Genomic DNA, 66826 nt, shown 5'->3' on the forward strand with positions numbered 1-66826 from the left:
AAGGTCCAAGCAGTTTTATTTTACACCGTATGATCAAACAGACACTGCTACTTCCCGTGATTAAATAAATAACACTCAGTAGCGAATAAATTGACAATATGAGCTTGTTGTCGACAAGGAAAAGTAATTAACTGCGTGACGGAATATGGTAGCGGGTAAGATAGCAAACAGGAAAGCATGGATTCAGCAGTATTGATCCTTTCGAGATCAGTGAAATCACCAGTTAGGTAGAGCTAAAAGCTAGTGTTTGGAGGGGTCATAAAAACTCCATCTCATCTTCCCTTGCCGAGCAGATGGCATCATTTTATTCTGGAAAAACAATGAGCTCTGCTAAAGGGAACTAATCGATTTTTGAATCAGTTAAATCCGTAGAATAACATTTCCAGGAGTAAACTCGATTGCAGAGAATGACACCAGATAACACGTTAGTAGAGGCAATTAGTCAAGAAATGATTTTAATTATATATTCCTGCCAGTTTCAATAGAAAAATAATAGACAATATGTAAGCGTTTTCCACAGAACCGTAACATGCATTACAAAAATCTGAATAATTAATATTTGTCGTCCTTAGTTGACTCCACCGATCATTAATTACTACGCTCTCTGCCGTTCCTCCATCTCTCTATAAACGAAACCCCTCCCAACCTCACAAGGCTCTATCTGCATATCACCTGTTCATCTCGCCTGCACCTACTTATCACTTCCCCGCCTCTATCAGTCTCCCGACTCATTGTTCTGACATCTGCCTATCAGTATCCCCTTACATGGATCTATCCATCACCTCCCCGCCTTTGTTATTAATTACATTCTTTCCTCTGCCATCTGCCTAATCCCCTTCTTCACCAGGATCCAACTATCACCCGACAACAGTTCCTCCACTTTTGCCACGCTTCTTCATGTCTGTGAACTACTCCCCCCTCCCCCTATCTTTCAGTCCAGATGAAATGTGTCGATCTGCCGCGTGGACTACCCAGTTCCCTGCGCAGCTGGTGACTGACCTGCTGAGTTCCTGCAGCGTCTTGATTGCTGATTTAAACTTCACACGACGTATTGATCCAAGTACCTTCGATGAGAGGTAACAGAGGGCGCACAGTTTGTGTTTACGCCCCAATAGATACTGGGCCAGATTGTATTTTGTCTTTAACGTGAGTCAGTGATCTGCGATACAAATAAATAACGCTTTAGCTGGAATTGAGAACACCAGACTACTGTCCTTCGGAGGTCTGCTGCCACTCAACACTCTCTGATGTTCCTCCGGACAGAGTACGCCATATTCCTAAATTGGACAATATGGCTCCTTATCGTTAGCCGAAGCCAAAGCACTCTTACGAGTAGGGCACATTGCTTTTACAGAGAAATGCAAAAATAAAAATACACAGCAGTAGAAATCTTACCCAGAGAATTACCTGCAAATAATTTTCCCACTTTGATGTCAGACTCCCCGGCTTATAATTTCCTGGTTTAGTTTTAAAGCCTTTCATAAACAGAAGAACAGAATAAACTTCTTTCCAATAATCTGGTACTTCACCTGTCGCAAAGGGAGATTTACATATCTCTGTTAGGGCCACAAAAATGTCTTCATTTGCCTCCCACGAAATCCGAGGAGCACATTATCATGACTTGGAGATTTACCCACCCAAATTTGCCACCAGACTGCAGACATTTCCGCCTGTGCATTCTGCAAAGATCCATTACTTCGCAGCTGTGGTGACCGAATCCCGAGTGTCCCATGCGTTTTGTTTCCAAGCATAGATTACCATTCTGATGTTCCGGAGGATGAATTATGACCTTGCAATCATTTTGTCTTAATATATCTTTAGAATACCTCAGGATATTCCTTCACCTTGTCTGTTAGGGTAAACCCATGTCTTGTTTTTGCCCTCCTGCTTAAATGTTCTTAAATGTTCTCTTGTAGTTCCCATACTCCATAACTTCCTTATCTCTTTCTAACTATAACCATGCCTGCGCTGAATTTCTTTGTTTTTATCCAGAGCCTAAATTTTGCTTGAAAACCAGTGTTTAAACCTGTTATTTTTATTTTGAACTCTGACTGGCACATACAAATATTTTACTCTCAGAATTTCACTTTAGAAGCCTTCCCACTATTCAAGTGCAAGTGTACCAGAAAGCAGCCGGTCACAAATCACATTTGTCAGATCCTTTCTAATACCATGAGAATTGGCCCTTCTCCGATTTAGAATCTTAGCCCATAGCCGAGAACTATTTTTTTTTCTCAAATACGTTGAAAATCATGCCATTATAAACGCAGGATTCAAAGGGATACCCTTTTGCTTGTTTTATTTTCCTTTCACTCTTTTCTACAAGTGTATACCTCAGATAAATACTTTGTGGAGATTTGTGATATATATGATTATATGATATATATGTACAATGTCTGAAATACATCTTATGGAAATGTTTGTTTGATGATGAACTTAAATAAAAAAATACAAAAAAGAAAACTTCTGCCACCTTCACTGTTTCATTCCCTAATTGCAGATCAGGTATCGCACACTCTGTCATTGAGACTTCTATGTACCTATTAAGGAAACTTTCCTAAACATATTTGACAAACTCTATGTTATCTAGTTCTTTCAGACTATGCGAATTCCAGCCATACGTGGAAAGTTAAAAACCAAGTGCTCTAAGCACCTTAGATTTCTTTCAAAAGCTAGCGATCTATCTATAAATGTGTTCCTCAAAATCCCACGGACCAGTGGGTGGTCTATAATATATCCCTTATCTACAAGGTTATATCTTTCTCATTCCTCAGTTTCCTCCATAAAGCCTCACGAGCCGGTTGTGACCGAGCACTGCCACAACATTTTCTCTGCCTAGTAACGCCAACCCACCACTTTTAATCCCTTCCATTCTATCGCGTCTAAAACAACGGATCACCGGAATATTAAAATGCCAGTCCTGACCAGGCAAGTCCCATGACGACGATATCATAATTCCAAGTATTGATAGATTTCCTGAGCTCATCTGCCTTTCCTACAGTATGTCTTGATTTGCAAATTATGCAGATCGAAACATCAGTCGCAATGTGTTCAAACTTCTGATTCCTGACTTCATCTGAGGGTTCAGCAACATCTCTTTCTAAAACCTCTTCACATCTGTTCTAGTGTTCTGGTCCCCCCCCCCTACTTTAAACCCCAACCGTGCATCACCAGAATAGCTTTGTGCTATGATGTTAGTGCTCCGCCAGGTCAGTTGAAACAATGTGTTCTGTACAGGTCCCACCTTCCTTCGAAGAGAGACGAATGATTCAAACATCTGACAGCCTTCATCCTACCCCAGCCCCTTAACCACGTGTTAAACTGGATGAACTCCCTAATTCTGGCCTCACTAGCAGGCCTGGAATATTCAGATTACAATCCTGGGAGTTCTGTGCTTAGATTTACCACATTAGTGCCTGAACTCACTTAACAGAAAAGTGTCTCTCTTCCTAACTATGTTATAAACCACAACATCTAGCTGCTCACTCATCCACTTAAGAATGCGAAGGACTCGTTCCGGAATTTCCCGGAGCCTGGCACACAAAGGGGAACATACCATCTGGGATTTTCGCTCTCGACCTTAGAACCTCCCTCCTTTCTGATCCAATAACTAATGCATTCACATAGCCCCTCACCTTTATTCCTCTGTTCCAATCGGAGCTACAGAACCAAACTCTGTCCAGATCCCTACCACTGATACCTTGCTCTACTAGGTGATTCCAGCAACAGTGCTCAAAGTCGTATAATTGCCGTTGGCGGTGGTGGTTACATGAGTATTCACCACTGGCTGTTTAACTTATTTATCTTTCCTACTTTTTTACCTAGGCTTCTGTACTGGAGGTGTAACTGCCTCTCTATGTTTCTTACCTATCAGCTCCTCAGCCTCCCGAATGATCTGAAGTTCATTCAGTTCTAGCTCCAGCTCATTAATATGGAGTGGATGTAGCTGGATGCAATTCTTGCAACTGAAATCTGTCAGGGATACTTGCCATTCCTACTGTTCGAACTGTCCAAATATAAAGGAAAAAAAAAACACTAATTAAACTGGAAAAAACAATCAACTTATATCTTCTTCGCCTTCTTTCACTCGTCGCTCCACGTTGAAGCCTTAAAGGACTCCAATGAGACACCAAAGAGAAGTAATATTTGGAAGCCTGTCTGACTGGAGGCCTATACCTACGATGTGTCGCAGGGATCTGTGCTAAGTCCGTTGTTGTTTATCATCTATCTTATAATTTCTAGATTCTATATCAATGATCCGGGTGAAATTTTATTTATTTACTGATTTACTTATTTCTTATTTAACCGTCTCAGCAAATGTGTGGATTACACCAAGATCGGGAAAGTAGTGAAAAGCGAGGAACACTGTCAAAGATTGCAGCGGAATGTCGACCAGCTGCAAAATTAGATTAAAAAATTGAAGATGAATTGTATATAGACAAGTGTACATTGTTGCACCTTGGGTGGAGAACCGCGAGTTCGAATACGTCAAACAGAAGGTCACGGAGGAGTGCGTTAAATTAGAATTATCTGGGAATATAGATCTATTATTACTTGAAAGTGGTGGTACAGGTAAAAAAAACTCTTTTTCGCACATTATCTGTCGTATGTCAAAATACTCTGTACAGAAGTTGGGGATGTTACGTTCAAAACCTATGAGTCGTTAGGGAGACCTAAGTATAAGTATTATGTGAATCTTTGGACTATTATGTACAGGAAAGATGACTATATGATTAAGGCGAGGAGAGAATATTTACAACGATGTTGCCGTGACATGAGGAACAGAGCTAGCGGGAATCGTTGAGTCGGTTAGGACTATATTCCACAGAGCGTATGAGAACTAGGGAGATTTGACGGAGGTATGCAAAATTAAGACGGATATAGACAGGATAATACGACGAAACTTATTTTTCCACTGAGCTTGGATGAGACTAGAACTAGAGGTCAGAAGTTAAGTGCGATAAGTTAAATGTTTAAAGGGATCATAAGGGGTCGTTCTTTACTCCGATTGTGGCGAGAGAGCAGAACATGCTTCACCGCAAATGGTGGATGCGTCTCGATGCGAGTGGATGCGAGTTCTACTTCAACATTTAACTGAACACGTGGAGGTACATAGATGGACAGGATATGGAGGGCCATGGTACGGATGCATATCGATGAGAGAGCGCAGAGACGAGAATTAGAGATCAGGAGTTGCGCGTGAAAGGGGAAACGCTTAAAGAAAACATCAGAGGCAACGTCGTCACAGTGAGGCTGGTGAGACTGTCGAACAAGTTGCCAGCACAAATGGTGGATGCAGATTCGATTTCAACATTTCATAAGAAATTAGATATTTACATGAATAGAAGACATCCGGGTACATGTCAATGGGACTAGGCAGAGTAATACTCTGTCACAGCGATGCGCGGATTTGATGGAGAATTGGTCTGGATCTGTGCGGCAATGTTCTCTGACTGTATGACTCCATTTAGGTTAAACAAACTCAGTGTCTCCGATTGTTTTAATTCCACAGATAGAGGGCTAACTGGGAATAGGGCTGCTTTTAAAGCCAAGTCCATGTTGGAAAAGAATATGTGAAATGTTCACTACACAATCAACTGCGAAATAATGAAGTGGACAACAGCGGAATTCCAACTGAAGCTATTCAATGACCATAGAACCTGCATAGTTTATTTTTCTGATTGAAGAAGTCATTGTGGCTGCTCACGATAGGTTCATCATTTTTCAAACAATGCAATGATTTCGAAATATTTGAATCACGGATCTACCAATCGATAAGAAATAGGGGACGTCTGCTGATAGCGAACGAATTAAACATATTTTCTTGCACTGTGACGGGGTCCTGAGTTGACCCTATAAACTGTGCCCTCAATAAGAAAGAGAGAGAGGGATTTGTCCAACGCAGAGAGTTTATTATTAAGAGAGAGAGCAGAAGAATGCTTGGAAGGTTGATGTTATGGTTTTGTAACAGTTTGTTGACATTTCCACAAGGGCACTGCCTGCCTGTAAGTTCTTACAAAGAGAGAAGGGCGGAGCAGTTTGATGGACAATTGGTGTTCGGCATGTTGAGATAAATGCCAGGTCAGCTGCTGGAGCCACACACACACACGGTTTTGGACACTGGATGAACTTTGTTGTGCCCACAGGAAAGTAGGTTTTTGGAGGACCGATCAGAAGAATCGATCAGTGGCTCTCGCAGTGCAGAAAAGGTGTGACCGGTGGGGAGTTATCTTTGTGTTCAACCTTTGCCTAGGTTGATGATTCCACCACAGAAGAACGGTCGCCTTGGTTATTGTCACAGTCGGTGACTTTAAAAGGATTTTGGAGAACAACGGGAAGATGGACAGCACCAGCTCACCTGAAGACCAACACACCTCTCTCTGTCTCCAACTCTACTCAACTAAATACACTTTATTCATCATCTTAAGACTGTATCCTGTCACCCCTAGGTTGAAAAACGCCTGGTTTTCCATTTACACACACACACACACACACACACACACACACACACACACACACACACACGCGCGCGCGCACACACACACACATATATATATATATATATATATATATATATATATATATAAATCAACGCTAACCTGTCTGATATATCTACATTTATATTACTGTATTGCGTAGTTACTAATAAACACTATTAGTCAACAGCAATAACAGACTCCAAGGTGTTTTCCATTTCTGCTGGTACTTTAACCCGTCACGGGGTATGTGACCGTACCGTGAGTGTATTCAAAATAACATCAATATTCCCCAATTACAATCCACGACGGCAGTAAATTCGAAGTGTAAAATAAATAAAACGGGTAAGATTTCATATTAGAAGTACTCTTTGCCAAAAAAAATTTACTCCACGGCCTCAAATTCACATCGTTATGATCTTGCACTTTGCTCTTCACCTGCAGTTCACTTCCTCGGTAGCGTTTAAACTAATTGCGAATTTTCATTGCTTTAACGTGTTGTACCTCAATGCACTCATTTATGAGGTGATGCGTAAAAACAGTATGCAAGTCAGGATTTTCACTGCATTTCGGTACATGTGAAATTAATAAACCAATACCAGTAAGCTAGTAAAATGCTTTATAATGCTTTTACGAAGAGACGTTTCCCATCAAATGCTTCTTCGTATTTTTCTCTGGCTTCAGCAATATGATGTAACATTTTGGTGCAAAGATACAGAAAAGTAAGCCGAAACTGGAAGCCAAAATTGCAAACACTTCCACGGCCACCGTGAATTTACCAGGAGAACTGACATAAGCTGGAATGAACGATATCCAAACAGCACAGAAAATTAGCATGCTAAATGTAATGTATTTCGCCTCGTTGAAATTGTCCGGCAAATTTCGTGCCAAAAAAGCAACGGCAAAACAAACCGATGAGAGGCAGGCAATGTAACCCAGGACGCAGTAAAATGCGACTTCGGACCCCACATCACATTCCAGAAGGATCACTTCGTTCGAATAGTCCATGTTTTTGACAGGAAGTGGTGGGAATTTGATGAGCCAGACACTACATATTAAGCACTGCACTAGTGTAAGCACAAATACGATCAGGCGTTGCTGTAAAGGGCCAAAATATTTAGCCACTTTATTGCCAGGTCGTGTTGCCTGAAATGCCAGCACAACAACAATAGTCTTGCCCAAAAGACAGGAGACACAGAGGACAAAGGTAACACCAAACATGGTGTGGCGGAGCATACAGGACCATGGCGTCGGCTCGCCAATGAATGTGATTGAACAGAGGAAGCAAAGGCTCAGTGCGAGGAGAAGAAGGAAGCTGAGCTCCGAATTGTTGGCCTTCACGATCGGAGTGTTTTTGTGAAGCACGAAAATTCCACCTATCGTCGCAGTGATGCAACTTCCGCTCAGCGCCAACGTCGTCAGAACAAGCCCCATCAATTCGGCAAATGAGAGGAAATCAAGTTGCTTCTGTATGCATTGGTCTTGGCGGTCGTTGGACCAGGAATCGCTGGGGCAACTCATGCATTCAATGGAATCTTGAAGTAGAAAAGTGAAAAGTGAATTAAATAGCGGACTGTAGATACCTGCAAACACTTACGCAATGAAAATATTACTTGTCCATACCTGTTGTGTTACTGATCGATCCTTGGGCGCAAGGAATGCAATCAAAGCAACAAATAGGCTGTCCCTTACGAGATGCTTTTCTTGTTCCAGGGGAACAGCTGTTCGAACAAACTGCCCGCGGGACCTCGGAGCAATGAACGATAACGTGTTACTGTCTTTTCCTTTTAAAATAAATTTCACCTGGATGGAATCAAAAACTAGAGATCATAGGGTTATTGTGAGATGGAGAAGAATAAAAAACAAATATTTTGAGGGCGACTTCCTCACACACAGCATATTTGGTAAATGGATCTAGTTGCTGTAAGAAATGCTTGAGGCAGGTGCAAAGACAATATGTAGAAGGTACTTGGACAATTATATGCAGGAGAAAAAATCAGGGTAATGACGATCAAATGTGGAAAAATGCGAAAATGTTTAGTTGCCATCTAGGTTTGCTCTGAGGGATTGGGCCAAAAGGCCAGTTGCGCTGTTGTCTGTGTCCAGTACTCTGTCGTTCTCTACCCTGGATGAACGTAAATGCACGATGCTGTTCGAATAAATCATTAATGCGGAATTTCCGCAAGAAAATATAAAAGCATTTTTGAGGATAGTGAATGGCAGCGAAAAAACATGTCTGACAATAACAAGTTCTAAAACCGGAGAGAAAGAAAGATGTACAGAGATACATAGACAGTTAGACCTCCTAAGAACATAAATGTGTTCGTAGTATATTTCAATGTAATATTATTTTTGTACATGTTCCTGTGTAGGGTTGTTTCTGTTTTGGTCATTAGAACCCCGGGGTCACTGTATTTTTTTGGATAAATTTCTTCATCGACTGCGTTGCTATATTACACAAAGAAAGTTGCCACTTATGCATCATAATTGACTTGTTAACACTGCAGACATATCTTCATGCATTACCTCTCTACGACCACCAATCCAAACAATAGAACCTTCATTTATTATGATTTGCCGCCCTGAAGGTGCGGAACGGTCATAATGTCCAACGATCAAAACAGCGGCATTTCCTTTGCCATTCACCTGCCAGTTGACAATATCATACGTAGCCACTGAGTCTCCGTTTTCATCGAAATTTACCCTTTCCCCGAGGTGAGTTGTGAAATTTAGCGATTGCATGTAATGCAAAACCTATCAGAGGAAGACACACACATACGCTGGAACATGAGATCTGTCAACCAAGATATTGTACGAACAAAAATTTCAATTGAAGTGTGTTGGAATAATTACATAGGTTCTACGTACCTGCCATGTCTCAAAATTTGAAATGTTCGCGCAAGACTGATTCCCAAATGGACCTTCCCTGTTTTTACACGAAAGCATATTGTGAAGAGCATGGGCTATAGCATAGGTAGCCTCATATACTTTGTTGGTCACTCTCAGTTGAGAGACCTCCGTGTAGGTGTTAGATACATTCTTCAGGCTCTCTGTTCCTGTACATTGATTATGCTGTGCTGCAGACGTTGTGCTACCTGTGATATTCTCTATGCTTTTCAGGCTACAGCCGAACGTCTTTTCCCATAATTCTTCAATTAATACATTACCAGGGTAGGCAGACGGATGAAGGTTGGTTAAGAACTCTTTGAACCCCGGGATATTCACTTTGCGTATGGCGATCCCGATTGCCCCTGTAACGAACTTCTTGCTCTCTTCTGGAGAAAGAAGCGAAGTGGCGATCCAAGCTTCACTTCCTACCCACTGGATACCAGAAATATTTTGTCGAACTATTTCTTTCAACAGAATGGCCATATCGCCTTGAGCGAGAAAAGCCACCACGACTTTCGTAGACGCTGTCCGTATAATACTGGTAACACGAAGTAACCTTTCTCTCGAATACGTCCTGTGAAAAGACTCAGAGAAGGCAATGCAAACGCCAAGCTGCTGAACAGCCTCTGAGAAGGCCTGCATCCCAAAGATGCCGTATTCGTTGTCGCTCCTTATCGTTCCAATCCAAGTCCATCCAAATCGCTTTACAAGTTGTGCCAAGGCTTTAGCCTGGTAGTAATCGCTTGGAATCGTTCGAAAGAAGGACGGGAATTGTTGCCTGTCACTGAGACAGGCACACGTGGCGAAATAGCTAACCTGGTGAAAATCCATGAAGGGAACAGTAAAAGAGAGGAGTCAGTTTAGTCTCGAGATTATGATGTCCGAGAAAAAGACTAATGGTTATAAAGTTCTGTAAAGGTTCTCCAATTAACATAGCATGGACATATACAATTCAAACAGTTCTCCAATGCCATCCTCTATCCCTAATGGATTTGTTCGGGTTAGACCTGCATTTAGCCTCTAAAACCCGAAGCAACCCTGGTCTATTTACGCCTCAGTCTCCTTTCAAATGTTTCAATATAACCGGCTCAAGTATTTCCTCTGGCTGCTCGTTCAATATACTCGCTGCCCTCAGCGTCCGCTGAGTTTACTTTTAATTCATTCCCTTCTTATTTGAAACTGATGCTCTCTAGTTCTTAAACCTCTCACCCTGGGGGCGGGAATCTCCGTATCGATGTTAGCTCGCACTTGTGCAGAGAATCGATGACATAATTAAATGTTAGGGAAGGAGAAGAGAGAATATAAGAATCTTTTCGGATCAATGATCAATCACCAGTTTTCTTTGCGCATTGTCAACATTTACTTTTTTTTTAAATTTCAGATTTCCAGTGTGGCCACGATAGATGGAGCTTTGACGTTTCATCTATAAGGGAGCTAACAGCGAAATTAACCTTGAAACTGATTAGCAGAGCACGGCTTAACTGCCACGTGGATCATCGGTGCCACCATATCTGAGTTACGTATGCCCATCTCCATTCCAATCCACCCGTATTTTCGTCATTACAATTAAAATGAAATCCCTGCTGTAGATGTGCGGGACTGGGTAACAAAGTCCCTGAAACAGAAGGTATATGACACCATGTCCATTCACAGTGTGGATGGACTTATATAATTATCAGAAGGCATTTGATAAGGTCCCACATAGGAGATTGGTGGGTAGAATCAGAGCTCATGGCACTGGGGGAAGATATTGACGTGGATAGAAAACTGGTTGGCAGATAAAAAGCAAAGGGTAGCGGTGAATGGGTGTTTCTCCGAATGGCAGGTGGTGACCAGTGGGATGCCACAGGGCTCGGTATTGGGACCACAGCTGTTTACGATTTACATCTACGATTTAGATGAAGCCATTGAGAATAACATCAGCAAGTTTGCTGATGGTTACTATGCTGGGTGGCAGTGTGACATGTGATGAGGATGTTAGGAGAATTCAGGGTGACTTGGATAGGCTGGGTCAGTGGGCAGATACTTAGCAGATGACGTTTAATGTGAATAAGTGTGAGGTTATCCACTTTGGGAGTAAGAACAGGAAGGCAGATTATTATCTGAACAGTGTAGAGTTAGGTAAGGGAGAAATACAAAAAGATCTAGGAGTCCTTCTTCATCAGTCACTGAAGGCGAATGAGCAAGTGCAGCAGGCAGTGAAGAAGGCTAATGGAATGTTGGCCTTTATTACAAAGGGAATTGAGTACAAGATAAAGGAAATCCTCTTGCATTTGTACAGAGCCCTGGTGAGACCACACCTGGAGTATTGTGTACAGTTTTGGTCTCCAGGGTTAAAGAAGGACATCCTGGCTGTAGGGGAAGTGCAGCGTAGATTCACAAGGTTAATTCCTGGGATGTCCGGGCTGTCTTACGCAGAGTGGTTAGAGACACTGGGCTTGTACACGCTGGAATTAAGGAGATTGAGAGGGGATCTGATTGCAACATATAAGATTATTAAGGGATTGGTCAAGATAGAGGCAGGAGATATGTTCCAGATGCTGGGAGAGTCCAGTACCAGAGGGTATGGTTTAAAAATAAGGGGTAGGCCAATTAGGACAGAGTTAAGGAAAAACTTCTTCTCCCAGAGAGTTGTGGGGGTGTGGAATGCACTGCCTCAGAAGGCAGTGGAGGCCAATTCTCTGGATGCTTTCAAGAAGGAGCTAGATAGGTATCTTATGGATAGGGGAATCAAGGGATATGGAGACAAGGCAGGAACCGGGTATTGATAGTAGCTGATCAGCCATGATCTCAGAATGGCGGTGCAGGCTCGAAGGGCCGAATGGTCTACTTCTGCATCTATTGTCTATTGTCTATTGTCTATTTTCTATTGTCTATAATTTGATCAGGAACCCGATAGCTTTCGCAGTTCGAAAAGTATGTGGTACAGGAAAGGCATATGTATAACATTCATGAAAAAAGCTACAAATTCTTATAGTATTTTAATGTGAATGGTGTGCGGATGGCTTTATGTGCCCATGATTCTACTCCACGTAAGTGTTTCATTGCACGTGCACGTATTTCCTCTTGCAGATGGCAATTGCGGATACAATAGGGTCTCTTAATAGATTCTTAGATAGTTACAGGGACCTTAGAAAAACAAAGGGCTATGCGGTATGAAAATCTTAGACAATTTCTAAAGTAGGTTACATGGTCATCAGAACATTGTGTGCCGAAATGCCTATAATGTGCTGCAGATACCCATGCTCTATTTTCCATGTTCTAATTAACGAACTGTGAGGTTCCAATCGTTCTTAATAAGCTTTAGTTTAAATTGATTATGTTCAATTAATTTATTAAATCCAGGGGTATTTGCTATATCTCGCACGAAAACCATTGTTAAACCAAATGTGACAACCTTCTGTCATGCTAGTACATGTAGGTACAAGACACTGCAAAACTGGAATCTGGAGGAAGAAACAAGATGCTGTGCGATGCCAACTGATCAGGGAAGATCTATTAAAGCAAATGGACAGTCGGCCTTTCGGGTCAATACTCTTAATCTGGACTGATAACGCCTAGTCCCTTCTTAAAACTGTCGTTAACGGCCTCTAGCATCTCGTTTTTCACAGCAGGTAGTAGTATTGCCTTGTAACACGGTTGAGACCGACCTCTGTTGTTGTTGGTGTGGAGTTTTCACGTTCTCCCCGTGTGTACACTGCTATCCCCTCCGTCTAATAATATGGCGTAGGTAAAATGTACAAATATATTGCAATGGAAGCATGAAAAACAAAACTACTTCACCATCGGGAAAAAAGAGCTCCAGGTGTTGTGCCAGGAGCCGCTGTTATATGCCTGTAGATCAACTATGTCGTCTTGAGAAGTCAATAACAAGACGCTGGCAATAAAAGACTGATCTTACCATGGGGACTTTAAAAGGACCAATTGATGTCGCAACCGCCAGGGACAGCGAAGATCCCCCTGCCACGATGGCAGGGACCAGTGAGCGTGTAGTACATGACTGCGGCTGGAATGTCGGGTCCAGTCCGTTGATCAGATCGAAAGCCGCTTTCACTGAGAAGCGAGGCAGATTGCATGAATCATAAATCCTGTAGCCCAGCGTAATATTTGGAAGCAGAAAGGGGCTTCTGTTTATCTCTTCAATCGCAAATATCATTGCCTGAATGAAGCGGAACGTTCGAAATTCAAAACTGTAGGACAGAGATGCGTGATAAATTAATGAAATGGGAAGTTGGGTTATTATTGTTACATGTGCAGAGAGGGTGCGTTGGAGACAGGTAATTAAATGTATGGCTGTCATACATTATCTGTGAGGTTTAGAGTCAATTGTAATGCTCTATGCTGCCGTATAGAACCTGTCCGTGAGCTCGGGGTTACATGCTTTAAGATTTTAGAAGTGGGGAGACACCCAAAAAAAAAAGTTCTGAAATCCAGTCGAAAAACTTTCCGCTCTCGGACTGGTGAGATAAAACTATTTTTTCAGAACCTGATCAGTTAAAGCTATTCATTTGCAAAAGAAATGAAATGAAACTTCATTGCTGGTTCAATATTGTTACAACAATTTGCATTGGCGATAAACCAACTTAATCATATCTACCAGTCAGAAATGAGTTTGTTTTGTCTCGTAATGCAAAGCTGCTATCCAGAATCGTTGTTCACGGAAAAAAGAGGATGTACAGATACTGGTAATCTTAAGTAGCACGAATACATACATAAACAAAATGCACATGAACGCAGTAGGTAAACCAGACATCAGGAAAGTTCGCGGCCCGAATTCTCGATTGTTTATTTCCTTTCGTAGATGGTGCCTAAACTAATAAGATCCTCCAGCATTGTGTGTGTGTTGCTCAGGAAGAGGTTGGTTTCCTATTTATCTTTAAAAATGCAAGTGACTAATGAGAAAATAATTAAGCAATTGCTTGAAAAAACCTCCAGAATTTCAGAATTTGTGGAATATATTTTAAGGACCAATTGCATCTGTTGTGCATATACCTATTTATATATCCTTTTATTATCGTCACAAAAACACAATATTTGCTATTATTGATGGGAGTTATGAGAGGAGTGTTGACTCCACGATAAATTTATTAATATCTGGATTATGATTTTATAGGCAGCGAGCAGCAGACCGAACACAAAATAATTAAATTTGGTTCCATCACAGGGAATGTTACATCTGTAACAAATTGTGCGGCCTGCAACAAATAGATTTAGTAATAAAATCGGGAAATGTTGGAACCGCTCATTAAGTCAGCAATATCTGCGGACAGAGAATCAACGTTGAAATTAAAGAGCGAACACCCTTCATTGAAACAGGAAAAGAGAAAAAAAATCAACTTTACTTTAAAGTGCAGATAGTGACAAAATTATTCCTCGTCACTCTAAACTGACCTTTCACATTTCACAAATCCCGGTCTAGTTTCAAATGAAAGTTCCGAGATCTCTGCACGGGAGTGCAGAGAAAAGATTCCGCCGATATCAATGTCTCCTTCCTTCGATAAACTAAACAAGTTAAACATTTCCCTGCGTTTACAAATCAATTTGCCAGTTGACAATGCAACAGATAATAAGAACCACGAAATCACCGCACGGTACATACTTTCTTTCTTTCTGGCTTTTGCTGAAAAAAGACAACGTACTTTTATATTGGAGCTCATGCTTGGGCGAACAATGTTGTTTCTCCTGATTATAGACATGAAGCTCAGGAGGGATTAAATCAGCATTTTAATTTGAGACATAAACAAAGAAAGGCAACTCACAGTGTCATGCTGTACAAGTAAAACACGAATACAACCAAGCTCATCTTTAGGGAAAAGGAAAATAACCCAATAATTTATAGCAAGTGGCTAGTATTTACGGCGTTCATAAACGTTCCATCTCTTGCATTACTTGCTCCTGTCCCAAGGATGATAACATTGTATCTTGAAAAACAATAACCTTTGCAAAAAAAAAAACAAGTAATTTGCTTAGCCAAACGAAAGTCCAGAATTTACCAAAAATAACTTATATTCCAATGAATTGCACGGGATAGTATTGAAACTGAGAGACGTTGTGGATTGATTTATATAAGTATGTATTTCTTGCTGGATTATATGAACTGATATACAATAGATAAGTTTCCAACTGAATTCTTTACTGTCATGCACAACATAAATTAAAATTCCAATAATCCTGCGACACATTATCAGCCAGCATCACTTTTCCTCGTCTGTCGTCTACCCTTTCACCAAATTCTTTAAAATAAAACATCTTCTGCCCTTGATCATCAAAGACACTGGTGGACGAAACGTGTTCTCAGAAATTACATTCGTCCCTCCCATCAATAAATCTTTGGTGAATCGAAGGATTTGAAATCTTCCAAGTGCTAAATCGGTGACAATCTGGACTGGCGATCCAAGAAGTTAAAAGAGCTCCAAGTACAATCTCAGGAAAATCGCCTCTCGTGCACAGTAGCAATTCCTGATTCAACCTGGATCACACACGGATGATCAGCAGCTGTGGCAGTGAAACATAGAAACATAGAAAACCTGCAGCATAATACAAAGTTATGCCGAACATGCCTTTAGCTTAGAAATTGCTAGACTCACCCATAAGTCTCTATTTTCTAAGCTCCATGTTCCTATCCAAAAGTCTCTTAAAATACGCTATTTTATCCGGCTCCACCCCCGTTGCTGGCAGCCTTTTGCACGTACTCACCTCTCCCTGAGTCAAAAACTTACCCCTGACATCTTCTCTGTACCTATTCCCCAGCACCTTAAACCTATATCCTCTTGTGGCAACCATTTCAGCCCTGGAAAAAAGCCTCCGACTATCCACACTATTAATGTCTCTCATCATCGTATACACCCCTGTCAGGTCACCTCTCATTCTTCGTTGCTCCTAGAAGAAAAGGCCGAGTTCACTCACCCTGTTCTCATAAGGCATGCTCTCCAATCCAGGCAACATCCTTGTAAGTCTTCTCTGCACTCTTTCTATGGTTTCCACATCCTTCCTTTAGTGAAGTGACCAGAACTAAGCACAGTACTCCAAGTGGAGTCTGACGAGGGTCCAATATAGCTGCAACATTACCTCTCGGTACATAAATACAATTCTACGATTGATGAAGACCAATACACCTTCGCTTTCTTAACCACAGAGTCCACTTGCGCAGCTGCTTTGAAAGTCCAGTGGACTAGGACCCCAAGATCCCTCTGATCCTCCACACTGCCAAGAGTCTCACCATTAATACTATATTCTGCCATCATATTTGACCCACCAAAATGAACCACTTCACACTTATTTGGATCGAAAACCATCTGCCACTTCTCAGCCAGTTTTGCATCCTTTCAATGTCCCGCTGTAACTTCTGACAGCCCTCCACACTATCCACAACACCCACAATTTCTTTGTCATCAGCAATTTTATTAACCCATCCCTCCACTTCCTCATCCGGGTCATTTATAAAAATCACGAAGAGTAAGGGTCCCAGAACAGATCCCTGAGGTATGCCACTGGTCACAAACCTCCATGCAGAATATGATCCGTCTACAATCACTCTTTGTCTTCTGTGGGCAAGCCAGTTCTGTATCTACCAGCAATGTTCCCTTTAATCCCATGCCTCCTTACTTTCTCAATAAACCTTGCATGGGGTACCTTATCAAATGCCTTGGTGAAACCCATATCACTACATTTACTGCGCTTTCTTCATCAATGTGTTTAGTCACATCCTCAAAAAAATTCAATCAGCCTCGAAAGGCACGACCTGCCCTTGACAAATCCATGCTGACTTTTCCTAAACACATTATACCTCTCCAAATTTTCATTAATGCTGCCTCTCAGGATCTTCTCCATCACCTTACCAACCGCCGAGTTAAGTCTCACTAGTCTATAATTTCCTGGGCTATCTCCACTCCCTTTCTTGAATAAAGGAACAATTTCTGCAACACTCCAATCATCCGGAATCTCTCCCGTCCCCAGTGATGATGCAAAGATAATCGCCAGTGCTTGAAAGTTACTAGATCCTACATAGAAAAGTTAAACAACATAAATGACAACAACGTTTCGCTCGATGTCTTTTATGGTCGCTTTGATTGCAAAAATTGAGGCACCTTCCCGAAATGCAGCAGTCCCCCGAGGACCTCATCATAGAACCAGACAGGGCAGGTGACAGAAATGCGGGTATATTAGACTAATACAGAAGCATAGAAACATAGAGCACCTACAGACTAACGCAGGAACTTCTGCCCATATTGCCGCGCTGATCGTGTGTTTACTTCCGAAATTAACTAGAATTACCCCAGACGTCTATTCTTGGCTTCATGTATTTATCCAAAAGCCTCTTAAAATGTCCTAGCAACACACACAAAATGCTGGTAGAGCACAACAGGCTAGGCAGCATCTATAGGGAGAAGCGCTGTCGACGTTTCGGGCCGAGACCCTTCGTCAGGACTAGGGTCCTAATAGGACTAATAGGACTAATGTCCTATTTTATAAGCCATCAGCACATTCGCCGGCTGGGCATTCCAAACACTCACCACTCTCCGCGTAAAAAAAATATCAATCTGACATCCCCTTTATAAGTACTTCAAAACACCTTGATTCTGCCCCTCCTCGTGTTAGCCATTTCAGACCTGCAAAAAAAAAGACTCTGACTATCCACACGATCAATGCCTCTCATCATCGTATACACCTCTGTCGGGTCACCTCTCATCCTCCGTCGCTCCAAGTAGAAAAGACCAATTTCACTCAACCTAGTCTCGTAAGACATGCTCCTCAACCCAAGCAAAATCATTGTAAACATCCTCTGCCCCCTTTCTATGGTTTCCACAGCCTTCCTGTAGTGAGACGGCCAGAACTGCGTACAGTATTACAGGTGGGGCCTAACCAGGGTTCTATAAAACTGTAACATTACCTCTCAACTTAACTACAGCTCCAACCTGCACAGCACGTTTGAGTGTCCGATGGACTCGGACCCCAAGATCCCTCTGATCCTCCACACTTCCTAACGTCTTACCACTAATACTATATTCTGCCATCATATCGAACTCCATCTGCCAATTCCCCATATCCCTTGATTCCCCTACCCATAAGATACCTATCTAGCTCCTTCTTGAAAGCATCCAAAGAATTGTCCTCCACTGCCTTCTGAGGCAGTGCATTCCACACCCTCACAACTCTCTGGGAGAAGAAGTTTTTTCCTTAACTCTGTCCTAAATGACCTACCCCTTATTCTTAAACCATGCCCTCTGGTACTGGACTCTCCCAACATCTGGAACATATTTCCTGCTTCTATCTTGTCCAATGCCTTAATGATCTTATATGTTGCAATCAGATCCCCTCTCAATCTCCTAAATTCCAGCGTGTACAAGCCCAGTCTCTCTAACCTGTCTGCGTAAGACAGTCCGGACATCCCAGGAATTAACTTTGTGAAACTACGCTTCACATCTCAACAGCCAGGATGTCCTTCCTTAAACCGGGAGACCAAACCTGTACACAATACTCCAGGTGTGGTCTCACCAGGGCCCTGTACAAATGCAAAAGGATTTCCTTGCTCTTGTACTCAATTCCCTTTTTAATAAAGGCCAACATTCCATTAGCCTTCTTCACTGCCTGCTGCACTTGCTCATTCACCTTCAGTGACTGATGAAGAAGGACTCCTAGATCTCTTTGTATTTCCCCCTTACCTAACTCTACACCGTTCAGATAATTATCTGCCTTCCTATTCTTACTCCCAAAGTGGATAACCTCACACTTATTCACATTAACCGTCATCTGCCAAGTATCTGCCCACTCACCCAGCCTATCCAAGTCACCCTGAATTCTCCTAACATCCTTATCACATGTCACACTGCCACCCAGCTTAGTAACATCAGCAAACTTGCTGATGTTATTCTCAAAGCCTTCATCTAAATCGTTGATGTAAATCGTAAACAGCTGTGGTCCCAATACCGAGCCCTGTGGCACCCCACTAGTCACCACCTGCCATTAGGAGAAACACCCATTCACCTCTACCCTTTGCTTTCCATCTGCCAACCAGTTTTCTATCCATGTCAATATCTTCTCCCCAATGCCATGAGCTCTGATTTTACCCACCAATCTCCTATGTGGGACCTTATCAAATGCCTTCTGAAAATCTAGGTACACTACTTCCACTGGATCTCCCTTCTCTAACTTCCTGGTTACATCCTCGAAAAACTCCAATAGATTAGTCAAGCATGATTTGCCCTCGTTGGGTCTCGTTGCCTCCCTATACAATTGAATCCTCGATTTCCTCACTTACAGACCCCGGTCAGTAAGGTGTTTATCAGGTGCACCACATTACTTCGTGCTTAGTCCCCTGTCCTGATCGCGTTCTAATGTGACTCTGTAGCTAAGGAAAGATCCGATGTTATATTAAAATGTGAGGCCACATCATTGTTTAAGGCGAATCAAATGCGGCAACGAATGGGTCACATTCGGAGGAAAATTGAAATGTGCTCTAATGATGCCACAGCAACCTGTCACTGAACGGTCAGCAAAACCAAAGAGCTCACTACTAACTATAGGGGGAAGAAACATGTGATCCATGAGACTGTCCTCATTCAGTGCTTAGGTGTGTATAGGGCCCGTAACTTCGGATTATTTGACGTTTTTATATCAGTGGAGCTGTTCTGTCACTGGCATGCAAGTTTCACCAAAACGAACGCTTCTAATCTATTAGATGTTTGATTAAATTCGGCATGTCACTTAAAGCTTTGACGAACATCTGTAGGTTCACAATATACATTGTCCTAACTGGTTAAATAACCAGTTAGTATGGAAAGACCAGTGCCAATGAACTTAACGTTTTCTTTCTGGGGCAAGGGAATGATTACTGCAAAATTGTCCATAATCTTTACCTGCTTATTGGACACGGGAATAGTACCAGATGGTTAGAGGTCGACAAATGTTGATCCTTCCTTTCAGAAAGTGAGTAGGGATGCCCATGGGAACTATCTTGATTCCTACTTCAGTAGTGGGCAAATTAATCGTGAAGATTTTTAGAGACAGATATTCCAAACATCTTGAATGGTATAGTCTAATTTGTGATAGTCAGCATGGCTTAGTGAGAGGCTGCTCATGCCGCATGGGCCTAACTGAATTTTTTGAGAATCAGACAAATAGTACTGAGGAAGATAGTGTAGTAGAAGTGAGGTTTATCGATATTAATAAGGCGCTTGACCAGGGTTGCTCTGGTACACTCATTCAGAAAGTTGAGTGACAGGGGATCCAGAAAAAGTTAGTGGCGAGGATAAAGCGTTGCTTGCCCATGGAAGGCAGAGTGTGTTTGCAGAGTGTTCTGCCTGGAGGTCGATGACCTGTAGTGTTCCACAGGGATCTGTTCTTGGAACCCTGTTCTTGTGCATAATACATTTATTACATGTTGTAATTGAAGGGTGGGTTTCTAAGATTGCAGATCGTACGTAGTTTGATTGAGTTGTGAATAGTGTAGGGGGGTGTTATCGTCTGCTGTGGAAAACCGATAGGATCATGATCTGGGTGGAAATGTAGCAGACAGAGTTCACGCCAAAGAATACGACGAAATTCATTTTGGATGATCATATCTGAAGGTGGAAGACAACATTAGTGGCAGTGTTCTTTGCAGCGTGGAAGAACAGAGGGAACTTGGTGTCAACATAGAAAGATCCCTAAACATTGACATGCAAGTTGATAGGGTTGTAGGAAAGCGTATATTATATTGAATTTTATTTTTTTAAAAAACATGGTTGGACCAACTTGGAATAATCTGTTCAGTTTAGGTCGACGGATTATCCAAATATGAGGAAGCTTTCGAGAGGGTGCAGAGTAGTCTTAACTGGAACTGTCTGGACTATAGGATATACCATATGAAGACAGATTGCGAGAGGTATGACGTTTCATTTTGAGCGAAGAGAATGAGAGCTGACGTGATACAGCTGTACAAACTGATAAGAGGCATAGAACAAATGGATAGCTATACCCATTTAGCCGCAGGGCGGAAGCGCCTAATAGGAAGGGACATAATTTGACTATGATTACAGGAAAGTATCGAGGGGCCTGGGCATTTCAGGGTAAGTTATTTACTCAGAGAGTTTGTGCAGATGGAGATACATTAGGAACATTTAAGAAACTGTTAGATGAACACGTGGATTATAGAAATTTGAGGGATAAGGAGCAGGAAGCTATTAGATTAATCTCAGAGTGCTAACACATGTCGACACAACAACGTAGGAAGAGCTTGTTTTCTGCTTTAAAGTTTTATGTCATCGTCTACAGAAAGTGATACATACGTTATTTTTCACTGTAAAAGCCCTACTGACCATTGAGCACATTTGCAAACAGCGCTACGACAAGAAAATAAATTTATTTTGACTTTGACTCCTTACGAGATCTATCACCCGCTAGCTCCTGTACTACCCATTCTTTCCCCTTCTATAAATTGCCTATCTTTGCTTTTATACATTTCAGTTCAAATAAAGGGTGTCAACCTGAGAGGTTGACTGTCCTTTTCTCTCCAGAGATGCTGTTGTATCCGTTGAGTTTCCCCAGCGTTTTGACTGTTGCTTGAAATGCCACATGCGTATGGGAAGAGATAGTATAATCTGATGTCAGAAAATACGTACACAACGCTGGAAGAACTCAGAAGGTCAGGCAGCATCCGTGAGAAAAGAATAGCCAACGTTTCGGGCCGAGACCCTTCATCAGGAATGGGGGGTGGGGGGAGAGAGGGACGAAGCCCAGTGATAGAGATAGGGGAGGGAGTAGGGCCCAGAGCGCCAGGTGGAAAACCATTCAGAGGAAAGATAAAAGGGGGAGGGGATAAGCATGAAAGAACTGTAGAGATAAAGAAGCAGAAAGTTGAAAGGGGAGAGAGGCAGAGAGGGATCTGGGACAGGGGGAGGGGAGGGGGAGGGGAGTGAATTACAGGAAATTGGAGAATTCAATGTTCATACCACCAGGCTGGAGGCTTCCCAGACGGTAGATGAGGTGTTGCTCCTCCAACCTGAGTTTGGCCCTATGATGGCAGTAGAGTGGGCCATGTATGGACATATCTAGATGGGAATGAGAGTCAGAGTTGAAGTGGGTGGCAACCGGGAGGTCCTGTCTGTTGTGACGGACGGAGCGTAGGAGCTTGACGAAGCGGTCCCCCAATCTGCGTACCGGTCTCGCCGTTGTAGAGGAGGCCGCACCGGGAGTACCGGATGCAATAGGCGACTCCAGCAGACTCGCAGGTGAAGTGTTGCCTCACATGAAAGGATTGTGTGGGGCCCGGAATGGTGGTAAGAGGGGAGGTGTGGGGACAGGTGTATGCATTTGCGCTTGCAGGGATAAGTGCCTGGTGGAAGTTCTGTGGGGAGGAACGTGTGGACCAGGTAGTCGCGGAGGGAACGATCCCTGCGAAAAGCTGAGAGGGGTAGGGAGGGAAAGATGTTCTTGGTGGTGGGGTCCTGTTGAAGGTGGCAGAAGTTGCGGAGGATAACGTGTTGGATCTGGAGGCTGGTGGGGTGGTAGGTGAGCACAAGGGGAACCCTGTCCCTGTTGTGGTGACGGGAGGATGGGTTAAGGGCTGAAGTGCGCAAACTGGGGGAGATGCGGGTGAGGGCAACTTTGATGACGCCAGAAGGGAAACCACGATCCTGAAAGAAAGAAGACATTTGAGAAGTCCTGGAATGGAAAGCCTCATCCTGGGAGCAGATGCGGCAGAGACGGAGGAACTGGAAATAGGGAAGGCCATTTTTGTCATGCGTATCAGCCCTACTAGGGACGGGACCAGACTGCAGTTTGTCTTTACAGTGCACTGTGATCTTTGCTGTAAGCCGGATACTTTTCCAGCTGCAACGTAAGGAGATACGAAGCAGCCGGAGTCAACCTACTAATCGCAAATAGCCTAGTCCTTCCTGGGATGAATAATCAGCCCAGTTCATCTATTCCTTTACATAATTTATAAGTGAGAGTTATACTCCAGAGATATCGCTTGTTAAAAACATCTATTTCTTCCCGTCATTCACTTCCCTTCCAATCGAGCAGAAGAGTTGTACCAAGAACAAGAAAACTCCACTCCACTCTGAGAAGTCTATCCAACCGACCTCATGTAGAATAATATGCATTCTTAATCTCACATTCCAACTCGACACTTCCCTTACACTTTTTTGTCAGCTTACACTGCCCTATCTCTGTATGATTAGTCTATATTTTGTTATTGCAACTACCTCCATGTAGTGATGTAATGAAATGATCGGTATGGATGTCAGTCAGAAATAGTTCTCTTTTCTGTACCTCGGCAAATGTGAGAGTACTAAATCAATTTCACAATTTAGCAATTCCAAATACCATAGGATATATCTTCTATGTTAACGAATCAACGAGAACTTTATTCACTATGAAGTATTCTGTCTGATCAACGCATCGAGACACCACGCTAGGCTTTTGCAAAGCGAAACTGAATCTGGTACAATAAGCAATGAGGATAGGTGAGAGTCAGTTTGGGGACGATAGAGTGCTAATAACGCTAGACCTTGTGAGCTGATAGGTGGATGCCACATCTGGGTGAAGAAGATAGAAGAGAAAGTGGAGTATGGATTCAAAAACAGAGGAGGGTGTGCGGATGGGAACAGTGCAGGAAGGGAGACCAGTGGTCGAGTTTCTGAATTTTGTACAGACACAGACGGCGGAAGAGGAGAAAAAGACACGCTGTTAGGTAGATCAAGCAGAAAGAGAGACAGGGCAGGGAGCGAGCTCTCAGGTGAAACTAGAGAATTTATTGTTAATGCTGCTGAGTTGTAAAGAAAGAAACAAGAGGCTAGTAACCAGTTTCCATTGGAGGATCAGAGTTGGAGAGTGTGAGTAACGTTAGATTCCTCGGTGTTATTAGAGTGAATGGCCCCAGTATGAAAAATACATGGTAGGCCTTTTTTTTTCCTTAGTGGTTTGTGAAGTTTCAGCATGACAGTTAAAACTTTGGCAAACTTGTCTAGATGTGAAGTGCAGTGTATAGTGACTGACTGCAAGACTCCCTGGTGTGGAAACACTTATGTCCCTCAAAGTAAAATCCTACTAAATGTAATGGATACGCCCTGGTTCATTACGGGCATAGTCCTCATCACTATTCATCCTATCTGCAAGAAACATATTTTGCAGAAAGGAGCATTAATGATCAGAGTTCCCTGCCACACAGGACATGTTATCTTCGCATTTCTGCTGTTGGGAAGAACATACAGGGGCGTCAGAACTCACACCTCAAGTTCCGGAACATTTGCTATCCATCCTATCCATCAGCAAACAGGCTGAATAACAGGGCATAGCTGTACTCAGGTTCACTTGCCCAATCATTAAAATGTTACCACGACTTATGGACTCTCACATTTAATGACCTCGTGTCAAATTTTCGATAGTCATTTTATTTCTTATTTGATTATTATTATTATTATTATTATTATTATTATTATTATTATTATTGTTGTTGTTGTTGTTGTTGTTGTTGTTGTTGTTCAGTTATGAATTTACTTTTGTATTTACACACATTCTTGTCTTTTGTACAATGGTTGAACACACAAAATTGATCTGTCTTTCATTGCTCTGTTATGTTCATTGTTTCATAAATATATCGAGTATTCCCGCAAGACAATCAAACGCAGGGTTGTCAATGATGACATAGATGTACTTTGAAAGCAAATTTACTTTGAATATGGGTGAGAGGGAGAAGGAGATGCAGGGAAGCAGTTGATGGAAGTCGGTGGTTTTTCGTTGCATGTACGCTGATAATTTCTCCGCTGAGATGGAGCCTACGATACCAAGAAAAGGGAAAAATAAAGTGTCAGATATGAAGAGATGGATCCAAAGAACTCGTGGGCGCGGTGGAAGTTTGTAGACAAAATTATGTTTAATGCACACAGAGGAAGCGGCACCCGTTTTCTTCTCAAAGTAGAAGGGATTTGGTCTTTACAGCCTGGCTATTGAAATATGGATTGTTCACCGTAGTGAACGAAACGACAGATATCTCCGGGGCTTATGCAAGTAGGTATGCGATTTGCAAGTTGGAGTATAATTCCGAATGTCGGTAAAAGCTGTTTCCTTATTATGAACTGCCAGGCGGAGGTGGGCGTCGGTCGAAGGGAGCTGGTTTTGCCTGTCTTCTGGAAAGAAGTAGAGAGCTATTGGATCATTCTATTTGAGAAGTAGAAGTGTACTGGACGTCTCTTGTGAAATTCAATGGTGGGGGGCTGAGGAATTGAAAATATTCGAAGTAGTTGTGGCATGCGGGGTTCAAAGTTCAAAGTAAATTTATTGTGACGTTACGGATATGGCACCATATAAGATTATAGGATCAAAATGAGGACATTTGGCTCATCAAGTCTTGTCCGCCATTTTATCATGGCTGATTACGGATACCAAGAAACCTCATTCAGCTGCCTTTCTCGCCATTTGTTCTGATGCCCTGACTAATCAAGAAACTACCAACTTCCTCTTCAATGTACCCACGAACTTCGCCTGCACCGCATTCTGTAGCAGAACGTTCTACAGATCCACTACTTTCTGGCTAAAAGAAAAAAAACTTCCTTACACCTAATCCAAACAGTTGCCCCTGAATTTTGAGGCCATAACCTCCAATTCTGGAAGCCCCCTCCATAGGAATCATCCGCTTGTGTATTCTGCACGGAGATTCATTTTCGTGCATGCATTTAGAGGAAATTAAAAATATACAATATAGTTTCTGAAAACACATACGTAAACAAAGTTTGACAACATCCAATATGCATATATCTTTAAGGAAGTAAAGTTGCTATCATGTCTTCTTTGTGACGTCCTGTATGCCCGCGAATGACTTAACTAATATGGTAACAACAAGAAATCTTAATGTTACAAACCCCGAGCTCCAGATATTGGTAGAAATGGACTGGACATGGGGGTGAATGAAAATGATGGAAAGATAAATTCAGTGGGGCATGTGCAGGTAACACAGTGTGTCTACAGGGGTAGTCTTGTGAATAGGATTTAGAAACTGGCGTTGAGGGAGGAATATTTATCCGCTGTGGTCACTCCTAAAAAACCCTGTTTCTCATTCACAAATATTGTTTTAATTTCAAGTTGAGAGGTGATCAACATTACATTAAAAATTACATTTAAACATGCGACTAAAGTTATTTTAATAGTAACTATGACAATGCAATAATAACTGACTACCGTGTTATACTATCCAGATTCTGATATAAAATGCACTTTTCCTTTTGCCGTCAGTGAAGAAAACTTTTACATTTATCTGACAGTTTCCAAAGAAAATGATCTCATTCTCACTCTCTTAGGAACTCCTGTCAAATCTGATAATCCTTTCCTTTCATCATTTCTGTCGAAACTTTGATAGTTTATTTTTGCGTTTGATGCAAAATTTCTCCGCTAATTTTCACATGTTGAATTCTGAGCTTGTCTTGCCTTCCGGTCCTATAAATTATTTTAAGTTTGATCTACAGTCTTTATTACTGCTGTCTAGCCACAGATGGTACACGGTATTCCTTCCATTTGCGGAAGAAATCTATTTGCACTGATTGTCATACAGAACACTGTATTTCTTTTCTATACCATAGTAAATCTAAGATTCGAATAATATTATTCGATGAGCGTGGGACACGGCAGCAGCGACCTTTCGGATCTGGTGCTACTTTATTTTTTTTTAAATTTAATTTTAAGGCACAATTAGGGTTTAGGGCTATGGGTATGTAACGGTACATCCGGCAACAATGAATATAGAATTGAGACAGATATTTTCATAAACAAATAATCATTTATTTAACTCCGCTCAACAAAAAGAAAAAGTAAACAAACGACTAACTTAGACGGAAGTTATCTGCTATTTGGCAACTTGAACACTTCTTAAAGCGATAAATACGAAAGTGCAAATGATTTATAAGCTCAAATAGGAGAGACTTTCCTGAAGTAATGAATTCCTCGACGACGTGACGTTACTGCTGATCCCAACCGAAATATCCCTTGCCCGAAAGACACACGATGAAGGAAATAAAAAAGGCTTAAAGGAACTGACCTTTTCCTTGGTAAATAACACTGCCCCAACCCTTTCTGCTATTACAGGCAGGGGTTATCTCGGATGCAGATCACTACTTCCTTAAACGAAGATCCAACAAGGTCGATCCTGTATTAAACTGCCGAACTTTACTTGATCCTTCGGGTTTTCGTACTTTGGTAAATTCTTCACTCTCCAACTGAATTGCAAGATAGATCAAACTAAAACTGGTAAAGTTTGGTGAAACTGCCGACAATAACATTTAAGACTTAAGATAGAAAGTAAGACTCCACTTAAAACAAAACTGCGTCATGAAACCTAATACGCAGAATACGGAGTAACTGACGACTTAACCGACGTCTCAACACAAAAACGCCTGCGTCACTGCAGGCTTTTCATATCAGTTGAGAACATGTCATCACGTGATCTCACACTGGCGGGAAGTTACATCATGTGATCTCACACTGACAGGAAATTACATCGCCCCACCATCACAAGACCATTACATCATGCTCAACAGATACTCATTTACATCATAGTCATAAGACAGTGACAAGATACCCACGAGGGATGTAACGGGAAATAGAGCGACTATCTACCATCGCCAGATACTGCTACAATACAGAGATCACCCTAAAGCAAACCTTCATGAAAATCTGCTGGTTAGATTGCCCGACCTCAGCTTGTTGAGGGAATTGGGCCTGCAGTCCTCACATTCGCCTGAAGCCGGTGGCCAGAGTTGGGGACATCGTAAGCGTTGTGCGAGGAAGCGGAAGTGAGGCGTGCAAGCAGGAGTCCGTGCCTGAAAAAAAAGCAAGCTTTAGCCGGCCAGTTCTCCCGTCCATTCTGCTCTCCAATGTCTGCTTGCTGAGGGAATCGGGCATGCAGTCCTCAGAGTCGCCTGACGCTTGTGGTCCCGGTCTATTCTGCTCTCCATTGGACATTAAATTGGACTGCATCTGTGGCAACTAAATACTCGGCGGGAGTATAAAAAGGGACGGAATCCCGGACGCCACCATTCAGCTGTTTATTTAAGTAACAGCTTTTCTCCTAAGCCATTGGACTACCAACCTACTGCCCACTGCTGTGCCTATTGTCTGGTTTATTATTGATTATAATGCTTGCACTGTCCTGTATACTTTATGCAGTCCTGGTTAGGTCTGTAGTCTAGTGCAGTTTTTGTTTTGGTTTAGGTATTTCAGTGTGGTTTTTGTATTGTTCATGTCGCACCATGGTACTGAAAAATGTTGTCTAGTTTTTATTGTGTATTACGCCAGCACTCATGGTCGAAATGACAATGAATAGTCACTTGACTTGACTTGACTTGATGAGCATCTCTCACCGTTTCGTACAAAATATTACATTCTCAATGTTTGATGAAGGGCTCTTTGCTTCAAAAAGGAAGCAGAGGACCCGTTTTAATTCGACACCAGTTGAAACATATTTATTGTACAGTGACACCACCAATTCATTCACTGTAGATCATCGGTATTTCCCGATTACATCCCACGATGGCAGGAATTCAATAAAGGGGAACAAAGTAACTAAAGCGAAGAAGATTTTATGTCCGAAGTTTTCCTTATCAAAATTGTGTAGTACACAGCCTCTTAATCCACAACCCGACGAACTTGCATTTTATTGGTTACCCACACATTGATCGTGTGTATAGTCAGAAGATTTTCCCAGGGGTGAAATAGTTGCCACACGAGCACATAGGTTTATTGTGCTAGGGAGTGGGTACAGAGGAGATGTCAGTGGTAATTTTTTTTTACTCAGAGGGTATTAGGTGCATGAAATGGGCTGCTGGCACGGTGGTGAAGGCGGATACGATAGGAGCTTTTATGAGACTTTCAGACAAGCACACGGAGCTTAGTAAAATAGAGGGCTATGGGTAAGCTAGTAATTTATAAGGTCGGTATATGTTCGGCACAACTTTGTGGACCGAAGAGCCTGTGTGGTGTAGTAGGTTTTCTCTGTTTCCATGTTGCTATGTTTCACATTGCGTTTGTCCTACCAGGATGATTTGATCGGTATGAACAGCATGCAAGATAAGTTTTTCATTATAAGTCGATACATTTGAAAATAATAAACCAATACATACAAAACGTTATATATATATTTTTTAACGAAAAGACTTTCCCCATCAAATGTCTCTTACTATTTTCCTCCGGCTTTAACCATATGATGTAACATTTAGGCGCAACGATACAGAAAAGTAAGCCGAAGCTAGAAACCACAATGGCAAACACTTCCACGGCCACAGTGAATTTCCCGGGAGAACTGATACAAGCCGGAATGAACGATATCGAAACAGGACCAAAAATTTACATTGCTACATGTAATGTATTTCGCCTCGTTGAAATTGTCCGGCAAATTTTGTTCCAAAAAGGTAACGGCAAAAGAAACCAATAGGAGGCAGTCAATGTAGCCCAGGAGGCAGTAAAATGCGACATGAGACCTCTCATCATATTGCAGAAAAATCACTTCGTTCGAATAGGCCATGTTTTAAAGGGATGGGTTGGAATTTGATGAGCCAGACGCTACATATTATGCAGCGTAAGAACAGACACGATCAGGCGTTGTTGTAGGGGACCAAACCATTTGGCCATATTATCGCCGGGTTGAGTTGTTACAACAATAGTCTTCCTGAAATGCAGGAGACACAGAGTACAAAAGTAACGCCAAGCGTGGTGTGGTGTAGTATACCGGACCATGCAGTCGGCTCACCAATGAATGTGATTGAACAGAGGAAGCAAAGGCTCAGTGCAAAGAGGTGAAGGAAACTGAGTTCCTAATCGTTGGCCTTCACGATCAGAGTGTCTTTGTGAAGCAAGAAAATGCCGCCTATCGTGGCAGTGATGCAATTTCCGATCAGCGGCATCACGGTGTGAACAATCCCCATCACCTCCGCAAACGAGAGAAAGTCATCTTCCTTCTGTATGCATTGGACCAGGAATTCGCTTGGTCAACTAATACGCAGAATTGAATTTTCAAAGAAGGAAAGCCAAGTTGATTTAATAAGCGGGACACAGACGCCTGCGAATACTTGAACAATTAAGTTATTATTCCTCCATGACTGGGATGTTACTTATCGCCCTTTGGGAGCACGTGATGCAGTCAAAGCAAAAAATAAGCTGTCCTTTGCGAACTGCTTTTCTTGGTCCAGGGAAACAGTTTTGGAACAAAGAGTCCTGGTACGTCGTCGTACAGAATGACAAGCTGTTAGGATCGTCTTTTTCAAAGAAATTCTCACTGTTGTGGGCAGTAAAAACTAGAAGGCATAGGGTTAAGCTGAGAGGGGACAGATTTGTAAAAAATCTCTTGATGGGCAAATCTCCTCACATAAATTAGTGGGTACATGGGGAAAAATCGTTGGTAGTGGTTCAGGCAATTTGGAATAACAACGTTTAATAGATAATTTGATATGTCTGTTATGCGGAAAGGACTTGGAGGTGTGGGTCAAATCGTTAAACGGTAGATAGTGTCTGACTGTAGCTCTGTGAATTTCTCTATCTTGGCTAATCGTACATTGACTGCGGTATCCAGAGAAAACAGTAACGCATGCGTCACAATTTTTCCATCAGTAATTCAGGTAATGTATAAATGCAACAGCATCATTGAGAATGGGGAATGGCTTCAAAAACATATGACTGACATCAAGAAGTTCTAAAAGCGGAGAGGTAGAGAGACAGATATATAGACACATCGAGTTGTATGCCAGTGTGTGTGTAAGAAAATCAAGGAGAAAGAGAGACAGACAGAATTAACTGTTCTGTCCTTCTTTAATCAAAAATATATACTGTACTTTGGACATTTTAATATAAAGTCGAGAATACCTTTAGTTCTGCTGTCCAGTTGCTTTATGAACGATGTGAGTACTTAACAGAAAGAAAGTTGGCCCTTAATTTCAAAATTATTTTGTTCACACTACAGCCACATTTTCATACATTACCTCTCTGTGGCCAGCAGTCCAAACAATCGATCCATCATTTATTATGACTTGTTCAGCTGAAGGCGCTCATCCGTCATAATTTCCTACTATCAAAACATTTGGATTCCCCGGCCATTCACATGCCAGATCATAATGTCGTACGTAACCAGCAAGTCCCCGTCTTTGTCGAAATGTCCCCTTTCCCCGGCTTTCGTTGTGGAATTTAATGATTGAATGTAATGCAAAACCTACCAGAGGAAGACGCAGACGATGGAACATGACATCGATCAACCAATAATTTACATTAAAAAAAAGACTGGACTGCGTTTGAATTACTTGGTGTGTTCTACGTACCTGTCACGGCTGAAAATTTGACTGTTGTCACTTCTCACGGTTCCAATCCAAGTCTATCCAAAACGGTTGAAAGTTGCGCCAGGGCTTTAGTCTGAAAATAATCACTTGGGCTCGTTCGAAAGAAAGGAGGAAATTCGCGCCGTAAGCTGAGACATGCACACGTGGCAAAATAGCTAACCTGGTCAGAAAGCACAAGTGAAATAGAAAAACAGCGAAAATAATTTGGGCTCGGTGGGAAAACGGCCAGTCGATGACCAAAGCCTAACGAGTACCTCGACTGTCCTATGTTAGCGGTCATAGGGTTGTACCATGCAACAACAGACCTTTCGGCAGTAACCTCCGTTCATTAGCACATTTTCGGAAGCAACATGTTCATAATGCTTAGAATCATAGAAAACCTACAGAACAATACAACCCCTTAGTTCCAGTATTCCGAGCCGAACATGTACTTAGTTTATAAATTACCTAGTGTAACACATGCCCTCTATTTTTCCGAGCTCCATGTACCTATCCGAGAGTCTGTTAAAAGTCCCTATCGTATCTGCCTCTACTACCGTTGCCGGCAGCCCATTACACGCACTCAGCCCCCTCTGTGAAAAACCGTGCCACTGATATCTTCTCAGCCTACATCCAAGCAGCTTAAAGCTGCGCCCTCTTGAGTTAGCCATTTCAACCCTGGGAAAAAGTCTCTGAATATCCACAGGATTAATAGCTCTAAGGTTGTGCCATGCTTGTGCCATAGAGGATAAATTGGCCCATATCCATCTAACCTGTCACTGTACAACTATCTTCATAATGCTGTAATTGTACCTGGCTCAATTATTTCTTTTGACATTTCATTCAATCTACCCGCTGCCCTCTGTATAAAAAACTGGCTCCTCGGTTTCCTGGTAAATATTTCTCTTCTCCCGTTAAACCAATCACCTCTATTCCTTAATTTCCCTACGACGAGGAAAAACAGGCTTTGCATTCGTCCCATGTGTGATATCTTGATTTTATACCGAGAATGCAAGAATAGTCACAGATCGGGCAAACAGACGAAGACTCCCTAGTAATATTTCGATTGGATGACCAATCACTTTCATTTTACTACTGCTAGCGTTCTCAATTTTTAATTTTGGGTTGCTACTATCGACAAATTTCGGTTTCCTTATTTTACCTTTATTTTTGAAATGATTAAAAGCTGAATTTCTGCAACCATCCTCGTAATTTAACCGGTGACTAGCATCCTGACAGCTTTACTGCATGAAGCAGTTCACGGCCCATAAATATCAAATACTACTATCCTCGAACAGGACTGCAACTTCGTCGTGGTTTGGAGGCTTGCGTGCCTCTGTGACCCAGACAACTCTGTTTGCCTGAGTCAGGGCTTTGTGTTCTTGCACTTGGTAGAATCACCCATGCCAAGCAGTTCAAAGCGTCTAGGCCAGACAATGACGGGTCACCAGTTGCTGCAGGTTCGGGGTTCAGCTCAAGCCTAACAACCCCATCTGGTCAAAGAGTACTACTACGGAAATTATAATGAAGAATCCTTCTGCATCTGTGCTTAACGGCATTCCTGTGCCTCCACCCTATAGTCGCATAGCCAATAGTGGTGGAAACCAAGAGGATGCTAGTGGCCCGCTGTAGAAATCCTAAAACCCAACAAGACCGAGACCGAAATTGGTCAAAGAGAGACAGAGGTGGAAGACCTTCCCTGTTGCTCTAAATGCCAGTGGTGTAACTGGCTGTACGTAAGTTAAAAAATAGTGTATTATTTGAGCAGTACACGCAGAATGCTGAAGGAACTTAGCAGGCAATAGAGCATCTATGGAAAGTAATAAACGGTCGATGTTTCGGGTTGATAACCCTCATCAGAACTGGAAAGAAGATGAGAAGTTAGAGCAAGAAGACTGGGGAGTGGGGAAAGAATTACAAGGTGGTAAGTGATGGGTGAAACCGGCAGTGGAGTACAGTTAACAAATAGGAAGTTGGTAACTGAAAGATATGAAGGGCTGAAGAATTGGGAATCTGATAGGAGTGGGTAGACGTCATAGAAGGGGAAGGGCCACCCCAAGAAGGTGAAGGTCTGGTAAGGTGATAGACTGAAATATGAATGAGAATGTTAAATCTAGAGAGGCAATCACCGGATCTTCGAGAAATTGATGTTTATGCCATCAAGATAGAGATCACTCACAAGAAATATAAGATGCTGTTCTTCCAACTTTAGTGTGCCCTCATCGCAGCAGGATCAGAGGCCATGGACTAATCTACCAGAATGAGAATTGAAAGTAGAATTGTGGGGTATCCCGCTATTTTTTCTGACGGAACAAGCCTATGAGCTCGTCTAATAGAAACGGTCTCCTAATCTGCGTCGGTGCTCACCGATATCCAGAAGAAAGCATCGGGAGAACCGGAATGCAGAAAGTTACTGGAGATGGAAAGATGTGCTTGTGGATGAGTGGTTCTAGCTGTTTTCTTCACTTGTTCTCCATTCCTGCAATCACATCTCTCTTACTGAATTGTACTTCTTCCTCCTTTATCTCACCTTCTTGCTCAAATTTCTCATCTTCTTTCAAGTACTGATGAAGGGTCTTGGCCCGATACTTCGACTGTTTACTATTTCGATAGAACCTGCACGGATTGCTGAGTTTCTACAGCATTTTTCGTAAGTTGCTTGGATATTCAGCATCTACCATTTTTTACGGTCATAGAGTATAATTTGAATTCATTGTATGCTTTATTATCTGGACAGACAGGGTCTGATTAGGAACAGTCAACATGGAATTTTGTGTGGCAGGTCATATTTGACAAATCTTATTGAATTTTTTTGAAGAGGAAATTTGACAAGGATAAAGCAGTGGATGCTGTCTATATAGACTTCAGTAAGGCCTTTGAAAAGGTTCTGCACGGAAGGTTATTAGGAAGTTTCAATCGTTAGGTATTAATATTGAAGTAGTAAAATGGATTCAATCGTGGCTGGAAGGGTGATGCCAGAGAGTGGTGGTGGATAACTGTTTGTCAGGTTGGAGGCCGGTGACCAGTGGTGTGCCTCAGGAATCTGTACTAGGTCCAATGTTGTTTGTCATATACATTAATGATCTGGATGATGGAGTGGTAAATTAGACTAGTTAGCATGCAAATCATACTAAGATAGGTGGCGTCTTGGATAGTGAAGTAGGTTTTCAAAGCTTGCAGAGAGATTTAGGCCGGTTAGAAGAGTGGGCTGAAATATGGCAGTTGTGGGAGGTGCTACATTTTGATAGGAATATTCAAAATAGGACATACATGGTAAATGGTAGGGCATTGAAGAAAGCAGTAGAACAGAGTGATCTAGGAATAATGGTGCATAGTTCCCTGAAGGTGAAATCTCATGTGGATAGGGTGGTGAAGAAAGCTTTTCATATGCTGGCCTTTATAAATCACAGCATTGAGTATAGGAGTTGGAATGTAATGATAAAATTGGACACGGCATTGGTAAGGCCGAATTTGGAGTGTTGTGTACAGTTCTGGCCACCGGATTACAGGAAAGATATCAACAAAACACATAGAGTACAGAGAAGATTTACTGGAATGTTACCTGGGTTTCCGCACCAAAGTTACAGAGAAAGGTTGAACAAGTTAGGTCTTTATTCTTTGGAGCGTAGAAGGTTGAGGGGCGACTTGATAGAGGTAATCAAAATTATGAATGGGATAGATAGAGTTGACGTGGATAGGCTTTTTCCATTGAGAGTAGGCGAGCTTCAAACAAGAGGACCTGAGTTGAGAGTTAGGGGGCAAAAGTTTAGGGGTAACACGAGGGGGAATTTCTTTACTCAGAGAGTGTTAGCTGTGTGGAACAAGTATCCAGTAGAAGTGGTAGAGGCAGGTTCGGTATTGTCATTTAAACTAAAATTGGATATGAATATGGACAGGAAAGGAATGGAGGGTTATGGGCGAGTGCAGATCAATGGGACTAGGTGAGTGTAAGCGTTTGGCACGGACTATACAGGCCGATATGGCCTTTTTCCGTGCCGTAGTTGTTAAATGGTTTTATGGTTTATTAGCGAATGCAGCTCATTTGATACTGTGTGCCTGTGATAATGTTGCAAGTTTTTTTTACGGCACCTGTGCAGATCTGCAAGTAAATTTGACTTTGAGGAGTAAATGTTTATGTGAAGTTCTGTTTTAAGTGACTGCTATCTAAGGTCATTGTCACAAGACATAAAGCTGTAGCGGGATATTAAGCGTCATCTACACGATATCGAAATGATAGTCAGACAATACCCAGCGGCCCAAGCCTCACTCCCATGGACTCTGTTCTTTGCCCGAGTAAATAAAAATGTAACGAAATATACTTCAACATCGAACGAACTCTTTTGATTCCATGCAAAAATGACCACGCTGATATTCAAGGGGAACAATCTTGTTCTGTAATATTTTTTTCCTCTTAATATGTTTGCAGAAGTTCTTTGGATTCTCCTCAACTTTAGACCAAATTTTTGCCTTCTTTCATATGTCTTAGTTACTATCTTAAATGTCCTCTTGCATTCATTCTTTTCTTCCAGTACCTGTTCTACAGTTTTTAGACCATAAGACGATAAGACTTCGGAGCAGCATTAGCCCACTTGGAGAATCGTGCCATTCAGTCATTTTATTTCACTTTTGCAGCTACACAGCCAGGTCTTTTCTCTGACACATTCGATGCTGTGTACGTCAAAACCTATCAAGCTCTGCCTTAAATCTTCCCAACAGCCTGACCTGACCTGCACAGTTTGCTGTGGTATCAAATTCCGCAAATTCGCCACGTTCTGACGAAAGAAATTTCTACACGTCTCTGTTTTAAATCGACGCCCCTCTGTTCTGTTTCACAGTTCCCCCTTGTCCAAGACTCCCTTACCATGGGCAACAGCCTTTCCACATCTACTCTTTCAGGGTCTTTCAACATTCGAAAGGTTTCAATGAGATCCTACCTCATCATAAAACACTTAGTGCTTAGAAATCTACAGTACATTACAGGCCCTTCGAACCCACAGTGTTGTGCCGACCACGCAGCCGAGAAGCTGCCTAGAATAGCTCAGCATATTTTGTCTGAGCACCAACTCTTGATCATGTCTGCCTGGTTTTATGTATTGCATTCCTGCTATACTTTTTTCTGACTAGATACTTGCATTAACGAGAAGGTATACATGCTCAGGTACACCTAATAAAGTGGCCTTTGTACTTTCCCTGAACTTTGCCTGATCTCTGGGACTTGACGAACAAGAAGAGGATGTGACCAAGAGCGCAGGTAATATCAAAAGAGAGAGATTTAAGTCTGCCTAAGTCATTCTGTCTCAGTCCATCAATTCATCATCCAGATATTTAACATATAACAGAAAAAGAAATGGTCCCAACACAAACCCCTGTGCAACACCACTAGTTTCTGGCAGCTAACCAATAAAGACCCCTTTTTATGACCAATCTTATTCTCCTGCCAGTCAACCACTGCTAGTAATACAATGGGCTCTGAACTTGTTAAGCAGCCTCACGTGTCGCACCTTGTCAAAGGCCTTCTTTGAAAATCCAAGTACACAAAATCAACCAATTCTCTATTGTCTATCCTGCTTGTTGTTTATACAAAGAATTCTAACAGATTGGTCAGGCAAGATTATGCCTAATAACCATATAACAATTAATGCACGGAGACAGGCCATATCAGTCCTTCTAGTCCGTGCCGAATGCTTACTCTCACCTTGTCCCACTGGTCCGCACACAGCCCATAACCCTCCAATCCTTTCCTGTCCATATACCTATCCAATTTTACTTTAAATAACAATACCCAACCTGCCTCTAACACTTCTACTGGAAGCTCGTTCCACACAGCTACCATTCTCTGAGTAAAGAAATTCCCACTCGTGTTACCCTTAAACTTTTGCCCCCTGTCAACTCACGTCCTCATGTTTGAATCTCCCCTGCTCTCAATGGAAAAAGCCTATCCACGTCAACTCTATCTATCCCCCTCATAATTTTAAATACTTCTATCAAGGCCCCCCCAACTTTCTACGCTCCAAAGAATAAAGAACTAACTTGTTCAACATAGGTGCTGAAACCCAGATAACATTCTAGTAAATCTTCTCTGCTCTCTCTATTTTGTTGATGTCTTTCCTATAATTCGCTGACCAGAACTGTACACAATATTCCAAAATCGGCCTACCAATGGCTTATACAATTTTAACATTACATCCCAAAAACTATACTCAATGCTCCGATTTATAAAGGCCAGTATACCAAATATTTCTTCACCACCATATCCACGTGAGATTCCACCTTCAGGGAACTATGCACCATTATTCCTAGAACACTTTTGTTCTATTTGTTACGTACCCCGTAACTGGGTTAACAGACCAGCAGAAATGGAAGGATACGTTGGAGTCTGGTGGTACTGTAACAAAAAGTGTTTATTAGTAAACTAAGAAATACAGTCGCAATAATGCAAATATACATATAAAACAGGTTAGCAATAATAAAAACAGAAGTGTAGGAATGAGAATCAACAGTATCAAAGTCTAGAGGTAAATGAATAGTCATAACGGAATATAGAGTTCAGTTCAGTTCAGTTTGTGCTGAGTTAGTTGTTGTGTTGCATGTTACAGAGAGAGCGAGAGTTGAGCAGCTGCAGCAGGCACATCTTCCGTTGTCTTCTTGTTCCGTTGTACCGTTGGGGCCATTGGATATGACCCTTCCGTTCCAGGCTAGACCGTTTTACAGTGGCGGGCTCGTCACTCTGGCATGAGTGGACACACACACAAGTCCCCACCGGTCTTCCTTCACACTCTGAGCTTTGTGACCGATCTCTGATTTGGTCCTTTAAGCCCCCACCTTCCTGTCGGTGCACAACACTCTTTCAGTGTCCACTGGTGTGTCTGAAGGTGTCTTCCCACATCCGTCTTTTTATCCCCATTGACGGGGTATCAGCCATCCGTCAAGTCAATATGACCATGTCCATCAAACTAGTCCACTCCCTGCTGTCTCCTCAGGAATGTTAACGAGCAAAGAAGCGTCCTTGTAGCAAAAGGTAAATAATCAGGGAAGAAGTCATAATACATAAATCAGACGTCTCTCTCTCTCTCTCTAATCTGTAGCAAATGCCTTTACCTCTATTCTTCATCTCTCTCTCATTAGCAGCATAGTTCCCGGGGGGGAGGGTAGCTCTGGTCCCTATTTCCATCCGTTTTGTTCAGGACCCCCACTTGTTACATACCCCGTAACTTACTGCATTCTTCAATGCCCTACTATTTACCATGCATGTCCTATTTGGATTATTCCTGCCAAAATGTATCACCTCACACTTATCAGCATTAAACTCCATCTGTCATCGTTCAGCCCACTCTTCTAACTGGCCTAAATCTCTCTGCAAGTTTTGAAAACCTACTTCATTATCCACTCTATGTGAAGAAATCATGCTTACTACGGCCTGTTGTTGTTTTCTCATATGCTTTCAAGTACCACGAAATTACATCTTTAACAGTCCAATGTCATCGCAACCTCTGAGTACAGATTAATTAGTTTATAATTTCCTTTCTGCTGCATCCCTCCTGAAGAGTTTTCTGGAACAAATCCAGAATACAGACCTTTTATTTTAATATTATTGCTAATGCCCCCACGATCTCCTTAGCCACCTCTTATAGATTCCTATGGTCTACACCTGGTGATTGATCTATCTTAACACCTTAACAACTTTATCCCTAGTAATGACAGCTTCACAAACTTCTCCGTCATCATTTACGGTGGTCCGGATTCAACTCACGCCTCTCTTTCGCCCTTTATGAATCTGAGGGAAGATTTGGTATCCTCCTTAATATTGTGAGCTAGCTTACTTTGGTATTCCGTCTTTTCCTTCCTAATGACTTCTTAGCTGAGATCTGTTTGTTTTTAAAAACTTCCCAATCCTCTAACTTCCCACTATTTTGCTCTATTATATACCTTCCCACTGGCTTTCTTGTTGGCTTTGACTTCTCTTATTAGCCACGGTTGTGACATGCTACCTTCAGAATAATTCTTTTATTTTCAATGTATATATCCTGATGAACTCGAGTTGCTTTCAGAAATTTCAGTCGTTGCTGTTCTACCGTAAGATCCGGGCGTACCTTTCCAAACTATTATAGCTAATTCCTTTCTCATACCTCTGAAATTCCCTTTGATCCACTCTAGTACTAATACGACTGACTTTAGCTTCTCCCTCTCAAATGTCAGGTTGAATTCGATCATATTATGATCACTTGCCCGTAGTAGTCCGTTAACCTTAATATCTATGATCAATTCCGGTTCATTGCACAACACCTAATCCAGATTAGCAGTTCCCCTGCCGGGCTCAACAGGAGTTGCTCTTGGGGTTCAGAACAAAACCTGATTTTTCCAATCTACCCGCATATTGAAATCCCCCATGACTATAGTAAAATGGCCCTTTTAGCATTTATTTTCTACCTCTGTTGTGAATTGTGGACCACATCCTTCCCACGATTGGTAGTCTCTATATAAATCCAATCTGGATCGTTTTACTCTTGCAATTCCTTAGCTTCACTCACAACAATTCAACACCTTCCGACTTTATGTCACCTCTTCCTAATGATTTAATTTCATTTTTTAGCAACAGAGCCACACCAACCCCTATGCCTTCCTTCCTCGCCTTTCGATACAATGTATAGCCATGCACGTTAAGATCCCAGCTACCATCTTCATTTACCTATGATTGAATGATGCCTACAACATTACACATGCCAATCTGTAACTGCGCTGCAAGTTCATTTGCCTCATTCCTTACACTGTGCGTGGTCAAATAGAACACATTCAGTCCTATGTTAATCCTTTTGGGTTTTCTCTTCCTTTTACATCGCATGTTGTTGACTACAGTTTTGCCCGGTCATCGGCCTCTCTTTACTAGGAGTTTCACTACACAATAACTTTGCTTCTAAGCCAACTACCTCATCATCGGCACGTCACTCCAATTCCCACCCAGCTGCCAAATTATTTCAAAGCCGCACGAGCAACACTAGCAAACCGCCCCGCAAGGATAATGAACTCTTTCCGGTTAAAGTGTAATCCGTCTCTTTTGTGCAGGCCGTATCTGCCCCAGAAGAGATCCCAATGATCCGTAAATCTGAACCCCTACACCTCGCATCAGTTCCGCAATTCGCGTTCACCTGTCAGATCATCCTATTCATACCCTAGCTGGTACGTGGCTTAGGCTGGAATCCAGTGATTGCTACCCTGAAAGTCAGAGTTTTTCAGCTCTCTACTAACTCCCTAACTTCGCTCCAGGACCACCTCACCTTGTCTGCCGATGTTATTGGTGCCAATATGCACCAAGACTTCTGGTTGCTTACCCTCACCCCTGAGAACACAGTGGACCCCAGTTGAGACATCCCTAACCATGGCACCAGGGAGGCAACATACCATCCGTGGGTCTCTATCGCGTCCGCATAATCTCGTCCTTGTTCATATGATTAAGGAATCTTCTTTCAATTATGCAGTCCTCTTCACATCTCTGCTCTTCTAAGCAACACCATCCGACTCAGCGCCAGGGATCCATTCACTGTGTCTGACCCCAGTGGGTCATAGCCTCAACAATATCTAAAGTTGTATACCTATTATTGACAGGAATGGTACCAGGTGTATTTTTCATCGGCTGTGGATTTGCCTTCCTTCTCCACACCTTCACCCAGTTACCTGTCACCTGTAATCTAGCAGCGTTTACCACCCGGTAGCTCCAGCTATCACCTCCTCATTCAATTGTATGAGTCGAACATTGTGAAGCTGCAGCTCCTGTTTCTTAATAGACAATAGACAATAGGCAGTAGGTGCAGGAGTAGGCCATTCGGCCTTTCTAGCTAGCACCGCCATTCACTGTGATCATGGCTGATCATACACAGTCAGTACCCCGTTCCTGCCCTCTCCCCATATCCCTTGACCCCGCTATCTATAAGAGCTCTATCTAACTCTCTCTTTAATGCATCCAGAGACGTGGCCTCCACTGCCTGCTGGAGCAGAGCATTCCACATATCCACCACTCTCTGGGTGAAAATGTTTTTCCGCATCTCTGTTCTAAATGGCCTACCCCTTATTCTTAAACTGTGGCCTCTTGTTCTGGACTCACCCATCAGCGGGAACTTGCTTCCTGCCTCCAATGTGTCCAATCCCTTCATAATCTTATATGTTTCAATCAGATCCCCTCTCATCATTCTAAATTCCAGTGTATACAAGCCCAGTCGCTCCAATCTTTCAACATATGACAGTCCCGCCATTCCTGGAATTAACCTTGTGAACCTACGCTGCACTCCCTCAATAGCAAGAATTTCCTTCCTCAAATTTGGAGACCAAAACTGCACACAATACTCCAGGTGTGGTCTCACCAGGGCCCTGTACAACGGCAGAAGGACCTCTTTACTCCTATACTCAATTCCTCTTGTTATTAAAGCCAGCATTCCATTAGCTTTCTTCACTGCCTGCTGTACCTCCATGCTTGCTTTCATTGACTGATGTACAAGAACACCTAGATCTCATTGTTCTTCCCCTTTTCCTAACTTGACTCCATTTAGATAGTAATCTGCCTTCCAGTTCTTGCCACCAAAGTGGATAACCTCACATTTATCCACATTAAAGTGCATCTGCCATACATTTGCCCACTCACCCAACCTGTCCAAGTCACCCTGCATTCTCATAACATCCTCCTGACATTTCACACTGCCACACAGCTTTGTGTCATCAGTAAATTTGCTAATGTTACTTTTAATCCCTTCATTTAAATCATTAATGCATTTTGTATATTTCTTAATATAGTGCCTATAAATATCATTCACCACACCTCCACCCCCCCCCCCCCCCCCGGGAAGTTTTCATGTTTTATTGTTTTACAACATTGCATCACTGGGCATTTAAACTGGATATTATAAACCAGGAAAAAAAAATACTCTTTCGTGTCAATGTTAAAACAGATCTCTACAAAGTGATCTGTTAATTGAAAATATGGAACACTAAATAATCTCGCATACGCCTGATGAGCCCAAGCCACTCTAATGACTACACACTCAATAAAAATGGCCGTAAAGGAATGGCCGCACTGCTTGCACTTGCATTAGTTTTTATTCGCCCTTTGTAATGAATCCCTTTTGCTTCTGGTTAGCCGCGCAACTCAGAGAAATTCCCTCGAAGCTCTGCTTTTCAAATTTTGATCTCGAACCTGATTGAAACAGTCGCTTCTGTTACGCACTCCCTCTCTGTTGATGGGTCGCTGCCCAAATTACAGGTAGTTTATTTTTCTGTTAATGTTGGTCAATCAAATTCTTATTGATAAAATTAGACTTTTATTAATATTTTGAACCAAATAACTCTATGAAGTTAATCAAAGCAGCTTGACGCAGGAAGAGATGGAAACAATACATTGGTTAGGACAGTTACAGCACCCTTGTTCTAACACAGCGGATCTGTACCGCCTTCTCTCAGGTATTTAGTTATTCTAAACTGTGTTCAGAAAAACCAGTTTAGAAAATCATCAGAAGTTTGTAGACAATTTGCGTTAAAATTGTCTACAATTTTGTCTGCGTTAAAGCAGGAACTCTTCTCACTATGCGCAACAGAGAGTGCATATGACAGCGCAGGTATCTCAGCTAGGTTCATTAAAACTGTAACTCTTTAAGACTTAACTCAAATTGTAAAGTGGGAAAAAATGGATTGTAACTCTATGGAGTGTCAGTCGCTGATGGATTACACCCCGTCGTCGACCCTCCAGAGTAGAAAGGGCAAAGTATAAAAGCCATTGGGTGAAGGTGTGAGGGAGGAAGTTCTAAGCTGTTTGGGACAGTTTTTTTTCACACGGGGTGATATGATTCAAACTATGTGCCAGAAGGGGTACTACTGGAAACAGTAATGATAGTGTCGATTAAGAGGCATTTAAACAGGCACAGGAACATTCGTGGAATAGAGGGGTACGGATCATATGCAGGCAGATAAATAAGTTATTTTTTTTTTTAATTTCTCAAGACGGTTGGCACAGACGTCGTGGGCCAAAGGGCCACTAGATATGGTCTACTTCTATAAATCAATTAGCATGCGAAAGTTAACCACAGAAAAGGAAAATAATGATAGAACTGCAAAATGTGTCAATTATTTGCAGCCTTATAAAACTTCAGTCGGGCTGCATCTGGAGTGTTACATATAGCTCTGGACCCCGTATTATCGAAAGGATGTGGAAAATTTGAGAATGCGTAGAAGAGTTTAACAGGTTGTTGCTTGGATTAGAGGTCTTGGACTATAATGAAAGGTTGGACAACCTTAGTTTATTTCTCCTGAGCTGAGATGTGTTGGATGTTTATATGTTTATGAGAGACATCGATTGAGTGAACAGAGTATTTTTTTCCAAGTTTTGAAATGTCAGAAGGCATACATTTAAGGTTAGAGGAGGTCTCTGGAATAGAGATGTGAGTGTCAATCTTTTTACACAGGTTGTGCGTGCGTGGACAGCGTTGCTTGTGTAGGTGGTAGGTGCAGAGACATTGGAAAACAGTAAGAGATGTTTAGATAGAAAATGGAAGGTTATTCGGTTTTGGGCAGGCAGAATAGGTTAGTTTAGTTGTCCATTTGATAACGAATTTAATTCGATTGGCACAACATCGTTGGCCGAAGGATCCATTCCTGAGCTCTACTGCGTTACGTTCTATATGCTTAACCCAATGAATATTGCTTTGATATAACGGGACACTTATAAAATTAAAGCAAACAATACACACTGAAAATTTCAGAAAGTGAAGACATAATCATGAAACATAGTTACTTCCTTATTCATGCTTAAAGCTTGCCGGTTGGCGTTTTGCCCATGAGATGTCTCTTTGTGTTCTGTTCTCGCTTAAAGAGTATAATGTAACATTTGGGAGCAAAAATACAGAACAACAACGCGTAGCTGGACGCTAAAATGGCAAAAACTTCCACGGCCACAGTGTACTTCCCAGGAGAACTCACGTAGGCTGGGATGAAGGTAATCCAAACTGCACAAAAGATAAGCATGCTAAATGTAATGTGTTTGGCTTCGTTGAAGTTGTCAGGAAGCTGGCGAACTAGAAAGGCGACTACAAAACACACACAGGAGAGGAATCCAATGTAACCCAGCACGCAATAAAACGCAAGTTCGGATGCAACGTTGCATTCAAAAACTATTATCTCGGTAAAATATTCCGTACTCTTCCGAGGGTATGGCGGCGATGTGGCGAGCCAGACGGTGCATATTAAGCACTGCAGAGCAGTAAGGCTTATGACGGTCAGTCGCTGCTGGGTTGGGCCAAACCGCTTCATTATGTTATTGTTAGGCAGAGTAGCTTTGAATGCCAAGACAACAACAATCGTTTTACTCAAAACGCAAGACACACAGAGAACAAATATAATACCGAATGACGTGTGACGAAGCATGCAAGACCATGTTGACGGTTCTCCGATGAACGTAACTGAACAGAGAAAGCAAAGCATTAAAGCAACAAGAAGAAGGAAACTTAGTTCTGAGTTATTAGCTTTAACAATCGGCGTCTCTCTATAAGTATAGAACGTTGCAAATATCAGCATTGTAATACAGAATCCAACCAATGCCAGCGTCACCAGGATAATCCCCATCACTTCAGTAAATGATAGAAATTCGATCTCTTTTGGTATGCACTCCACACGGTTTTCATTGGACTTGTACTCTGGTGGGCATTTAAGGCAATCGGTTGAATCTAAAAAGAAACAGAACAATATAGCTGAATTGGGGAGGAATGTGGACACGTTTATATTTCAAAAGTAATTCTGGACAGGCATTCATTTAATGGAATTTCACAAAGATGTCTCACCGGTGGTGTTGCTAATTTCTCCTTCGGGACATTGTACGCAATCATAGCAACACTTAGGTTGTCCTTTTCTGGGAGCCTTCCGTGTTCCGGGATCGCAGCTTTCAGAACAGACCGCTCGTGGAACCTATGGCGGGATTAAACACGGAATCTGGCCATTACAGTTTAAAGTGGGAGGAAATGGTTTACTTACGTCAAATATGGACTAATTCCAAAACCCGTGGGGTCACTTTCTTGAACGCTACAACTCATGTTCTCGGGAATGCATACAGAATCCAGGAGGAACTCAACAGGTCAGGCAGTATTAATGGAACTGTATAAAAACTCGGCGTTTTGAGCCACAACGCCTCTTCAGAACGGGAAAAGAAGGGGGAGGCACCAGAATGAAAAGGGTGGAGTGGAGGTAGGAACAACTAAAGGGTGATAGGAAAACCAAGTGAGTGGGAAAGGTAAAGGACTGGAGAAGAAGGAATGTGATAAGACAGGGGAGTGGAGCATGGCGGAAGGGGAAACAAGGGAAGGACAACAGGGGAGGCGATTGGTAGGTGAAAAGAAGAGATAAACAATTAGGATTGGGATCGAAAAAGAGAGAATGGGAGAGAAAAATTACCAGAAGGAGAAATTGATGTTCGTGCCATCAGGTTGCAGGCTATCTAAATGGAATATGAGGTGATGCTCCTCAATCTTGAGAGTGGCTGCATCGTGGCAAAAGAGTTCATAGACCGACATGTCGGAACAGCATTGAGGACTGGATTAACATAGCTAGTCACGGGGAAATTGCGCTTTTGGCAGATGGACAAATTTACATCACCCTCACCAATGTAGGGCAGGTGGCTTCGGGAGAACCAGATACAACAGACGACACAAGCTGAATTTCCTTTAAAGTGTTGATTCAGCTGACCGGATTTGTTTGGGCCCCGGAATGGATATAGGGGACGAGATAATTGGGCAAGTGTAGCATATCTAACACTTGCAGAAATGTGTGCCAGGAGGGGGTTTGCGGTGCGGGACGAACGTAAACGGGAATCATAAAGACAGCGTTAATGCAGAAAGCGGAGAGTGGTATTGAGGTAAAGATGTGGTTGGAGATGGGATCCGTATGGAGATGGCTGAAGAAATGTAAAATACTGGCTTTATCATTTTGAATCTGGTGCTCTCATGATTATACATTAAAAAAAAATCTAAACTCTTATCAGAGTGACCGAATCAATACAAATATTACTGTAACATTCAAGGTCTTTTCACACATCCCTTACCGTGGGTTGTCCTCCCGTCCATACAATTGACTCTTCGGCTAACATAAATTTCTGTGCATCTGGCGCCTCTCCATTATACTGTCCCACTGTGACAGTAACAGCACCGGTATCTGTCGGCTGCCAGTTTACGATGTCATATGTTGGGATCGGATCACCGTTGCTATCGAAATAGATCCTTTCTCCAATTTTTGTCGTGAAGTTTACTGTTTTCATGTAATGTAGAACCTAAATCAGAAATTCATAGTGCGGTGGGAAGTAATGTCTCATCTCCAGGTTCACGATGAACAGGAAATGTTTCAACCAAGTTCACTAAATGTTAAAAAAAAATGGCGTTACTGCTGGAAGAACTCGCAGGAAGTTTCTGGTCGAGATTTTTCATCTGGATTCAAAGACAGAGGAGCGAGAGGCAGTATAAAGTAATGTACAGAACAAGAGCCAGCAGCGGATAATTGGATCCAGGTAGGGGGGTGATCGGTAAATTGAGGAGGGAGAGCAGGAAATGTCCTATTTTTTTTTCAAAATCACTTTTTAAATGCGGGAATTTGTTTCACAATTTTTTTTCAGAATTCAATTAAATGCTTACCTTCGAACGTGACATTAACATTGTTTAAAAACTTTACACACGAGGGTAAGTGGTAAATTGGTTTATTGTTGTCATGTATACCGAGGTACAGTGAAAACCTCGTGCGCATGCTGTCCAAACAGATCAATACAACCCATCACTGCATTGAAATCAGTAACAGAATGGAGAATGAAGTGTTACCGTTACAGAGCATCTGCAATGGAAGTTGGGTTTATTTTCACTGGAGATACGGCATGGCCTGGCTCTTCCGGCCGATCGAGCCAGGCTACAAGCCTATTTAACACTAGCCTAAGCAAAGGACAATTTACAATGGCTCATTAACATACTAACTGGTATGCCTTTGGATTGTAAGAGCGAACCGGAACATGTGGAGAAACCCAGCACAGTCATAGGATAACTCCTTGCAGATGGCGCCAGAATTAAATTCAGAACTCCGAGCCTTGAGCTGCAATAGCGTCGCGATGACTGCTGCGCTGCCGTGTCCCCAGAAAAGCAAGGCATAAGGCCATAACAGCGTAAATTATGAGGCCCAGCGTCTACCTTATCGCACTAGAAGACTGTTCAATACTCTTAATAGTGCTTACCTGCCACGGTTGGAAGTTGGATATATGAGCACAACTCTTGTTGAGAAAGGGTCCGTTACCACCTTTGCAGCTGAGCATATCATTGAGAGCGTGGGCGATAGCGTAGGTCGATTTATATACGTTGTAGGTCACTCTGTACTCAGACACATCAGTGAACTCGTTGTGCGCTGTAAGTAGAGTTTCATTACCTGTGCATTCTGGAAGCCCTGAATCGGATTTGGAGTGGACTGTGCTACTTTCTGTATTCCTAAACTTGCAACTGAAAGCTCTTTCCCAAAACTCTTGCACTAATGGGTTTCCGGGATAAAGAGACGGGTGCGTGTGCATTAGGAATTCTTTCAACCCTGGCAATCGCACTTTTCGGATGGCAATTCCAATCGTACCGACAACAAATAATTTACTCTCCTGCGGTGGTAGAACCGGCGTGGTGATCCAAGCCTCACTCCCTATCCATTGTATACCGGTGATATTCTGCTGTACAACCTCTTGCAGTAATATGCTCATGTCCGCTTGCGCAAGGAAAGCTAATATTACCTTTGTGGAAGATTTTTTTATGACGTCTATAGTCTGTAGTAATTTCTCCCTTGGGTACGTTATGTGAAAAGATTCAGAGAAAGCAATGCAAATTCCCATCTCGTCCACGGCTTCATTGAATGCCTGCATCCCAAAATTACCATAGTCATCGTCGCTCCTAATTGTGCCAATCCATGTCCATCCGAAATGCTTGATAAGTTGCGCCAACGCCCTCACCTGAAAGTAATCGCTTGGGATGGTTCTAAAGAACGAGGGATATTCACGTCTGTTACTCAGACAGGCACACGTGGCGACATAGCTAACCTAGGGGGAGACAGGGTTGTAATCGATGTATTACAATTGTGCTTTTAATCTCTACATTGTAACTGCGTTCAAATCGCAAAACAAGAGAAAATCTACATCTGCTGGAAATCCGAGCAACACACAAAACATGCTGGATTCAACGTAACTGTATTGCCGAGCGAGCTAGCAAGTCTCCCCGCACAGGATCGAAAGGACTTGTGTAACTCATGACAGATATGTGAAATGCGCTAGATAAGTGTAAATGGGAAAAATCAATGTTCTGGGTGTTTAGCTCTTTGTCAACAATTTATGTGTCTGAAAAGCTGCTGAACGTGGACAAAGATGCATTAACATACGGAAATCAAGCCGGAGGAGACCGGGTGGAAAGATGGGCGCGTTGACTTCCCACAGATGCCCCTTCACTTCCTGAGATTTTCTGGAGCTTTCCGTTTCTTTTATTATCCAGAATCTAAAGATTTGCTTTTGGTATTCGTGTGAATGATTTTTTTTTTTGGTCTCCTCTGTCGCTGTGGTGACACCTCTTTGTCCATTGTTAGAGAGAGAGAGAGGACCTGCAGCATGTCGAACTGACTGGTGAACAATTAGATTTTGTTTGACTGCAGATCATGATCTCTTTTTGTGGTCTTTACCAGTAATCGCTTGGTGGATGGTGAGTTGGGATGCTTCCTACAGAAATAGTTGAGGAAAGGGACGGGGAGCTGATACTTTGCTACTGCTTTTGCCTGTATGTGGAGGGGCTTTGGGGTTCTCCTGCTTTCGTGTATGTCTACGAAGAGCAAGAATGTTAGGCTGTATACTCCATATATTCTCTGATACTAAATGGGAAAGTTGAAACGATTGAAAAGAAAAAAACAATATTTTAACCGCATTACAAGAATCTTAATTCAAGCCTGACATTGTGTGTGACATCCAAACACAGATATTTAAGACCGATTGCTCTGTTCTGCATTTTACTGATAGAGGCAAAAATTATCATGAATGGCCTAGACAGGATGGAAAACACACAATCATATTTCCAAAAGAAGGTAAAAACAAAAGGGCAAAGGTTTAAGATCAGGAACGAAAACTTTAAAATAAACACCAGGTGCGGATTCTTCACACAAAGGGCAGTACGTATTTGGAATGAGCTGCCAGAAACAGTGCTCCTATCTGTATAATTGCATGGATAAGAGAGGTGTAGACGGGTATAGGCCAAGGTCCGGCAAATGGGACTAGATAATAGACAATAAATGCAGACGTAGGCCATTCGGCCCTTCGAACCAGCACCGCCATTCAATGCGATCATGGCTGATCATCGACAATCAGTACCCCATTCCTGCCTTCTCCCCATATCTCTCGACTCCGCTATCTTTAAGAGGTCTATCTAACTCTTTCTTGAAAGTATCCAGAGAATTGGCCTCCACTGCGTTCTGAGGTAGAGCTTTCCATAGATCCGCAACTCTCTGGGTGGAAAAGTTTTTCCTCAACTCTGTTCTAAATGGCCTAGCACTTATTCTTAAACTGCGGCCTCTGGTTCTGGACTCCCCCAACATCGGGAACATGTTTCCTGCCTCTAGCGTGTCCCATCAATTAATAATCTTACATGTTTCAATCAGATACCCTTTTAATCTTCTATATTCCAGTGTATACAAGCCCAGTCGCTCCAAACTTTCAACATATGACCGTCTCGCCATCCGGTGAATCAACCTCGTGAAGCTACGCTGCACTCCCTCAATAGCAAGAATGTCCTTCCTCAAATTTGGGGACCAAAACTGAACACAATACTCCAGGTGTGGTCTCACCAGGGCCCTGTACATCTGCAGAAGGACGTCTTTGCTCCCATACTCAACTCCCCTCGTTATGAAGGCCAACATGCCATTAGCTTTCATCACTGCCTGATGTACCTGCATGCTTATTTTCAGTGACTCATGAACAAGGAAAACAAGGACAGCTAGATCGCGTTGTATTTCCCCTTTTCCTAACTTGACATCATTCAGTTAGTAATCTACCTTCCTGTTCTGCCACCAAAGTGGATAACCTGACATTTATCCACATTAAGCTGCATCTGCCCACTCACCCAACCTGTCCAACTCACCCTACATTCTCCTAGCATCCTCCTCATATTTCACACTGCCACCTAGATTTGCGTCACCTGCAAATTTGCTAATGTTATTTTTAATTCCTTCATCTGAATCATTAATGTATATTATAAATAGCTGTGATCCCAGCACCTAGCCTTGTGGTACCCCACTAGTCACTGCCTGCCATTCCGGAAAGGACCCGTTAATCCCTACTCTTTGTTTCCTGTCTGCCAACCAATTTTCTATCCATGTTAGTAACCTACCCCCAATACCATGTGCTCTAATTTTGCCCACTATTCTCCTATGTGGGACCTTATCAAAGGCTTTCAGAAAGTCCAGGTACACTACATCCACTAGCTCTCCCTTGTCCATTTTCATAGTTACATCCTCAAAAAATTCCAGAAGATTAGTCAAGCATGATTTCCCCTTCGTAAATCCACGCTAACTCGAACCGATCCTGTTATTGCAATCCAAATCTGCCGCTATTTCATCTTTTATAATTTACTCCAGCATCTTCCCCCCTCTGATGTCAGGCTACGTGGTCTATAATTCCCTGTTTTTTTCTCTCCTTCCTTTCTTAAAAGTGGTATAACATTAGCTATCCTCCAATGCTCAGCAACTGATCCTGAATCTATAGAACATTGGAAAATGATTAAAAATGCGTCCACGATTTCCAGAACCACCTCCTTCAATACCCTGGGATGCAGACCAGCAAGCCCTGGGGATTTATCAGCCTTCAGTCCCATCAGTCTACCCAACTCGCAGGGCAGTCAAGTGGGTGTGGATGAGTGAGGTCAAAGGGTCAATTTCCATGGGTATTTTTTTTTCATTGTAAATAGTGATAAAGCTCTTCGACAAGTTTGTGCTTGTAACATCTAGAGGCACCAAATATTTGATTCAGTTTTCTTAAACACCACCGCGCCCGCACACCTCCATAGTAAAAGACGAAAACAGAGATATCATTGTAGTAATGATATGTCTAATTGCCTAGGTAAATGTTTAAGCTAGACATAGCTTCAACGCTGTGTATAAGTTCGCCGATGACGCATTTCTTGCTGGCAGAAACTCAGATGGTGACAAAGAGGTGCAAAGGAACGAGAAAAATTAGCTGTTTCAGTGGTGTCACAACAGGAGCATTGCACTTAGGGTCAGTAAGACCAAGGACGTGATTGTAGACTTTAGGAGGGGAAGCTTGGGGACTACACACTCATCGAGTGAATAGCAGTGGAATTAGTTGTTCCAAAAGCAATATATGACCAAAGGAATCAGTGGCCATAACCAACACTACGATCCACTCTATGGCTATATATTGAATCCATGATCGATTTGAGAAGAATTGGTATATCACAGAAAAACCCGAGAAAGTTTCTACAGATTTACCGTGGAGAGAATTTTAATTGGTTGCATCACCGTCTAGTATGATGGAGCCACTGCATGGTATCGAAAACTGCTGCAGAAACTGGTACGGTAAACATCCAGCTCTATCATGGACACTAGCCTCCCCAGCGTCGACAACATATTCAAAAGTCGACTCCTCAAAAAAGCAGCGGTTAGCAAAAAGGGCCCGAGTCACCCAGGACATGCTCTTGTCTCATTGCTACGATCAGGGAGGAGTTAGAAGTTCCCGAAGACACACACTCGGCGGTTTAGGATCAGCTGTTTCCCCACAGCCATGAGATTTTTGAGCCGACAATGAATCAATCCATGAATATTACCTCCCTGTTTTTGCTCTTTATTTGAACTATATCTTATCATATTTATAGTTTGTTTTTCATGTCTTGCACTGTACTGCTGCCACAAAGCAATACATTTATTGACTTAATTCAGCGATATTAACCCTGATTCTGAATTTCATTCTGATCAAATAACATGGAAAGCATCCTACCTAAATTAAAGTAAAATCTATTTAATTTGTATTTCCTACCAGACCTGCGCAAATGCACCAATATACTATTTGTTTAAGTGATTATTTCTGAAAATCTGATCAGGTTCACAAGGTTACATATCAGCCAGCCAATAGAAGTTCATGACTTGCTTACCACAGGGATCCGAAAGGGACCAATTAATGACGCGATCCCTAAAGTCTGTGATGATCCAGAATCCCCGACGATAGCGGGAACCACTGGAGCTCTTCTACAGGTCGAATTTGTTGCGTCCAGGCTGTTTAAAAACTCAAAGGCTGCTTTTAATGATACGTCAGGCATGCCACAAGAATCATAAATCCTGTAGCCCAGAATAACGTTGGGAAGCAGTTCTGGATTCTTATTAATCTCCTCTATTGCAAAGATCATCGTTATTGCGAAACGGAAAAGTCTGAAACGGAAGCTGCAGAAAATGGAATTGTGTATTTATGAAGAGGGTTGTACAAAATATCACAATTACAAAACGGCATACATACACAGTGCCTTGAAAAATAAATCAGACCCACAACTATGTTCACTGGTTGCTGGCTCATTTCCTATATTTGAAATATCGGAAAGATGGATTTTGAGCTGACCTGTAAAACATTGCACATCCAGTCAAATCAAAACAAAAATTCCAAAACCAGTTAACATTTTACTTAAAATGAGAAACTAAAATAGGGAGGCAGACAAAAATAGTCATCTCCTTTATAATCACTACGTTAACTTCCCTTGGGTGCAAGATACGTATTACCATATCAAATTACCCAGTTTGTTTAACTACAAAATTGGAGGATCATCTGAATAGATACACGCGCTCTCTGCAAAATTCAATAGCATGGTAGATTTTCAACACTAAAATGAAGGCTAAAGCGCATTCAAGACAAATCAAGGAAATTGTAATAGAGAAGAACAAATCTGGGAATGGGTACAACATCGTATCAAAGTTACTAAATGTACGTCAGAGGTCAGTGTCGTCCATTTTAAGAAAGTGGCACAAATAAGAAACCATGGCCGCAGTGCATTGGTCGCAACGCCCCTCTAAACGTAGTCGCAACAGAAGCTTGATACTCTGACACCAACTCTAAATCACTCTGAAAAATGGTCTTGAAGAGAGAAAAGCCAGTACGGCAGAAGGCTGAGAGATGTGACCTCCAGGGTGGTAATTTCTGGATTGGTGTCTGTGTCACGCGCCAGTAAGGGTAGAAAGAGGATGATTTCGCAACGACGTGCGTAGCTGAGAAGCCGGGACAGGCGGCGGGGCTTCGGGTTCTTCAATCATTGGAATCTTCGCTGGGGGTAGTATGACCTGTAAAATCAGGGTCGGGTTGCACCTAACAAGAGGGGGCCCAATAGTCTCGCGGGCTCGTTTGTTAGAGCTGTTGGGGAGTGTTTAAACTAATAAGGCAGATGGATAGGTTTCGGAGTGAAGCAACTCTGATAGGACGGTGGGTTAAAAAACAAAACCAAGGTAGCGTACAGTCAGACTGTCAGGAAGGGCAGGCAGATGATAGGACAAAACTGCATCAGCAGGATGTATATCAGAACATTGCGGATGGGGAAACAAAAAGCATTACAATACAGTACTCGAAGTGGAATATCTCAATCTATGCAGTATAAGAAAAAAGGTGGAGAACTTTGTTGCACTATTACATATTGTCGGGTAATTTCTACGAGGCGGTGGTGGCCAGTGCTGTCATGTTTGCTGTTGTGTGCTGGGGCAGCAGGCTGAGGGTAGCAGACACCAACAGAATCAACAAACTCATTCGTAAGGCCAGTGATGCTGTGGGGGTGAAATTGGACTCTCTAACGGTGATGTCTGAAAAGAGGATGCTGTCCAAGTTGCATGCCATCTTGGACAATGACTCCCATCTACTCCATAATGTACTGGTTAGGCACAGGAGTACATTCAGCCAGAGACTCATTCCACCGAGATGTAACACTGAGCGTCATAGGAAGTCATTACTACCTGTGGCCATCAAACTTTACAACTCCTCCCTCGGAGTGTCAAACACCCTGAGCCAACAGGCTGGTCCTGGACTTATTTCCACGGCATGAATAACTTATTATTATTTAATTATTTATGGCTTTATATTGCTATATTTCTTCACTATTCTTGGTCGGTGCGGCTGTAGCGAAACCCAATTTCCCCTCGGGATCAATAAAGTATGTTTGTCTGTCTGTCTGTAAGATGTTGTAGCCATGACTGAATCGTGGCTGGAGAATAGTTGAAGTTGGGAGCTGAATTTCCAAAATAATACATCGTCTCAGAGGGATAGGAAGGTAGACAGAAGGGGTTGTATGGCTCTGCTGGTTACAAAACAAAGTAAGCTGCTAAATTTGGGAAATTCAGGTTGGTAATGGATCTCAAGAGAGTGAATTTGCTGAATCCTTGCGAGATTACTTTTCAGAATAGTTTGCCGTTGAACCTACTAGGGGATCAGGTATACTGGATTGTGTGCTACGTAATGAAACAGAGCCGATTAGGGAGCTTGGGTTTCTGGAAAAAATGATAGATGTATTCCAAAATAAAGTTATACACAAATGGCAAAATAGTACAGCCGTAGTTAACAAGGGAAGTGAAAGTTAATGTAAAAGCAAAAGAGAGGAAATGCAAAGCAAAAAGATATCTAGAGGATTGGGAGTCTTTTAAAAATCAACAGATAGCAACTAAAAGACTCATTAGGAGGGATACATAAAATATGAAAACAAGCTGGTGATCAATGTCAAGGTGAATAGAAAAAAAAACTTTATCGGATAAATAAAACAATAAAATAAAGATGAAAGTGGATATAGGACTGCTGAAAAATGACACCTGAGAAATTACGGGGGAGAAGGAGATGGTCGAGAAGTGTTCAAAACGCTTTCAGCTAGGTAAAAGTACATAACTACCAGGTAAAGGGCCAGATAAACAGCACCCTAGGGTCTGGAAGTGGTAGCGGTAGAAATTATGGAGGCATTAATAATGATCTTTCAAGAACCATTGAACTCTGGCATGATTCCGGAAAACTAGAAAAGTGCAAATACTGCTCCACTCTTCCTATGAAATGAAGAAGGCTGCAGAAAGGAGAATATAGACCAAATATATATCTCGCCGTTACGGAACCCGTTGGTGTCAATTCATAAGGATGTGGTTATGTATTATATGGTGACACAGGACAAGATAGAATAAAGTCAGCATCATTTCCTTAAGGGGATGTCTAGCTTTCGAGGAAATTAGAAGAAAGATAGATAAAGGGGGTTCATTGGTTCCGGTGTATTTGGATGTTCAGAAAACATTTGACAAGGTGTCATGCATGCATCTGTTCACCAAGTTAAGAGCCCATGGTATTAAAAGATAGTTATTAGCATGGTCAGAGGATTGGCTGTCTGCTTGAAGGTAGCGAGGGGAAACAAAAACATATTTTTTTTTAATTGGAGGCCAATGGTTACTGTTGTTTTGCAGGGTTCGGTATTGGGAATACATTTTTATACTTTATATTAATTATTTGAATGATGAAATAGATACCTTTGTTGCAAAGTTTGCAGAAGATTCGAAGATTCAGGGAGGAGCAGGTAAACAGGAACGCTCCAGCAGTACTTAAACAGATTTGGAGAATGGGCAAGAAAGTGGTTAATGCATTTATTAGGAAATAATCGAGCCGATTATTTTCTAAACGAGGAGAAATTCCAAACATCTGAGATGCAAAAGGTCTTGGGAGTGCTTCTGTAGAACACCTTAAAGGTTAACTTGCGGATTAAGATGATGATGAGGAAAGAAATTGCAATAGCATTTCAAGAGGTCTAGGTTTTAAGAGCAGGGATGTGATGCAGGGGATTTATAAGTCACGGATGAGGTTTCAGCTTTAGTACTGTGAACAGTTTCGGGCTTCTTATCTAAGAACAGATGTGAAGACATTGGAGAGGGTTTAGCTGAGATTCATCAGGATGACTGCTGAAATAAAATGGTTAACCTATGAGGCACACACAATAATAAACAAAAAGTAGACTGCAGATGTTGTGGTCAAATCAACATGTACAACACGCTGGAGGAACTCAGCAGGTCGCGCAGCATCCGTTGAAACGAGTTCTCAACGTTTCGGGCAGAAACCCTTCGTCAGGACATATGTGGAACGTTTAGTGGCTCTTGACCTGTACTGTCTGGAATGTGGAAGGATGAGGGGAGCTCTCGTTGAATCATTTCGAATGTTGAAAGGCCGAGACAGAGTAAACGTGGATTGGTGTTTCCCATGGTCGAGGAGTCTCGGACATCTAGGCAGAGTCTCGGGATAGAGAGCAGTCCATTTAAAACAGAGAAGCAGAAACATTTCTTTAGCTAGATGTTTGTGAATTTGTAGAACTTGTTGCCACAGGAAGCTATGGAGGCCGGGTCGTTTGGTGTATTTAAGGCAGAGTTTGATAGGTTCTGACTGGCCTCGGAATCAAAGGATATGGGCAGATAACCGGGGATAAGGTCTGAGGAAGGGAAAAAATGACCAGCCAAGATTGACTGGCCGAGCAGACGCGATAGGACAAATGACTTAATTCTGCTCTTGTGTCGTATGGTCTCATGGTCTTATGGTCTAAATCTCCGGCAAGACCTCAAGATTGCTATCGGCTACAGTTCCCTGAGCTTGAGCAATTTTGATAAAGGGGGATGGGGAAATCTTGCTCAATCACGTTGCTCAAAGCTTATAAAGACTCAGCCAAAAGACTACTGTCTGTATTAGCTGTGAGAGGTAGCTCTGTTGTGTACTAATCGGAACAATGAGAATACTTTTGATGTGTAGAAATTTCAGTTTGTGAATTTTCCGTTTTTGAATCATTGCATTTTTTCTCTTTTTGGGATCTACGCTAAAACACAGAAAATGTGATTAACAAATTGCATTTCTAAGATAATTTGATTAAAATCTTTGGTTTTAATACACACTTCTGTGAACAAAAGGTTGGGGACTGAATACTTTTTCAAGGTAGTTCATAAAAGCAAAACCAAGCAGAGTCACTTTCAAGATAGACACCAGAAACTACAGATACCCTAACACAGCGCAACAAATAACAAGCTAGGGGAACTCAGCATCTGTTGAAGGTGAGGAACTGTGAACAATGCGGGTGGAGAACCTACACCAGTACCTGGAATAGGATTTGGACAACTAATTATTTCCTCCTGAGATCTTCCAGCCTATTGTTTGTTGCTTAAAATTAAGTTACCTCGATATTTAGAAAGAATAATATTTCATTCATGTACTAACAGAAACAGATCGAATCATCCTGTACGGATCCTTAATGAAGAAAAAATCACTTACAATGTGCTTTATCGAAATTAATGCCGCTGTTAAATGCACAAAAGTTTTCAAACCATTTAAACCTCAGCAATATAATGGAGAGTTGTAACTTAGGACGCAAGATTTCAGAATTTATGGTAAGAGAAATTGAGTTTATGTCTCAGATCGAATATTATTCGCTATATCTAAGTAGGGTAGCGTTATTTTCTCTCCATGCCATTTTCTCGCATTTGTCGTCGGGAAGGACGTACAACAGCCTTTGGTCCTACGCCATTTGGTTCAGGGGCAGTCCTGAAGCAACGGGGATAACTTCACTCAGCTGAACATTCAACTGATTCCATAGCCTGTGGACTCACTTTCAAGGACTCAACAACTGTTGTACCCAATGTTATACAATAGTTATTTATCTGTTGTTGTTGTTGTTGTTCTTGTTCTTGTTCTTGTTCTTGTTCTTGTTGTTGATGTTGTTATTATTATTATTATTATTGTTATTATTATTATTGTTATTATTATTATTATTACAACTACTGCTACTACTACTACTGTTGGTGTTGTTGTTGATATTATGATTATATTATTCTTCAATTGCTTCTCAGTTCACGCTGGAAAAACCCAATGTATGGGCATTTGCAAGCACGGTCGTTTATCAATTACTAGGAACATTCCAACTATTCTAGTGGGGTGTTGTATTACGGTTTGCTGAAGATTTACCCAGATATTACTGTGTAGCCCTATTATGTAGTGCCTTTGGGATGACACCAGTTTTAGATATTACTATCACAGCAGTGTATACCTTATTGTAAGTCTTTCAATTACATCTTTTAATTCAGCATTGTTCTGGGGTTTTTCACATCTTGATTTCTCTAAGTTATGTGTGTTTGTAATGGCTATATCCATTAAATAAGCTGTACTTGCTTGTTTATCCTGTAGTATTAATTGGTTTATTCGACCCATCGAGTCTACTTCGCTATTCCATCGTGGGTGATTTATTGTGCCTCGCAATATTATTTTCCTAACATCTCCCTGTAACCTTTCACAAACTCCACAATCAAGAACCTATCAACCTCCACCTTATATCAATCTAAAGTCCTCGTTGCCACGGCCGCTAGTGTCTTTTCCAGAGATTCAGCACCCTCCACACCTCGGTATCTGGATTCAAAGTTAATGTCACTCTATTCTGAAGACGTGCCATTTGGTCTCAGACTCTCCCTATCTCCCCCCCCCCCCACTCTCTTTGGGATCTAATTCACCAGTCACCTGATTTTCTGAATAAGCCTGCATAAGACCATAAGATAGAGGAGTAGAATTATGCCATTTGTCCCATCGAGTCTGCCTCGCCTTTTAATCATGTCCGATCGAATTTTCTCTCAGCTTCAATCTCCTCCCTTCTCCCCGTATTCTAATCCATCAACATTATCCTTGAATATACATAACGACCTGGCTTCACCGGCTGCTTCTGCTAAAATATTCCACAGATTGAATGCTTTCTGTCCTGACTATTCTGAGACTGTCTGTTCAGGTCTTAGGCGCTCCATCATAGGAAGCAATTTCTTCACATCCACTCTGCAATCACCATTCACCATTACACGTATTTTTATACGGTCACCCCTCGTTCTTCTGAATTCCAGAGAATAAAAGCCCAGAGCCATCAAGCCCTCCTCATATGATAAGCAATTCAATCTTAGAATCATTTTCGTTAAGCTCCATTGAACCCTCTCCAGTTTCAACACATTCTGTCAAGGATAAGAGGCCCGGAACTGCTCTCAATACTCAAAATAAGTCCTCACCTTTGTTTTTAAGGTCTGAACATCACATTCTTGCTTTTATATTCTAGTCCTTTTAAAATAAATGTGAACATCGCCTTTGCCTTCTTTATCACCGATGCACCCTACAATTTGACCTTTGGGAGATCACGCACAAAGACTCTCAAGTCCCTCTGTCTCTCCCTTTATATATATATATATATATATATATATATATATATATATATATATATGGATATATATTTCCCATTTAGAAAATAGTCTATGCTTTCATTTGTTCTACCAAAGTGCATGGCCATACACTTTCTATCGTTATAGTCCATCTGCTACTTTTGCACAATCTCCTCATCTAAGTCCTTCTGTAACATCTCTACTTCCTCAAAACCAGTTGCCCCTCCAGCTATCTGCATATCGTCTGCAATATTTGCCACAAAGTCAACAATTCCATCGTCCAAATCGTTGCACATAACGTAAAGCAAATCGGTCGCAATACAGAATCCTGTGGAATACCTATTGTCACATGCAGCCAACCGGAAAAGGCTATTTTATTCCCACTCTTTCCCTGCTGCTAAGCAAACCCTGTTTTATCCACACTAGAATCTTTTCTGTAATACTAAGGGCTCGTGAGCAGCTTCATGTATTGCACCTTGTCAAATCCACCACAACAACTGATTCTCATTTGTCTAATCTGTTTGTTGTTTCTTCAAAGAATTCCAACAGTTCTTTCAGGCACGTTTTTCCCTTGAGGAAATCATGATGACCACACGTATTCTATCATGTACCTCCAGGTATCCCAAAACAACATCCTTAACAATCGAATCCATCATCTTCCCAAACACTAAGGTCAGACTAACGGCCTATAGTTTCCTTAAATCTGCCTCTCAGCCTTCTTGAAACTTTTTTTCCATTTTCCGGAATCATGTCATAATCAATTGATTCTTGAAAGATCATTCCTAATATCTCTACGATCTCTTCAGCCACCTCTCTCAACCCCCTGGCATGTGCACCACCTGGTATAAGTGACTTATCTATCTTCACACCACTCAGTTTCCCAAGAACCTTCTCTCTTTTGCGGTAACTTCAGGCATTTAATTTTTACACTAAATTTCAATACATTGTTACTTGCATCTAGTGGTTGTGCTTTCCGATGGGCATATGATTCTTCTGAACCTTCCTCTTTGAGTAAAAAATCAGGATTCATGATTCAACCCAAAAGGAAGATAAATTTTACATGATATATTTTGTTAATTGGTAAAATGTAACATTCATAATCTCAAATAAAAAAAAGCTTCATTCAGAATCACCAAAACTTTACATCAACAAAAATTAGAAACCCCGCAATAAGATAATTACAAACGTATACTGACAGTCTGCATTTTACCGCTTGCGGCTGCGTTCTGAAAGAAATATCTTGATCTTCCACGTCGACGTGGACACTGAAAACTCCGCCGAGGACAATATCAGCTTCCTTGGAAAACCCGAGCAAACCGAAATCATTCCAGCGTTTGCAATTTGCTTCCCCCGTCGGTCGGGCTGGCATAAGAGCAGACAGTAACAGCAGGCAGCAATGTAGACAATGCATCGTAACCGAGAGGAGTTATTCTCATTCTAACTCCCCGATCCTTTCCTCATCTTTTTATACTGAGAGTTCGTGACAAACTAAACGTTCAGATGTGCCACTTGTCTCTTACTCGAGGGACGGAGGCATAATTTCCAAAGAAGAAATTAATGGCACAGTCACGAGTAAAAAAAAAATGCCGAGTACGCTCGACATCCCCGGGTTCCGTAACAAAGAGCAGCACCCTGGATCTAATCAAGCTCTCTTCCCCGGTGTAATCTGAAATGCCTCACGGCTACCCACTTCTTGGTGAGTATCAACAAACTAATTGATTCAGTCAGCAAAGCATGATTTTACATTAATCCGCAATGGATAGTGATATTTGCTGTTGTCCTTATGGTCCAAACAGCACCAGTTCGTACAAAGTTGGGCCAGAGAAGAGGGGAGACAGAAATGTTGGGCCAATGGGCATGTTTATATCCAGTTTCACTCTCCGTTCACTGATACTGATCACAGTCTGTCTCGTCTAAAACTAGGTTGAAGTTGAGATGGGGGTACTGAAAGGAACCTGGAGGACAATCTTCTCATACACAGGTGGTGCGCATATGAACATGCTGCCAGCGGGACAATTACTAAATTTAAAATACTTTCGAACAGATGCGTGGATTTACAGGTTTACAAGGATATTGGCCAGCTGCAAGAAAAGATGCAACCTTTGTATGCGAAATTTGGTCGGTATTGATGAATTAGTTTGAAGGGGACTGTTTTCGTGCTGCCTAACTCCATGATTATTATCATTATTATCTGAACGGTGGCCGATTAGGAAAAGGGGAGATGCAACGAGACCTGGGTGTCATTGTACACCAGTCATTGAAGGTGGGCAAGCAGGTACAGCAGGCGGTGAGGCACGCAAATGGTATGTTGGCATTCATAGCAAAAGGATTTGAGTACAGGAGCAGGGAGGTTCTACTGCAGTTGTATAAGGCCTTGGTGAGACCGTACCTAGAATATTGTGTGCAGTTTTGGTCCCCTAATCTGAGGAAAGACATTCTTGCCATAGAGGGAGCACAGAGAAGGTTCACCAGATTGATTCCTGGGATGGCAGGACTTTCATATGAAAAAAGACTGGATCGACTAGGCTTATACTCACTGGAATTTAGAAGATTGAGGGGGGATCTTATTAAAACGTATAAAATTCTAAAGGAATTGGACAGGCTAGATGCAGGAAGATAGTTTCCGATGTTGGGGAAATCCAGAACGAGGGGTCACAGTTTAAGGATAAAGGGGAAGCCTTTCAGGACCGAGATGAGGAAAAAACTTCTTCACACAGAGAGTGGTGAATCTGTGGAATTCTCTGCCACAGGAAAAAGTTGAGGCTGGTTCATTGGCTATATTTAAGAGGAAGTGAGATATGGACCTTGTGGCTAAAGGGATCGGGGGAATGGAGAGAAAGCAGGTACAGGGTTCTGAGTTGGATGATCAGCCAGGATCATACTGAATGGCTGTGCAGACTCGAAGGGCCGAATGGCCTACTTCTGCACCTATTTTCTATGCTTCTATATTTCTATGATTCTATTGAAAACTTTATAGTCACCCTTAAGCTTTGTAGAAACTTGGTAAAGCCATACTTAGGGTACTACATGCATTTCTCGTCGATATATTACTGAATTCTTGGAGAGATGGAGGATGAGAGGTGACCTGATAGAGGTCTGTAAGATAAAGAGAGGTATTGATAGTGCGAATAATCAGAAGCTTTTCCCAAGGAATGAAGTGGCTAATACGAGAGGGCACAATTTTTACGCAAAGAGTGGTGAGAGCGTGGAATGGGCTGCCGGCGACGGTGGTGGAAGCGGATACGAGAGGGTCTTTTAATAGTCTCCTGGATACGTGCATGGATCTTAGAAAAATAGAGGGTTAGGGGTAACCCTAGGTAATTTCTAAAGGTAATGACATGTTCTCCACAGCTTTGAAAGACGAAGGGCCTGTATTGTGCTGTAGTTTTTCTATGTTTCTATTCAGAGATATGGCGTAGTAATCGGCCCTTGCGATCAAATGAGCCTATGACGCGCAATTACACCTATTTACTCCTAATCCTACTTATGAAGAAGGCGCTGGCGATCTTCGGGGGCATTGACGGGGGTAGCTCACAAAACTATTATTTATGTCAATATACATACTTCTCACCTACGGTCGATATAATCCGCGTCCTGTAATTTCAGTTTGAATAACGTAGTTTTGTTCCGTCTAAGTGCAGACCGGCTCGTATGAATTTCCTGCAGGATCCACGAACTTGACTCCCAGGAGTGCAGATACAACACCTTGTAACGGACAAAGATCCGTCATTGCCGAAGGAGCAGCGTCTGGACAGAATTCGAACCAGCTTAAAGCGTCGAGGCCCGAGAGAGGAAAAGCAGCCTGTGTTCAGCCACACTGTCCGTGCTAGCCAACATCGTCCCGTCAGCATACGTTTGAACGGTTACCTCTCTTCTTCCTAGTACCATCGCAGGTGAGGTTCAGGACACTTGGGTTCCACACCTGCAGGTTTATGAACAGCTGTTACTCTATACCCATCAGTTTCTTGGAGCGGCATGGGTGGCTTCACTTGCCTCAGATCTGAATTATCTCCACTGTTTATAGACTCATTTTCGGAGACTCTAGCTTTGTCATACCTGTCCTTTCATGGGTTCTGTTGTATTTCTTTATTTTCCTGTGGATGCCCACAAGAGAATGTGTCTCAAAGTTGTAATAGGTGTATATCATCAATGTGTGTAAGACGCCCGGATCGCAAATTGTGCATCCGAGATCAGTTTCAAAGTTTAAGAGAAGTTTGGACAGGTACATGAATGGGAGGTGCATGGAGGTTTATAGCCGGGGTGCAAGTGGATAGGACTTGGCAGTCCATCTAGATGGGCCATAGAAGCTGTTTTTGTGCTGTACTTTTCTATGACTCTATTGCTCTGGGACATACTTTGATAGTGAGTTTACTTTTCTCTTTAAACTCAGAACAGGTACAGCTTTGGAATGCGGGAGAAATTCGGAGCACAGCACGTCAGGCTACATTTTAAGGAGGAGAAGTAGCTTACATTTCAGGTAGAAGATCTTTTCAGACAGGGTTTCCCAACCTGATATCCACGGATCTCTTGCTTAATACTATTGGTCCATTGCATAAAATGGTTGGGAACCTTTGCTTCAGAAATGGGAAGACAAAAGGCGTTTTTAAAAAGATATGATTAGCTTGATTTATCGTCTGTGCATTGCAAACTGCAGTGAAATATGGCGTTTCTGTCCAATAAACCAGGATTGTGCTGGGCAGCCTGCAAGTGCCACAGCGCTTCCGACGCCAGTGTAGCATGACCACAACTCATTAACCCTAATCGTAGCTCGTTGGAATGTGATAAGAAACAAAAGCGCCTGAAGCAAACACATGTGGCCAAGGGAAGAACGTACAAACTCCGTGAAGACAGCAGGCGATTTGAACCCTTATTCCTCGTGCTGTAATAACGTTAAGATAACATCTACAATACTTTGTCACCCAGATTGTTCGTATGGAATCCATTCTGAGCCAGTGCTCTCAGCTCAGAGTCAGAAGTTATTGGTTCAAGTCCCTGCTCAGAATTTTACACATAATATTTCAGATTGACACTCAACAGAATTAATAGCAGCTTAGTGCTGTTCATAAAACAACTTTGTTTTTATTGCTACAGTATCTCTCACTCCTGGTAGAGCTTTCCGGGTGCGGGCTGGTACATAAATTCGGTCTTTTTGGTGCTGATTGTAAGTCCAAAGTTCTCACAGGCTCGTGAGAAGCAGTCCATTTCTTGCTGCATCTTCTGCTCTGTGCTGGCGTTGAGGGCGCAATCATCAGCAAATAAGAGATCTCTGACGACGGAACCAGGAACCACACATCACAGTAAAGGGGCAAAAGCTACTGGCAGTTGACAGCTTTACTTATCTGGGCAGTACTCTATCACGAGCGGTGAACATAGATGCAGAGATCAGCAACAGAATTGTCAAAGCCAGTGCCGCATGTGGGAGACCCCGTGAGAACGTATGGGAGCGGAGAGAACTCAGCCTTACCACCAAGCTGAAGGTCTACCGAGCAGTGGTTCTCACCACCCTCCTCTATGGCAGCGAGACCTGGACTGTCTACAGCAGACACACTAAACAGTGCAACCACTTCCACTTGAGCTGACTCTGCAGACTTCTCCACGTACGATGGCAGGACAAAGTCCCAGACACGGAGGTCCTGGAGCGGGCTAGCAACCACAGCGTCTACTCCCTCCTACAGAAAGCCCAAGCCAGATGGGCTGGCCATGTCGTCAGGATGTTTGACAGTAGACTGCCAAAATACTTGCTGTATGGAGAGCTGAGCCAGTGCAAGCGCTCAGTTGGAGGCAGAAGAAACGTTTCAAAGACTGCCTCAAAGTATCCTTCAAAGACCTCAATATCAATCCCAGTAGCTGGGAATCTTTTGCTCTGGACCGCCCAACCTGGTGGAGCAGGACCACTAAAGGAGCGTATGCAGCAGAAATCAGACGCACCGCAGAGGCTCAGAGGAAACGCGCCACGCGCAAGGCTCGAGTTACCTCCACTTCCAATGCAGCACCTACCCTCATGAGTCTCACATGTGGCCGAGCTTTCAGGACCAGGATTGGCCTCACCAGTGACCTCCAGACCAACAGTCACAAACCCTCCACCTGACAAAAGTTCTTTTCGTCTTCGACTCCGAAGGACGAACAACAACAATCTCTCACGCATTTTCCTGTGGGCATACTCAATAATTCTGTAACATGTTGTAAAGTTTCACTGCTAATGTAATTGCCCCTCTGTAATGTTTCACTGCTAATGTCATGGTTTCTCTCTAGCTGTAATGCTTGGATTATGATTAGAGATAACAGGGATCTGGAACGCAGCGCTCTCCAATGAGAGAAACGTTGCCCTTTCTTGTGAGTCTGTAAAAGAGATTTTCGCGGTCTTTTGCCGGGGAGACATTAGGAGACAAGACGCGAATGGAGAGAGTTGGGAGACTGCCGGACTGAGTGGACTTGGAACGAGGGTGCAAAGGTTAGCGACAATCGGAGGAGGTCGATGGTGAATGACCGGTTTCTCAGTAAGCTTTAACGCTGCGCGTTAGACTGATTCATGAGAATGGGCACTTTTTGCTATTTTTTTTTTGTTTTCTTTACTAACCATAGAGTCAAATTAAGAATTATAAAGCTCAGTCTTTTCAAAGTATATTTTGTACTGTTTGTTATTTCGGGGTACTAATTTGTAACAGGGGACACATCGCGCAACTTCCACCCAAATGAGATGTCTTAAGTTTGGCCAGACTGGAGCCGTTACCCCCTATATTAAATGTTCTGCGAAGCGATAGTTACAACTGTGTAGTCTCGTCCGGGATTGATTCTGTTGGATGCTGTGTGATTACCCTGATCAATGAAAAAGTGGGAGAGATGTTCGTACTCCGGATGAATTGTTAATTCGCCTGTTCAGTACTGTTAAATTTGCGATTATGGGCCGAGGGTTGATAAATTGTCTGGAGCCGCTCTCGTTTTCATGCAGACCAGCGCTGAGGTAGC

General features: G+C 42.3%; 2 protein-coding genes across 2 annotated transcripts; both read right to left on the bottom strand.

Annotated features, from left to right (window-relative positions):
- Positions 1–7106: 7106 nt before the first annotated feature.
- LOC140724507 (extracellular calcium-sensing receptor-like) lies at positions 7107–14851 on the bottom strand. The gene is made up of 6 exons (XM_073038952.1): positions 14757–14851; positions 13267–13555; positions 9345–10181; positions 9003–9230; positions 8100–8223; positions 7107–8011 (listed from the first exon to the last, which is right to left on the bottom strand). Exons 2-6 carry the CDS (start codon positions 13519–13521, stop codon positions 7107–7109), a joined length of 2349 nt encoding a protein of 782 aa, XP_072895053.1. The 5' UTR covers positions 13522–13555; positions 14757–14851.
- Positions 14852–44419: 29568 nt separating this feature from the next.
- On the bottom strand, positions 44420–53076 carry LOC140724508 (extracellular calcium-sensing receptor-like). Its single transcript, XM_073038953.1, has 5 exons — positions 52804–53076; positions 47868–48704; positions 46701–46925; positions 45448–45571; positions 44420–45333 (listed from the first exon to the last, which is right to left on the bottom strand). The coding sequence occupies exons 1-5, from the start codon at positions 53053–53055 to the stop codon at positions 44420–44422; spliced, it is 2352 nt and encodes a 783-aa protein (XP_072895054.1). The 5' UTR covers positions 53056–53076.
- Between the last annotated feature and the right edge of the window lie 13750 nt (positions 53077–66826).

This window comes from Hemitrygon akajei, chromosome 3 (assembly GCF_048418815.1).
Source record: "Hemitrygon akajei chromosome 3, sHemAka1.3, whole genome shotgun sequence".
Lineage (NCBI taxonomy): Eukaryota > Metazoa > Chordata > Chondrichthyes > Myliobatiformes > Dasyatidae > Hemitrygon > Hemitrygon akajei.

Excerpts from the sequence above, each read along its gene's own strand:
- LOC140724508 (XM_073038953.1), bottom strand. The coding sequence starts at position 53,055 with ATGATCTTTGCAATAGAGGAGATTAATAAGAATCCAGAACTGCTTCCC. Across the intron at positions 48,705-52,803 it reads GTCCCTTTCGGATCCCTGTG|GTTAGCTATGTCGCCACGTG; the intron begins GTAAGCAAGTCA and ends GTCTCCCCCTAG. Across the intron at positions 45,334-45,447 it reads AGAAATTAGCAACACCACCG|ATTCAACCGATTGCCTTAAA; the intron begins GTGAGACATCTT and ends GTTTCTTTTTAG.
- LOC140724507 (XM_073038952.1), bottom strand. The coding sequence starts at position 13,521 with ATGATATTTGCGATTGAAGAGATAAACAGAAGCCCCTTTCTGCTTCCA. Across the intron at positions 10,182-13,266 it reads GTCCTTTTAAAGTCCCCATG|GTTAGCTATTTCGCCACGTG; the intron begins GTAAGATCAGTC and ends GATTTTCACCAG. Across the intron at positions 8,224-9,002 it reads GGATTGGTGGTCGTAGAGAG|GTCCCGCGGGCAGTTTGTTC; the intron begins GTAATGCATGAA and ends CATTGCTCCGAG.